This window comes from Nelumbo lutea, chromosome 1 (genome assembly GCF_056320005.1).
Source record: "Nelumbo lutea isolate HS-2025 chromosome 1, American lotus-T2T, whole genome shotgun sequence".
In the NCBI taxonomy this organism is placed as follows: Eukaryota; Viridiplantae; Streptophyta; class Magnoliopsida; order Proteales; family Nelumbonaceae; genus Nelumbo; species Nelumbo lutea.
In genome coordinates this window covers 42464501-42536589 of record NC_142684.1, presented here as the reverse complement: position 1 = coordinate 42536589, position 72089 = coordinate 42464501, and the positions used below count along the sequence as shown (strand labels likewise).

The following is a 72089-nucleotide window of genomic DNA, read 5'->3' as shown; positions in this document are numbered from 1 at the left end:
TTAGGGCCATCAGCTCAAAGTTTTGTCCATTTATTTTCCTCTCTCCGCACTCTGCTCATCCCCTACCATTCAATTAGTTTTTTTTTTTTTTTTCAAATGTATAAAGAAGATATGTTATGGGAGAAAACATGCATAAAATAAAGAATATAAAAATATCGATTTATATATTTTTTCTCACTATTTCATATCAGGTGCAACGCATGTCTCTTTACCCATCACTTTGAATAGAATGATGTCATATAGCATGAGATGAAATCTTTTAAATTTTCAATGGATCCAAACCCTAACCTGAATCCAGTGTATTTAAAATTATTTATTTATTTATTTTTTCATATTAATAGAACACATATTACAAAGGGATTAAGGGATGGGAACGGAGAGTACATATAAGGTGCATTGGCCTTACCATAGAGAGCCTACAGTTACGTGGATTTAATCCCGCACCTCTATTTTAGGAGGAATGATGAGTACTACTAGGTTACTGGCTAATTCTTCAAATCGGGCAACCCAACTTGTGGTTCTAGTATGTATCATGCAACAGTATTATTCGAATAAAAAAGGATTTAGTTAATATAATTTATTTATTCAGCAAAAAAAAAAAAAAAACAAAAAAAGGGTGTTAACTTTTAATCAATGTTTTCAACCTAACGTTGATCTGGTTGGTTGAATTGTTTGAACTGGCACCTGGCCAAGATTTTAGGTCCGGTTCAGTCAAGACTCATTAGATGATCAAAAACTGTTGACTTGATCAAGAACCGTTCAACCCAACTGGTTCAACCATTGATCTGTTTGACCCATTGATTGAGTCGCAGGTTGCACACTCAATGCATGCTAAACTTTTGGATGCCATAACCGTTTGACCCTGCTATTTTCATGAAAAACCCTTTTTTTGGCTTCAAATTGCAATTTTTAATATTTTTATAAATAAAAAAAATTAAAAAACATAAATTAAATATAAAATAATACATATAACAGATCTAAAACTTATTTATACATTATTTTTTACTAAAATATATGTTTTTACACACACACACACACACACACACACACACACATATATATATATATATATATATATATATATATATATATATATTTATTTATTTATTTATTCACCAATCAAAAGATTAATCTTATCTAGCACCATAACCCCTAAAAAATCATACTCGGATCTCTTGGCAATAAACTCTTCTCACATCCCTACCCACAAGATACTATTGGCTCACATTAGGAATATTTTCCTTGTCATTCATAGGGAAATGTTCCCATTATGTATTAGTAGTGTGTTATAGGCAATGATCAAAATTTTAATATAATACACCCTGTATCAGATATATCATATTGTAACTTTTGATCCCTAATACACCCTATATATTTATTATATATATAATACATCTCTGCCGATACACGGAGGTGTATCAATACTTCGAACCATGGCTGTGGATAGGGATGTGGCAAGAGTTTAGGAGATCCAGAGTGAAAAAAGAATCTGGAACAATCGACAAATGGGGAAAAAAAACCAAAACTGAAAATAAGACCATGAAGACTTCAAACTTGCACCCCTATAAGGCATTTGACACTGTCTATAGAAAAGAATACACGTAAAATGTTTCTTGACAATGCTATAATAATTGTCTTTCCAAACATGTTTCAGCAATATTTTCCACATTCACTGCGCTCTTATTCATGGTTTCAATCCAAGTTTGATTGACCAGAACTTTTGATCATTTTGTCTTTTCATTCAAGGAAAGATGTAGCATACTGGCAAAATCCTTTTTCTCTAAAAACAGTCTTGGGCCAATTTCCTTCGTCTTCAGATTAGTCCTTGGGCCAATTTTCAACAACTACTCTTTAAATTTTGTTTTGTTCTTAGATTAATCTAGGGCCAATTTTCAAGCATCATCCCTTGACTGGTATCTATAATTTTTATTTTTGGCAAGGTTTTAAAAACTGGACCGGATACGGAACCATTTTAGGGACCGGTTCCTGAGTCAAATGGTCTGACCGTTTGGTTTGAATCGATGATCTGTTCTGACTTAAAATATAAAAGAATTTAAAAAATAAATAAAATAAAAATGGCTAAAAACTGTTGTTTGGGTCAATGATTAGATCATTCGAGACTGTGAATCACTAACCAAATCAATGATTTTTGGCCAAAAATTGTTTTTTAGGGTGAAATGGAACCAATCACCTGACCATTCTCAGGTCAATCAGTCTAACCGTCTGGTTCAGCCTGGTTTTCAAAACCATGCTTTTTGGTGGAAAGCGCAAAGATTTCATTGATGACTGATGCCTATAATTCAAGGCATAATTTTTTGACACTAGGAACAGACCCAAAAGATGGACTTTGACATTGGGCTTTCAAAAAAAAATAATAAATAATAATAATAATAATGGACTTTGGTTCAAAATTTTCCTTTTCTCTTTTCCTTTTTTATTTTTCAATATCATTCCCATTTAAAGCTTTTTAATGAAAATTTTCATTTTATCACGGGCATTTATTTGATTAGAAATTGAACTTTTTTTATTGTCCACCAGACTGTCAAGTGTCTACCCAAAAAATCGTATGTTTCCATCTGCTTTAGCTATTGGAAACTCAATTAAAAATGTAATAAAAAGGAGAAAATTTAATCAAAAGCAAATAATTAATTGCTAGTTTTTAAGCTACTTTACATTAAAACTAGCAAATGACCCTGTACTATACATATGTGTTATTTTGGTTTTTTGACTTTTTTATAATAATATTATTTTCTTTAAGATTCACTATTTATTTAATAATTATATTTAATTTAAATAATTAAATTAAGTTGAATTTATAATTTAAAAGCCTTCATAATGACTTTCGTTTGAATTAGGAAATTTAACTACAAAAACTTATTTGGCCCCACACACTTTGGAGTGGAAACTTTTTTATGATAGTTATTTGTTTAGTTATTATTTTTTAAGAGTGGATAGACACATGTCCGAGGAAGAAAGCTTCTATTTAAAAGTGGAAGGTACCGATTTTTTTGGATACTATTTCTTGAAAAAAGTAGAATGTCGTGTGTATGAAGTAAAGGCTCTCTAGTGATTGACCGTGTATTGAGAACCGGGAAATTCACTCTTATAAATAAATATTAAATTTTAACATATAACCTTACTAAGTTTTATATCCAACATTTGGTATGATCCAATATTTACTCTTATGCTTGAATTTTGATAAACACATACACGCTTTCCAAGTTTTCTAATTACATGGATGTTTGGGTCAATAGGGTGAATAATGGTCTTCGAATATTAATACTGTGTTTGGTTTGAAGGAAAAGGTAGGGAAAGAAAGGAAAAATTAGGGATCCTAAACTTTCTTTTCTTTCCCTATTTTTTCCTTCAAACCAAACACAGCCTTAATGTTCAAAAGTGGGTCATAACCCACATTACACCTGTAGTTACGTTGTTATGATTGTTGGGGTGTTTTCTTTTGGCTTTGCTTTTGTATTTTGCATGTTCTACAAGTTATGTTCTAAAAAAATGCTGACTTGGCACAGGCTGCTATAGTATATGTAGCCCGCAAAAGTGGGCTGTGCCAGTCCGACATAGCCCACATTACAACCTAGCTCTGACTGTTGGGGTTGTTGGGGTGTTTGTTTTTGGGTTTTGCATGCTCTCAAGTTTGATTCTTTCATCCTTGAACATGAATGAAGTAATTAGTTATAGGGATTTTATTGTTTTTTCATGTAGAGTTTCAGTTTGTCATATTACATAGGATTATAGGGTGATATTTCTTGACAATTTTAACCGGTCCACCCTCTAACACTTCTTATTCAGTAGTGTATGCTTTAAATACTATTTACTTGAATAAATTAAGAGAAGGAAGCTAAACATTTGAAAACAATTTCATGGCTAAAAATTGCCAAATTCTAACTCTCCTTCTAACTTGTAAAGAAAATTTTTGTTCAATCACTTACAAATGGCCTGGTTTTAAACTGCTAATGGACTATGAAACAATAATAATTATTTAGATTGACATTTTTTGTGGTTCTTAACTTTTGTTCCTCTTTATTTTCTAATCTCTATTGAAGTTTCTACACGGGCCTGCACCAAACATGCCACCCTTCATTCTTGGTAGTTTCTACATGAGCTCACACCAAATAGGCCAATCTTCATCTTTTCTCTGGCTTATTAATGCTGAAACCTTTCTTCATTGTTTGCTTGGTAGATCAACTAATTTTAGAAGTAAACCCTATATAAATTTGATTGACTAATTAACTTTGACTGATTAATTTCAACTTCTTTTGAAAACATGATTAATTTCAGCCATTAAGGATCTTAAATTTTAGGGTAAAAGACTTAAAGATATCCTAAATTTTTGAAATAGACTTAAATTGTGGGTTATCCCGATTGGACTTAAACATTTCATTTTTCCTCTCTTTTAAAAATCCAATTTTACCCTTTGATAGTAAAAGGCTATTAAAACAATATACTCTATATATTCTTGTAACTACAACAGTCTTCACAATATATATTATAGAGGAATGAAGGTACACCTATTTTTAAATCTTTGACATGTAGATGTGGGCAGCTGATTCAAGACGTAGAGACTAAATCTTTCTATTAGTCTTGCGCAGATCAAACTTCAGTGTTGTGTTGTATAGAGGAACAAGCATACACAACTGAATCAAGTGGGGCCTGCGGTTGATCCATGGCCTAGCAGAATAACAAAATACATTGGATGGATTTAAATCATGGTTTTCAAAACTGGACCGGACCGAACAGTCAGACTGAAAAATTTTCCCCAAAAACTGGATTTTCCCCCAAAACCATTGATTTTGGTCGATGAATTGCTGAATCGGACAGTTAATTGTTCGAAACATTCGAAAGGTTTTGACCGTTATTTATTTTTTTATTTTTCTGTCAGAATGGGCCGTGCGTTCGATTTGAATTGTTGGACCGTTCGACCCAATAACCGGACCCTGACCGGTTCGGTCATTTGGTCAGTTTTAAAAACCATGATTTGAATTAAAATAGGGGGCCAGTGGATGAATAGCGTAGTAGAGAAGGGGATGCAGTTTAAAATAAGGGAGAAGCAACAGGTTGTTAAGGGTAATAGCAGAAATGCAGTTTGTTGATGGTGAAAATTGTGAGTTGGGAAGAAGGGAGAGAGAAAGGTGATGAGCTGTTCTCATTGCTATCTCTGTTATGTTCAACGTTGAAGGACATGATGTTTTGGAAAAATTAATCTGTTCACCGTGTGAATTAATTAGCATTAAACAGTGATGTCTTGGAGATGTTTTGGAAAAATTAATCTGTTCACCGTGTGAATTAATTAGCATTAAACAGTGATGTCTTGGAGATGTTTTGCAAAAATTAATTTGTCCCCCAGCGAATTAATTAGTATTCAAACGGTGATGTTTTAGACATGATGAATAATGTTTGGGTTTTTTTTGTTAGCTTTGAAAATTTAAAGAACGATGAAGGGTAAAAATAGTCTTTATGAGCATAAGGTATGTTTAAATCTATTTGAAAAATTCAAAGAATGTTAAATTCAATTATGAAAGTATATTTAAGTCTTTTACCCTAAATTTCACTTCATTGATTGCAAGTGGAGCAGTGGAATTAGCATTGGTTCAGTGGTAGAGCAATGGTATGTACAGTTCAATTATTCTTTTTTTTTTTTTTTTTGATCAATCATACAGTTCAATTGTTATTATTATTTTTTTAACTTTTTGATTAACACAGTCAATTCTTTTTTGTAACTAACACCGCAAGAAATCATTATTTTCAAGAATATATATGTTTGAGGCATGGTTTTCGAACCATCATTGATCCAGACGGTCTGACCGTTCGGACCAGAAACCATTTAGGCAACCGATTACATTTTACTCCAAACTCGGTTCTCAGCTAAAAACTGTTGAATTGGTCAATGATTCATTGACTCAGATGATTGAACCGTTGACATGTTTAATGATTTTAACTGTTTTCTATTTTAATTATTATTATTTTTTTAATTTTAAATATTTTTGTCAGAATGAACCATCCATTTAAATCGAATGGTCGAACCATCAACCCAGAAACCAGTGGCCAGAACGGTTCCGATTTTGGGTGGTTTTTTTAAATATTGGTTTGAGGAAGTCAGTTCTATCATAGAATCATTGCAACTAATTGGTGTTGTTACTCACTTATCTAATCTAACACATAAATGAACCATGAGTAGGACAAATATAGATCATAAAGAAATGGACCTTGCTAGAGTTTTGAGGATCGCTTGAGAAATGAACCTTGTCAAACTCCAAGTGGGAGTTGTATTAAGGAAAGTTCTCCGGAAGGTAACTCCACAAGTCTGTCAATTACCAATGGAGGCTCTTAATCCAGTTTAGCAGTTACCAACAAAGGCTCTTTAGCAGCTACCAAAGAAGACTCTCTCCCAAGAATAGTAGTTACCAATGAAAGCTCTCCCTCAAGATTAGCAATTACCAATGGAGGTTCTCTCTCAAGAATAGTAGTTACCAATGGAGGCTCTCACACAGATTTGGAAACCACTAAATTAGAAAGAGAATTAATCAGGAATGATTGTACATAGGCAACTGCTTATTCTATTTTTATTTTTCATTATTATTTTTGTTCTTTTGTATTGTACCCATCTCGGCCTAGTTGACAGGTCAAGTAATACAAAGGATTCTTTAATTTTTTATTATTTTCTTTCTTCTACATTTTTAACTTGGTATTAGAGCCAATGGCATCTCACAGTGCTGATTTGTTTGAAGCCATGAGCTCCAATTCTTCTGATCTTTAGAACATGACTACTATAGTAGCCATGAACTCCATTCCCAATATTTCTCCATATCTCACCATCAAGATGAATGGAGAAAACTTTCTTCTATGGAGGGCTCAACTTTTGCTAGTACTCAAAGCCTACAAACTGATGGGCCTGATTGATGGGTCGGCCAAGGCACCACTAGAGGAAATTCCGGATCTTAATGATGGTAGTAAGAAAATTCTTAACCCAAACTATTCTTCATGGGTGCAGTTGGACCAACTTGTTCTAAGTTGGCTTGTTGCATCTATGACAGAGGGCATATTAGCCCAAGTTGTTGGATTGTCTACTGCAACTAAAGTCTGGAGCGCCCTAGAGAGATCATTCTCTTCTCATTCATGATCTAGGGTGCTACAACTAAGGCAGCAACTATAGAATTTTAAGAAAGGCAATATGTCCATAAGTGAATAAGTTCAGAAAAAAAAAAAACCATTGCAGACAATCTGTCTATTGTTTCTGAATTGATAGCTAAAGAAGACCTTGTTCTTTATATTTTATTCGGGCTAGAAGTGAATATGAATCTTTTATCACTACTATTACTAATAGAACTGATGCTAATCAATTAGGCATCAATGATGTTCTTGGTTTACTTCTTAGTCATGAATCTTGGCTTGTTCAACACAATGTTTCCAATGAAGCTCCCAATGCCAATATAGCTGCAAATAACAACAATAATGGCAAGAATAGCAATAATATTTCTCAGTTTTAAAATTATAAAGGAAACTATGGCCGTGGTAGAGGCAAGGGGTGTGGCAATCAATCTCGATGAGGACAAGGTCGAGGTAGAGGTAATACAATTATCTGCCAAGTATATTATAACAAACATGGCCATGGTGCACTCAAGTGTTACAAATGGTACGATCTCTCGTACCAAGGAGAACACAACAATAATTCTCCAAATCCTACGGTTGCATTTCATAGTGGTATGCCTTCCTATAATGGTTCAACAACTAATTTTGACCCTACTTGGTTCCCTGATAGTGGAGCAGCTCATCACATGACTTTAGATGTTGATAACTTACAAAACAAATCTAAATTTTTGGGTACTGACCAAGTAAAAATTGGTAATGGTGAAGGTTTGAAAATTAAGAGTATTGGTTTTGTTTCATTAAGTTATACTCAACATCAATTTAATTTGAAAAATGTTTATCATGTTCCTGACTTGGTAAAGAATTTGATTTCGGTTAGCAAATTTACAAGAGATAATGATTTAGTATTTGAATTTCACCTGGATTTCTTTTTAGTGAAGGATCATATGTGGAGAACTTTACTTAGAGGACTCAGTAGAGATGGACTCTATCAGTTTCTGGGAACCAATGATAATAGAGAAGATTCAGCCAAAGCACTTGTTGGAGAAAGAGCTTCTTTTAAGGATTGGCATCATTGTCTTGGACATGCATCTTTGAAAGTTATTAAATTAGTAATTTCTAAATTTGGTTTACCTTATTCAAGACATGTGAATGATAATTTTATTTGTGAGGCTTGCCAATTAGGCAAGGCCCATCGTTTAAATTTGCTAGTTTCTTCTAGTAATGTCTCTCAACCTTTGGAGTTAATTTATTCAGATGTATGGGGACCTGCCCCGATTTTGTCTACAAAAGGCTATAAGTACTATGTTTTATTTATGGATGCATATTCCAAGTTATCTTGGATTTATCTTCTTGAAAGGAAATCAAATGTTTTTGGTGTTTTTCTTAAACTTAAGAGACATGCTGAAAATTCATTTTCTACCAAAATTAAATGTTCCAAAGTGATTGGGGAGGAGAGTTTCAAAAATTTTCTCCCTTGGATAGTGAATGAATTTTGCACCAGGTGAGTTGTCTTCATACTCATGAGCATAATGGAAATGCTTAACTGAAACACCACAAGTCCAATGATCATTGGTCGGGTTCTGAAAAAATTGGCAAGCCTTGTTCACCGCAAATGCCACATCTGACCATGTGAGTGTAACATATTGCAAGGCCCCAACAATGCTACGATATTGAGTAGGATCAAGAAGAGGGTCACCTTGAAATTTAGACAATCTAGACATAGGAGCCATAGGTGTGGTTAAGGGTTTAGAGGCTGCCAGATTAGTCTTCTGTAGGAGGTCCAAAATGTAATGCCATTGGGAAAATAGTATAGAGATCCGAGGTCCTTGAGAGAGAAGCTCCGAGATAAATCCAAAATGAGTTGAGAAACATGAGCAATAGAAGAACCAATAACAATAATATCATCAACATAAACCAAAATATATAGAGAAACATTATTTTTGGTATAAATGAAGAGAGAGGGATCACACTAGGAGCTTCTGAAGCCAAGATCATGAAGCTGCTACTAAGCCACAAGAACCAAGCCCAAGGGGCTTGACAAAGACCATAGAGGGCTTTTGTTAGCTTGCAGGCATAATTCAAACATGTCTGATCTTCGAAACCTCGGGGTTGTCTCAATATTTTCTTGAATAAATCCATTCAAGAAGGTATTGCAGACATCTAGCTGCTTGATGTCCCATCCTTATGAGGTGGCCAAAGATAAAACTGTACGAACAGTGGCTGGCTTAACAATAGGGCTGAAAGTGTTAGTGAAGTTGACACTAGGAACTTGAGAGAAACCTTGAGCAACTAGTTGGTTTTATATCATTCTACAGAACCATCGGGAATTCTCTTAATCTTGTAAACCCACTTAGAGCCAACAATGTTCAAAGATGGATCATAAGGAACAAGCTGCCATGTACCATTTTGTATGAGAGCATGAAATTCAGATGCCATAGCAGTACGCTAGTGACCAGACTTGGATACCTTGTCATAGTCTGTGCATGGTGGGAACTCATGGAATGATTAGTCATAGAATGTGTCTGTACAGCTGAAGCTGGAACAACGGGTGTGGTGTCTAGAATGTCTTGAACCATCCATGTTCTCTGACGTGGCTACTTTGTCTGATTGTCAATATGAGGCAAAGATTCATTAGTATTAGTTGAAGAAGAACTTGTAGTTGTACCTTGTTCAAGAGAAGGAGAATCATGAGGAGAAATATCATTCTCCTGCACACCAGTGACTGAAAGAACAAGTGGTAGGGTGGCTAGTGCCAAATTCAAGGGTTCAGAAGAACCCCTCTCTTGGAAGATCCCTGTGAACTATTTCTCATAAAAAATCACATGTCTAGCAATAATTTCTTGTGAAGTTACTGAATTATAGCACTTGTACCCTTTATGAGAAGAACTATATCTAATAAAAATGCATCTGACGGATTTATAGTCCATATTGTGCTTGTTATATGGCTGAATAAAAGGATAACAAAGACAATCAAAGCTTCATGATATAGAATAATCAGGTTTTCGACCAAATAACTTTCATAAGGAGAGAGATTACCAAGTGTTGAAGTAGGTAACTGGTTAATGAGAAACATTACTGTTTTTGCTACTTCAACCAAGAAGGAGAACTTTCCTTAATATGCCCCTCAAGCAAAATTAGACTAAGAGCCTCCATTGGTAACTGCTAGACTTGTGGAGTTACCTTCTGGAGAACTTTTCTTAATAAGTTGAACATAAAATAAAACTTGTTGAATTGTTACCCATTTGGGATTTTTGGACCAAGGCCCACCAAGAACACTGGTTAAACATAAACATATTTAGTAAGGAGCGGGAAAGCTTGCTCAGCATTCTATTAAGCCATGAAGACCCAAGAATATGTTTTGATAATAAACAGCGTAAAACAAGCTTTTGTAGAAAACTGGGCTATAGTCAAAATAAGGATAGTTAAATACGCTGATCTCAGGACTCAAGTTTAAACATCAAAACTGCAATACAGAATCTTGTTAATTCAGTACGATTTGATTTAAAATGATTTACTTCAGTAACATTTATCTTCTTGTCTGGAATGCTTTGTCTAAGTTGCTTTGATTAAATGCTAGTTGTCTGAGTTGGAGAGAGATGTGAAGATTATACGGAACAAAGAGCCGAGAAGAATAAGAGGCACGTACCGTTTTAAGATTAGAGAAGAAGATGAACGGTTTAAAGATTAGAGAAGAAGAAGAAGAAGAAAAGGATAACAGAAAAAAATGGATTATGGATTTCGAAATAAATGAAATTTAATTAAAAGAAGACGTGGGTTTATGGTCTCTTTTAGTGGCTGGTACCTTTGTATTTAATTGGATGTGGGAAAAACTGTCTTACTTTGTTAGATTGATAGAGGGAAGAAGCTTTCCATTTGAAATGTCCAATAGATGTACGTTGGGATCGATAAGCTGACTTGCTCAAAACTCCCTCCTGCGTTTTTCAGCAGGTCTTCCATTCCTCCCAGTTGTTCTCCTCATAGCTGAAGAGGATATCCTCTTAGACATTTCCAAACTTCTGCTTCCGGTGTCTGTAAATACTGTTGCTGTTTCCAAAAATGACGAAACACCAAGCCAAACTTAGCAATGCAGCTTGATCTTTAGGCCCGTTCGCCTTCTGATAAGTTATTTACCCATATTCTTTTATTTCTCAAGTAAATATGGTAATGACTATTTTAGTCATAAAAATCTATTATTACAAGGAGTATTATTGTCCCATTCAAGTGTTAGCACTAGGAGATTGGTGTCACTTACCGTAAGTGATATCCAAGAAGATAAACTTTCATTGGTTTCCACATAAATTGAAACACCAACCCAAACTTAGCAATGCAGCCTGATCTTTAGGCCCGTTTGCCTTCTGATAAGTTATTTACCCATATTCTTTTATTTCTCAAGTAAATATGGTAATGACTATTTTAGTCATAAAAATCTATTATTACAAGGAGTATTATTGTCCCATTCAAGTATTAGCACTAGGAGATTGGTGTCACTTACCGTAAGTGATATCCAAGAAGATAAACTTTCATTGGTTTCCATATAAATCTGAAAAATGAACCAAAATCCCATTGACCTACTTTCCCCCTTTCAGAATCCAAAGAAGAATGCCCGCCCCCTTAATGCTCCCAGTTTGCTCTTGTCTTAAAGTTCAGATTGATATTGCTCAACCTCTAATTAACATGGTGCCTTTCGATGGTGATACAGTACAGACTACAGTTAGGGTTGCAAGTCAGGCTGGGTTAGGTAGGGTTGAGGCCAACCCTAACCCAACCCGACCAACCCAACCCTAACCCTAACCCTAACTAAATTCCTTGAACCCTAACCCAAGCCAACCCAACCCGAAGTCAATCCTTCTTCCCATCCCTTAAAATCTCATAGAAATTCTCGATTTTAGATCTTAACTCAACTCTCACTACATATATTAGTCCTATGTTTCATTGGTATTTATTTGTTGACGCCTTTTTTTTTGTTCTTTTGGTACAAAATTCAGAAAAACAAGTGGCAGAAATGACTATAGTTTATTATGAGTTATGACTTACGGTAGATCTCTCTTAGGTGGCAAACAATATAGAGGAGATGAAGAATAAAATTTTCAGAAAACATAAAATAATGTTATTAAGGTTTTAGTCTTTCTTATTAGAATTAAGTGAAGTGGTTATCTTAAAAAAATACATGATACTATATGGTGGGGGCTATACAAATATCATTCATCTAAACAAATCAATGTATGTTATATATTACATGTAACATATATTTATATATGACATATACTATAGAGTCGGGTTCGAATTGGGTCGGATTGACTAAGGAGTCAACCCTAACTGAACCCAAAATAAAGTCGGGTTCATAATTTCAACCCTAGCCCTAACCCAAACATCAACCAGACCCAACCCAACCCAACTTTTTCGGATTGGGTTCGGGCCAACCCGACCCAAGTTGCAGACTTAATTACAGTGCAATATGAACGTTTACCTCTTCTGTTCCCGTTATTGGTCATGAGTCAATGAGTTGCCGCTATCGTTGCCGACTTCACTTGGCTATTGCTGACTGCACAGATGAGGAGCGAAGAAGCACACTTCTTGCACTTTGGATCATGATCGCCTCAATGATGGTATTCGAGCCCCGATCTCAGTACTTCGACCATCAGTGACCAGACGCGATGGTCTTCGATGTGATGCTGCTCTCCCGATGAGAAATTCTCCGGCGTCCACTACGGTGCAGACTGTTCCTGACCGGCCCCCAAGGCGATCGAGTCAGTTACGAAACCGACAATTGGTTCTGATTCAACGACGTTGGTAAAATGGATGGTGGAATTGCATCTGATATACTTGGGTGTAATTCCACCAAATCAGGTCAGTTCACCACTATCTCTCACTCCAAATGATGATGCTGTCACTAATCATCCAACTGATATTACGCCCTTTTCGCTGGCTGTCGAGGAGAATCCTATGGAAGTTGACGCAGACATTCCACATAACAGCTCCACCATTACTTCAGCAATTAATGGACTCAACACAACGTGAGTGGATTATTTGCTCGAGACAAAAACATACACCCCCAGCTGAACTATCTATCACGGTTGAAATTGTATTACTCACTCTACGGAGAAGTCTGGGGTAAGGGTGTCAATGGATCGGTTTTGGATTGGACCCCGTCCAGTCCAAAATCAATTCGGACGGGTTGCGTGATGGGGATAGAAATACATGTTTTTATCATTTAATACTGGCCTCTAATAGAAGAAGGAACCATATTTTCTGGCTTAAGAATGAGGAAGGCCTTTGGTCCTTTTCCCATGCATGATCAAATAAGTTTTACAGTACTTTATCAATTTTTCAGTGGGTTTTTTTGTTCAACCAATCCAGACTTATCTTCTTTTCAGGGTCCACCTTCTCGTCTCACTACAGCCAACAATACATTTTTGTGCAGTATTCCAACTGATTCTGAAATTCATCATGAAATTTTCAATATTGGCCCTCTCAAAACCCCTGGACCAGATGGAATCCATGCTTGTGTTTATCAAAAATGTTGGACTTTAATGCAAACCCAAGTGGTGCAATACATCCAAGACTGCTTCAGTGAGCAAACACGGGTGGCTGCTTGCAACCAAACATATTTATGTCTTATCCCTAAGGGTGAGAAAGTGGAAACAGCTGCAGATTTTCGACCTATTGAGTTAAAGTAACAAGAGAGATAAAAATAACAGCAGTAAAGAAGATAATAAAGAATAGTAGAGAGAAAGCACTAAAAAATAAATCGGCTAACCTTGTGGTGGTAGATAAGGTGTTTAGTTTACATAAGGATTACAAGAGATAAGAGATAAGAGTTTTACATTATCTAGGTTAGATCTAGGTGTTTAGTTTACATAAGGATTACAAGAGATAAGAGATAAGAGTTTTACATTATCTAGGTTAGATCTAGGAGAGAGTTTATCCTAGATGAGGAGAAGGATTATCCTAGATAAGAATGTTATCTAGGAGAGTCCACAGGATTTGGTTTCTTGAGGGAATTGGACTTGGAGTTAATCTGTTTAGAACTTGTGCATGGGCCATGCATGGGCCCATGAGCACGTATGCTACCATTCCCCCGCAAGTTGAACGAAGTGATGTGAAGCTTGGACCTGAGAAGAGCAAATCTTGAAGACGAGAGTGGCTTGGTGAAGACATCAGCTATCTGATCCACAGTAGGTATGTACCGAATGTGAAGTTTCTTCTAAGTGGTGAGATCACAAAGAAAATGGAAGTCAACTTCAACATGTTTGGTGTGGGCATGAAAAATAGGATTCACTACCAGATGTGTGGCTCCCATATTGTCACACCAGATGACTGGTGGGGGAGTAAAGTAGTCGACGTCCTTGAGTAGAGATTGAATCCATAAGAATTCTGTGATGACATTTGCAAGAGCTCGAAACTCGGATTCGGTGCTGGAACGGGTCATTGTTTGTTGTTTCTTAGAACTCCAAGCAATGAGATTTGAGCCGAGGAAAATAGCATGGCCACCAGTCGATTGTTGGTCATCCGGACAACTAGCCTAGTCAGCATTAGTGTAAGTGACTAGTTGGTGAGATGAAGAAGACTAAAATAGGAACCCATGAGAGAGAGTCATTTTGAGATATCTAAGGATCCTCTTCACTGCCATCCAGTGTTCATCAATTGGAGAGTGGAGAAATTGGCACACTTTATCAATAGAAAAGAAAATATTTGGTTGAGTGGTGGTGGCATACTGGAGAGCTTTGACTATACTTCGATACTTGGTGGATTAGGCAATGGAGTCCCGAAATCCTTAGAAAGTTGGCTAAAAGTAGCTATGGGCGAGGAGGCTGGTTTGGCTCCTTCCTAGTTAGTTCAATGCAATAACTCCAAGATATATCGCTGTTGAGAGAGAAGTAGACTGCTAGGAGAGTGGTTTACTTCAATGCTCAGAAAATATTGTACAAGGCCCAGATCCTTCAGAGGAAACACCGTAGATAAGGATTGGAGAAATCTGGTAATAGCAATAGAGGAATTCCCAGTAAGGATGATATCATCAACATAAACAAGTAGCATCATCATGGTGTTACCAGAGTTGAAGACAAACAAAGAAGGATCAGCTATGGAGTTTCGAAAACCCATTTGTTTGAGGGCTGAACTCAAATGAGAATACCAAGCCTGAGGTGCTTGCTTAAGCCCATAGAGTGCCTTACACAGTTTGTAGACATGAGTGGGATGGGTTGGATCAATAAAGCCTTTGGGTTGATGAACATAAATATCTTCATCGAGTAAACCATTGTTAATGTCTAACTAGTGCACCAACAAGTTTTGAGAGATTGCAAGAGAGAGAACAATATGAATGGTGACCGGTTTGACAACCGAGCTAAAAGTTTCAAAGTAGTCAAGACCCAAAACTTGATAAAAACCTTGGGCAATGAGTCGGGCTTTGTAAGAGTCAATGGAACCATCAGCTTTCTTTTTGATAATCTTGTAGATCCACTTAGTTCTGACAATAATCATGGATGGATCATACGAAACTAATTGCTGCACACCATTGTTCAGATTTAGCCACTTGGGAAAAGGATTTTGGTTCTTGTTCTTCATTAGAGAGAAGAGGGTATCGGGTACCTTGTGGCTGAGTGAGAGTACGAAAAAGTACCGTCCATAGATCTAGTATGCATAGAGTGAGAGCATATAGGTGCCGGCATAGGTTTGGTGTGGTCCAACAATTCCTGGATACTTCGATACCATAGTGGTCGATCAGAAGCAGGTGAGGTACTAGGAATAGAACTAGATGATGAAGATGAAGGAGTGTGTTCTGGAAGTACAGTAGCCGAACTGGAGCTTACTATGGGAGGATCAGTAGAGGAGTGTTGTGGTGAGATTGGCGCAGATTCCGGATGTCGTGAGGTTGGTGCAGAGATGTACACACCAGAAGTAGTGGTAAAGCTGGATGCAGGACTATTGATTCCTAGAAAAGTACTTTCATCAAACACAATATGACGAGTAGTGAATGTACGCCTTGTGGGAACATAAAGACACATGCATCCTTTATGAGAGCTATTGTAACCAATAAAGATACATCAAAGAGATCGAAACATGAACTTGTTCCTGTTGTACAACCACAACAAAGGATAGCAGACACATTCAAAACAACGAAGCATGGAATAATCAAGAGTAGTATAAAATAGCTTCTCATAAGGTGACATACCATTGAGAATTGCAGTAGGCAGCCGATTGATTAGAAAACTATAGTAGAGATAAAGCTGATTCAAAATATGACGGTGCTTCCGTTCATCCATTTTGTTCATGAGTGTGGGGGCAGGCAAGTCGATGAGTGATTCCTTGAGTGTCAAGATACTTGGATAAGTGATGATATTCGCCACCCCAATCAGACTGGAAGGCTTTGATCTTAGTATCAAAGAGAACTTCAGCATGCCTCTTAAACTTAAGAAATAAATCAAATACATCTGATTTTTGAGCCATAGGATATATCCAAGAAAATTTTGAAAAGTCATCCATAAAAATAACATAATATAAATATCCATCATTTGACTTAACGGGAGCTGGTCCCCATACATTAGAAAATATTAAATCTAAAGGTCCCTTAGATTTAGAACTAGAAGAATGCGAAGACAAACTATGACTCTTACCCATTTGACATGACTCACAAATTGATGGACCAGTTGTAGACCTATCAAAAGGAATACCAAAATTTGAAACAACTTGCCGTATGATGAGCAAAGCTACATGACCAAGTGAAAGGTGCCATCTGTGGATAGACGTTTATTCCTTGATGAGAGCTTCTAGTGTTATGGTGATTGAAGAAGGGAAGCTATATAAGCTGTCTCTACTGATCCTTTGAAGAAGGATTCTCCCTGAATAATCCTTCACAAAACAATAATCATGGTGAAACTCAAAAAATAAATCATTATCCTTTGTAAAACGATTGACAGATAATAAATTTTTGCAGATAGAGGGAACATGGCAGATATCTGTCAAAGAGAAAGAATGTTGATTAAACAACATAGGAGATGATCCAGTATGTCAAATGCACAAACCTTGATCCTTTTTGAACTTGACTTGATCTGACCCAGTATACTCACTCTGATTTTGCAGATTATCCAAATCTGCGGTCATATGTGTTAGACAGTGTATGCCTTTAGCTCCAATCAGATTGGTGTACTGATGCATTTTTTGTAAATGAATAAAAGTACATAATTGTTTTATGTTATAATTGGTATGTTTCTGTGTAATTAACCCTTAAATTGGAAACTTATGAGACTCTTGGTAGTTTAGAATGTTCTCAGCCATTGGATAGACTTGGGGAGTTTATCATGCCAAGGCTAACACTAATGTGCTGCCAAGAAGGTTGGGGGAGCCTGTCTCAACTGCTAGGGTTGGACCCAAAGCACATGTAGTGTGTGTTTGTTTGAAACACTGAACCCAAACCATTTTCCAATTATTCCCTAGATCTTGGAGACTAGTGGGCAAAACAAGAAAGTTACACATAACCCCTAGACTCGATTATGGTACTGCACTGGGTATCGGATTGGACTATCTTTGATATGCCAATCAGTAATATCCTTTGGGGGTCAAAACCTGGGTATGTTGGGGCAGTCTGAGAGTTCACTCAAGTGAGTGATCATAGTGACAGGATCAACCCCTTTGTTGGGCAAAGTGAATGATCGGGATTGCACTCTCTCTGATGGAAACCAAAACTGCCGGCAGTCGATTTCAACCGTATTTGAGATTTGTTTTGCAATATATATATATATATATATATATATATATTATGGTTTCAAAATGTTTGCAAAATGTTTTAATTCTCGGGATCCATGTGAGTAGAGAGTGTAGCACTGTACCTTGCAACCGAGGGAGAGATCCTCTCTTGTCGGGTAGTGCTTGATCATTATGGGTTGAGTGTAACACCATTGAGGGTTATACTTGATGGGCTAATCTTGCATCTACCCATAGTCCTTGGGCCTTCATAAGATGGCTGGACCCAAGGACCATTTAGTGTAAATGTTGGGCCCATTAAGAGCCCATAGCGATGGACTCAGGGGTTCATTGTACTCAGTAGTGAATTCAGCCAGCCCTTGTAACAGAGGCTAGGATGAACCCATGTGGTTGCTGTGTAGATCAATGATAGGGTCCCATGCTATGCAAAGAGAGCCAAGCTAGCCAACATTAAATAGGAAGTAAGCCTAAAAGCTTAATGGGCCTAAAAGCCCATTTTGAACTAGGTTAATTAGATTAATTAAATAGGGGCGGATATGGGATTTGGATCAGTAGATAAGATAAGGGATTATCCTTATTCACTTAAAGAGTCCAGATCCAAATAAAAATTTGGATCAAAGGAACTCCTAATTTGATTAGGAAGGCTGATCTTTATCTACAGATAAGATAAGGGATTATCCTTATCACTTAAAGAGTCCAGATCCAAATAAAAGATTTTGATTAGGAAACTCTTAATGGGATTAGGAGATTTTCTCTTTAAGGCTATAAATAAGAGAATAGGGTGAACCTCCACCCTGTTCGATGTCCAGTTCTTGGATTTAGAGATAAGATAAGGGATTATCCTTCTGTTCTTTTTTTCCTGCTTTTGCTGCCCCACCCTCTTCGATCTCCAATTCTTGGATTCGATCAAGATTAGATCTTGATATTGTTTCTTGTGATAAGAAACAATCTAGAAGCTGTGCTCATTGTCCTGTTCGATTCTTACTGAAGAATCACTAGTTCTTGGTGAAGAACTACTTGCTGATCCTGCCTCACCCTAAGCTGTGTCATCTTCTGTGGAGGGAGGATTTGGTACTCTCTTTGGGCGTGAACACCTACGTTGGTAAGAGCATTCTTGCATGGGTTTTGTATCAGGTATATCCCTCCCTTAATTTGGTTTCAAATTTGGTCTGGTTTGGTTTCAAGAACGAACCTTGAAAATGCAGTTTTCTAAATTAGGAATAGGATTCCTGGATGGGAATAAAAAAATTTTTGAAAATTTGCCCAACCTTCCTGCAGGGTTCGGCCATCCATATGATGGATCTCCCGTCCCCTTCAGAAGGATCTTCAGTACAATTTCCCTTCTAGTAGGGTGTAGTGGGCTGCCTATCTTCTGAGTCACTTTGCCTCATTTCTATCTTCATGCAGCCATCCAGTTGATAAGAAGTTGACGATGAGGTCCATACATGAAGGTTCGACCTCTATTAGGAGTACTCGGGCTTCTTCAATGGAGGGCCGAAGCAGCTTCTCGATGTGCACAGTCCGTTTGGGGGATCCACTCGAGGTACTTGCCAACTTGGAGAGGGCGTCTGCTCGTGTGTTCTCGGCACACGGGACTCGTTGTAGGGAGAAGCATTGGAAGTGGCTGGCTAGATCTTGGACTTTGGCGAGGTACTTGGACATACTTTGTTCCCTAGCCTCGTACTCATCGTTCACCTGATTCACCACTAGCTGAGATCCACTGAAGGCTTCGACGTATGAGGAGGGCCTCGTACTCAGCTTCGTTGTTTGATGCTAAAAAGTCGAGCCTTAGCACATACTCCAAGATAACATCATCTGTGGTGAGAAGGATGAGGCCCACTCCGCTTCCTTTAGCGTTGGAGTAGCCATCTACAAAGAGCTTCCATCGGGGTTGAGCCTCGTTGTCTACATGATCCCCCTCAGCATTTTCTGGGGGCTAGTCAAAGGCGTGCTGGCATTACTCTGTCCATTGGAACTCTTTTAGCTTCTTAATGGCACGGAAGAAGAGTAGGCAGCGATTGGCTGACTTTGACAAGAAGCGATTGAGGGCTGCTATTCGGCCAATGAGTTTTTGGGTCTTCTTCACCGTTCGTGGGGGTTCCACGTCTAGTGTGGCTCGTACCTTCTCAGGATTAGCCTCAATGCCTCTTTGAGTGATGACAAAACCTAAGAACTTGCCTGATGTGACGCCGAAGGTACACTTGCTGGGGTTGAGTTTCATATTGTACTTCCACAAGGTGTCAAAGGGCTTGGCTATGTCCAAGACATGGGTCCTGGCCTTTAGGCTCTTCACTACCATATCATCCACACGGGCTTTGATGTTCCTCCCCATCTGTTCTTTGAACAGCTTGTTTCTAAGGCACTGGTAAGTGGCCCCAGCATTCTTGAAGACAAAGGGCATTACACGGTAATAGTATCTTCCATGTCCAGTGATGAATGAGTTATTCTCTTCATCATCTGGGTGCATCTTTATCTGATTGTATCCGGAGAAGGCATCCATGAAGCTAAGTAGCTCGTACCCTATAGTGGCATCAACGAGGTGGTTTATCCTCGGCAAAGGAAAACTATCCTTGGGGCAGACTCAATTAAAGTCTATGAAATCAATACAAATCCACCATTTCCCATTAGCTTTCTTTACCATAGCCACATTTGACAACCAGTTAGGGTAGTGTACCTCTTGGATGAAGCCGGCGTCGAGTAACTTTTCAACTTCCTCCTCTATGGCCTTCCAATGCTCCGGTGCAAAGTTCATCTTCTTTTGCTGACCTTGCCTAGAGCTCGGGTCCATGCTCAGCCTGTGTGTAATGACCGAGGGGTCAATTCCTGGCATGTTAGTGGTGGACCAAACAAAGATGTCGACATTGAGTCTGAGGAAAATTACTAGTTCGGATAGGCTCTCGGGGGAAAGGTTGGACCCGACGCTGACTGTCTTGTCAGGCTCGTCCTCGTCTAGGGGGACCGAGATGAGGTCCTTGGCTGGCTGGCTTCAGCTTGTTGGCTCCTCCCTGAGGTCAAGACCCTCTAGTGGCAGATCTTCTTTGTTCTTGCCCTTCAGCGCTGGCACATAGCACTGACGGGCGGCATGCTAGTCCCCACGAACAACTCCAATGCGTGCTGGGTGGGGAACTTCAAGGCGAGGGGGTAGGAGGAGATGGCTACCCAGAGTACGTGAAGAGTTGGTCTCCCCATAATGGCGTTGTAGGGTGAGCCGATCTTCATGACTAGGAAGTCTATCATCCTCATTACCTGTTGGAGCTCTGTCCCCACTGTGACTGATAGGGGGATCTTGCCCTTTGGTTTGGCGATGTTGCTGGAGAAGCCAACTAACGAGGCATCTACTGGCTGGAGGCACTCCAGAGCTATCTTCATCTTTTCAAAAGCTTCATAGAAAAGGATGTCGGTTGAGGAGCCACTATCAATAGGGATCCTCTTGACTATGAACTTTGCAATGACAACCGAAACCACCAATGCGTCGTCATGGGGGATTGCTAACCCCTTCAGGTCCTCAACCATGAAGGAGAGGGACTCTTGCTTTTGCTTCTTGGGGGTCAGGCCTTGGATGTTCAACTGCCTGGCATAGGCCTTGCAGGCCGAGGCCTAGGCTCCACTCGAGATTGTGCCTCCCACTATGACGTCGATGACACTTGCTGCTTGTTGGTGCTACTGCTGAGAGGACGAGGCGCCATCCTCACCTTCGATGTACTGCTTGAGGTGGCCTCGATGAATGAGAGACTCTATCTCATTTTTGAGATCATAACTATCCTCGGTGTCGTGGTTGGTACCTCGATGGAACTTGCAGTACTTATTGGGATTCCCCCGATGGGGATTCTTCTTCAACTTTCCAAGCCACTTCATAAATTTCTCCTGCCTGATTTGCATCACAATCTGTGTGCGGGTGGAGTTGAGTGGCATGTACTGATTGTAAGCCAAGGCCGAGGCCGGTGGCTTCCTATTGTTGTTGTTGTTGCAACAACCCTGGTCTTCGTTCTTCCTCTTCTTCTTGGGGGCTCCGTCCCAATGCTCTGTGCCTCTCTCATGGGCCTCCGTAGCCAAAGCCTCTTTGATAGCAATGTATTTCTGGGCCCTTTCTAGGAACTCTAGATTTGTCTTTGGTTGGCTTTCGCCAATGGAGCATTTGAGAGCCGAACCGGGGGGATCCCGCTGATGGTGGCATGCATGGAGACCAAGGGGTCGAGGTCACGGACCTCGAGTTCTTCTGTTTTGCAGAGGTCAATGTATGACCACAGACTCTCTCCTCGCTTCTGCTTGACAATCATTAACCAGACAACGCTTTTCTGGGGGCGTCGGTTGCTAATGAAGTGGGCGGAGAACATGCTAGAAAACTTCTCCCATGAGGTGATGGATCGAGGTGGGAGGCCGGAGAACTACCATCGAGCGGCTCCCTCGAAGGTTGCCTGGAAAGTCCGGCATGTCAAGGCGTCAGAGTACCCATGCAGGATCATGAGTGCCTTAAAGCTCTCTAGGTGGTTGTTTGGGTCTATATTCCCATCATACATCTCCAAGGTGGGAGCTTTGAAGTTTGGGGGTAGAGGCTTGGTGATGATATCGGGGGAGAAGGCATCCATTCTCCCTAGGTAGTTGCTCTGTCCGACTTAGGTGTTGGTGCGGCCCTCCTTAACCTGTTGGAGTTCGGCTTTGATAGCACCAAGCTCGGTTCAGAGTTTGGTAAACATGGGGTCGTGCATGGCCTATGCACCATCCTGGTCTTCATGGACACGATGTCGATTGGCACGGACCTTGGAGTTCTCAAAGGCAAGACCGTGTGCTTCGCGCCTAGCGCGGTGGTCGTTCAGAATGTCCCGGAGGTCCGAGACGTGAGGGGAAGAGGCTCGACGCTGGCCCTCAGCCCTGGAGTGGCGCTGGGGCGATCACGGCATCCGCCTTCATCCCTCGGCTTGGCCCTTCGGCGTTGGTGATGTTGCTCAGAAGGCTGGCGGCTATCTTCTGATCGTTCTGGTTCTTCCTCCCTTCGGCTGGGAGGTCTAGAGGTCCTGGAGAACTGGTCATCTAGACGATTGCTACCAGACTCTGAGGGCTCAGTTTGCTACACGTGGCCGAGGTTGGGGATCAGTTGGTTGGTGGACCCATGCCAGCCTGGCTGTGTTGAATCCCCGAAGGGGCGGTCACCCTGGGTGCATCCTCCTGCCTGGGGGTAGTTCTGCTCGACTCGCTACGTCAAATATTCCAGGCGGCCGAGCATGGCTTGGAACTGTTCACCGGTGACAAGATTGTACGTGTTTCTTGTTCTTCGTATCATGTTGGTTGGTCGGGGCTTGGGGACTTGTTAGCTTGTTAAAGTTCTTTTAGGGAATGTCTTAGCAACGCTTCCCACAGACGACACCAATTGTTGGTGCTTGGATTGGTTGAGGACAACAAAATAATTTCGCTCCAAGGCTCTAAAAGCTAGCCAAAGGCTTCGAGGGTTCGAAGAGGCTGCTGCTGAGACCAAGGTATGTAGGCCGAGGCAAAGAAGCCTCCGAGTACTCTAGAAGCCGAAGGTGGATGGTTGAGGTGCTGCAAGACAAAATACGTCAGAGGCCTTGGGTGAGAACCCAAGGCAGAGTCTCTGACGGTCAAGTTAGTACATGGTACGAAGAGGGGAACCAAAATATAATTTTTGAGACCAGTTCCAGATTCAGATTGTATCAGATCGTATCCGATGAAGCCCCCTTACCTGAAGGGGGGCACCCCTATTTATACTTGAGCTGCCTGGAGGTAGGTGGAGATGGACGCCTGAGATGGAAGCCTTACAAAAGCGTACAACGGGATTGGCAGGATCATGTAACTACTCCACAATTGGCTCCGTACGAGGGAGCAGGGTAACCCCTCTATAGCGGATCTCATTCCCGGATTTGGCGCTCGTGGGCTGGGCCTCCCAACCTCGAATGGGTTGGGTTGGGTCACCCCGCATCAGGTTTTATTCCCGAAAATCATAGAAAACTTTGGTCTCTTCTACCATAATCTTAATTGTCACATCTTAAGCCTCCTTAACCTTAAACTATCCCCCGCACACTTTGGAGGTTTTGTTAGACATTTCTTGCAACAAATTAACTAGCTTTTGCACTGAGTTGAATTATGAGTGTATTCGAATAATACTGATTAGCTTATTAGGTCAACTTTGTAATTAATAAAGTAAACTCAGTGAGTGGATGATCCAGAAGGACGTATAAAGCCAAAAGCCATTATTAATACCAAACCAATTAAGCATCCTAGAACTTAGCTCGCCCCAATAGGAATGTGTGTGACCTTCTCCCGCTCCCTTGGACAGAGGACCTTATTTTTTCCTGAATTGAATGCCAAATTACAACTCTGGGATCTCTACTCACCACCTAATTATTGCTGACCTTCTAGAAGATACGATTTATGATAGACTATGATAATCCAATTTATTAAAAGAATAATAATAAAAAATAAAATAAAACTTTTATTTTGTCATTATTCATGTCCTAGAATGAACTCTTTTCTGATTCCAGTAAACTCTATTTGTGAATTGGGATTAATTATGAGGAGTAAATGTTGTATATATTGTTACCTTATGATGCAATTAGATTTATCGAATCATTATCATCATCATTATTATTACTATTTAAATTATTACTTTTATATATTGTTAGTTTGTGATACCTTCTTATCTTGAATTTGCCGAATCATCATCATCATTATTATTATTATTTGAATTATTATTTTTCTTCATTTCCTATGTCTACTCAAGTATATTGACCCACTTTCTAAATAGTTTAATAAAAAAGGCAACAATTAGTTGTGTCCTTCTATTAATGTTAACATCAATAAACATGACACGTAGGTTTTGTCCCCCTTCTATTAATGCTAGTGATTAATTGATTACTGCCATAAGTTTCTATTGTTCAATTGTCATTGACAAATGTCCCATCAGATTCAATTTTTACATCCTTGTCTTCAAGTAAATGTTTGCTCAGCCATCCTTGACCTGCAAGGCACATGGAGGGCCTTGCTCAGCCATCCAAACTTATGTCATTGACATAAGTTTTTATTACTAAATTCAGAATGCAGAATGAATTTTATCTCACACCTTTGTTTTGCTCCTTGACAATTTCACAGTTGTGTTGTGCATAAAAACAACAGTTTGGATCATTTTTTTTATGAGAAACATTTACTTATTTTTTCTAGTGACGAATTACTGGAATCATTTGATTGCCACAACTTTATTATATGTAGAATGATTATTCTGAAACTCAGCATTGAAGAATATTTGTTTAATATCATTTTGTGCTTTTATAGCTGAAAAGTGGTCTTCGATGCTTGTTCTTTCTCTCAAAAGGAATTAAATCTGATATGAAGTCAGCATTATTGGGATACTTCGAAACTAACGGGTATAATAATGCATGAGAATCTTGTCCATGTTTATCACAGTCCCACATGGAGAACATCTCATCCTCTGCATAGTATTAGTATTATGCAGGGGGGAGATGTTTCCAATTAACGGGGGATGGTGTATTGTGGGTATGCGTGGGCAAGAGATTCAGAATCATTTCTAAGCCCCTAAGTAACTGATGGAGGACCAACTCATCATCTAGGCGACAACTCATAAAATAAGAGGCACATGCAGGATAAGGATAATTCCAAGATTCAAGATAATCCAAGATTCAAGATAATTCAAGGTAATTCCAAGAAGGCAGGATAACCCATGCGTGGATAGATCCAGGGAGATCGGATTGTGGAGATCAAGGCAACCTCAAAGAATACATCGATCCTAGCTAGAAGAGTAGATATTTAGATCACTTACAACTTTTTCTTTCCTAGTTACTTTACAATTCTCCAAATGTATTATAAATACTGTTATTTCTAAGCTAATAGACACATTTGAATTTTTGCCAACTTTTCTCTCTCTTCTAGAGATTCATGTATAGCTCTAACCGGCTTCACTACGAAGCCTTGTGTGAAAGAATGGTAGGATCCATCTAATGGATGCCATAAAGGTTGCGGAATGGGTGGGCGAATTTCAAAAATTTCCTACCTTCTCCCAACTGAGAATCATATTCCCTAAATTTAGAATACAATATTCAAGGATCCTACTTGAACCATAATCAAACCAGATCTGTACCAAAAGATAAATGGGAGGAATATACCTGATCCGGAGAAGCAGTATCTCCCAAAGTTGGTGTTCACGCCCAAAGAATGCTCCAAGATCCGTTCCTGCTGAAGATGACACAACTGTGAATGGAACAGAACCAGCAGGGTGCGTCCTACACACTGGATCCTTCACAAGAATCCTCTGGAAGTACTAAACACTGAATCCTTTTCAGTCTTTCTTGCAAGACTGATGTCAAGAACAGATTTCTTGACTTTCTTTTCTGCAAAGATCTAATCTTGCAATGGCAGATGGCGGCGGCAGGAGGAGATCTCCAAAACGAAAAAGGCTGAACTGCTTTTTCTATTATTTCTAGAGAGTATCAATTAGATCTGATCTGAATTCGCAGGAGATATCCTATACCTCTTCAAAGTGGTTCGAAATCTCCTCCTTTCTTCTTGATTAAGAAACCTCCTTTTTAGGAGTTATCCCAATCCAAATCAGTATTTGGATAGGGGATAATCTTAATGCTTTCTGCAGATAGAGTTAGCTTACTCCTGATCTTATCAGGAGATTATCAGATTCAAATCTAATTTGAATTTGGTCTCTAAGAGTGGATAAGGCTAAAGGCCCAATCCTTTTACTAACTTTAATCTCAAATTCGCCCCATGGATGGGTGATCATATCAGCCCACCTCGAAATGGGCTTTTGGCCCATTAAGTGTTCAGTGTCTAATTACTTTCCAATCTGCTGCCCAGTTGGGCTTCTTTGTATGGCGTGGGACCCAAGCATTGATCTACACACCAGCCACATGGGTTCGGCTCAGCCTCTAAAACAAGGCCCAGCCGAATTCACTGAAAAACTCAATGAACCCCTTGAGTCCATCATATGGACCCTATGGGCCCAACACTTACATTAAGTGGTCCCTGGGCCAAGCCATCTTATAAAAACCTAGGGACTGTGGGCAGGTGCAAGATTAACCCATCAGGTATTATCCTCAATGGTCTTACACTTAACCTCTCAGCCCTTAATGATCAAGCACTGCCCGACAAGAGAGGACCTCTCCCTCGGCTGCAAGGAACAGTGCCGCACTCTCCTCTCACATGGATCCCGGGAATTAAAACCATTTGCAAACAATTCGAAACCGTACATATATATATAAATATATTAATTTTGTAAAACAAAATTCCAACGATTGAAATCAACTGCCGGCAGTTTGGTTTCCATCAGAGAGAGTGTATTCCCGATCATTACCCTTTGTCCGACAAAGTGGCTGATTCTGTCACTATGATCACCCACTCAGATGAATTCTCAAACTGCCCCAACATACCCAGGTTTTGATCCCCGCTAAGGATCTCACTGATTGGCATATCAAAGGCAGCCTGATCCAACACCTAGTGAAATGTCATAATCGAGTCTAGGGGTCAGGTGTAACTTTCCAGTTTTGCCCATCTATCTCCAAGGTCCAGGGCAATACTAGAAATCTGGTCCGGTTCAAGGATTCAAGTAAACCCATACTGCATGTGCCTCGGGTCTTACCCTGATGGCTGAGACAGGCCATCCCAACACTTGGTGGCACACCAGTATCAGCCTTGGCAGGATAGATCTCCCCAGACTTATCCAACGGCTGTGAACATTTAAAACTAACATGAGTCTCTATAAATGTCCAGTTTTAGGGTTTTACACAGAATTAAACCAAACAACATGAATCAAACATGCACTTTATTTATTTCCACTAAATAACAAAAGTACATCAAATCAGATTGAAGCTAAGGGCATACAAAACTATCTAACATTGTGTTTGCCTGGTGCTTGCATAGCCAGCCCGGTTTATTGCTTCCATGCTGCGTCAGTTGGTATCAGAGCGGGAGTTCGCCCAATCAGATGGCCAACCAAGACGGTAGCAGTCGCAACCCACCCCATGATGGAGATCAAGGGTTACAAGCTGTTTGGAGAGCAATCGAAGAGCAGTGCACAGCCACACGTAACATCAAGCAGCAGTTGGTAGAGATCACTGGACAACTGCGGACCTTGTTGTGGGAGGATGTTCCCAGGAATCGGGAGAACCCGTACCCAATCGAAGGAGATGACCACGGTAGACCCCTTGTCAATCCTGTACCCCAGCGTCCTGTTCTTGATGATGATAGTGACGACGAGCTAGAATTTGGCGTTGCTCCAGTTATTACCGGCAATAGCAGAAACGATAGGAATTGGCGCAACCCCGATAATTTTAATCCCCATCGAAATAATGACGAATTTAAACTCATGGTAGATATTCCTACTTTTAGTGGGGATCTAGATATAGAAGGCCTTCTAGATTGGATCATAGAGGTCGACCATTTCTTCGAGTACATGGAGATCCCGGAAGAACGTAGGGTGAAATTAGTAGCTTTCCAACTGAAGGGAGGTGCATCTGTCTGGTGGGAATGGATGAGAGAGACTCAAATCAGAGAAGCAAGAGGTCTTGTTCGAACCTAGAGGCGCATGAAGCAGCTAATAAGAGGTAGATTTTTGCCCCCTGATTATGAGCAATATATGTTTGAATCATATCAACGGTGTGCACATGAATCAAGAAGCGTCAATCAATATACATCTGAATTTTTGAGATTGGTTGAACGAAATCATCTATCTGAAAGCGATAACCAGCAGGTAGCCCGTTATTTGAGCGGTTTGATATCGACTATCAGAGACAAAATTGGTGTCCAGGTGGTTCTTAGTGTACAGGAAGCAAGGGACCTAGCTTTGAAGACTGAATTAATGTTCCAAGAGAGGACCCGAGGTGATAATTATCGACGGTACAGTGGGAGCGACAACAGACCGGCAGCAGTTGACAAGAACAAATCAGCCCCAAGAGTACAACCCTCTCACCCGCCGAGTACAGCTAACGCCGGTAAGGCCAACACAGGAGGAGACACTCGAGGTAACCCTTCAAACCCTCCTAAGCCCAGTAATCCCTATGCAAAACCTACTCCTCTTAAGTGCTTTAAGTGCAATGAAGTTGGGCATAGGTCTAGTGACTGTCCCAAGAGGAAGGTAGTTAACATGGTAGAGAGGGAGGAGGAAGAAGATGTTGAAGATGAAGTATATTGTGGACCTGATGGGGAGGACGAAGAAGGTCAATATGAACATGAAGAATACACCTGTGTTATGAGAAAATTAATGCTGTCCCAAAGAAGCGAAGATACCACTCAACGACATCGATTGTTTCGCACTAGATGTACTGTACAGGGTAAATTATTTGATTTAATTATTGATAGTGGCAATTAGGAAAATATTATTTGCAGGGATGTCATACAGAAATTGCAACTACTTCCTAAAAAACATTCGAACCCATAAACAATTGGGTGGATCAAGGAAGTTGGCGGCATACAGGTGGAGGAACGCTACAAGATCCCATTCTCCATTGGTAAGTACTCTGATGAGGTATACTATGATATTGTAGATATGGATGCTTGCCATATTTTATTAGGTAGGCCTTGGCAGTTTGATACAGATGCAAAATACCTGGGTAGGAAGAATACCTACCAGCTCGAAAAAGAGGGTGTACGCTACACGTTATTACCTATGATAGAAAGGAATTCCCCAAAGTTTCCAAAGGCAGAGGAGAAAAATTTCCTGACCATTACACATCACCATGCTGAGTTTGTAAAAGAATGTAAGGATACCCGCGAGGTACACTTGTTGGTGGTAAAGGGAGAAAGCATGAATGAGTCACTGGAGGAAAACAAAATTCCAGTGGAAGTGCATGGACTACTTGATGAGTTCCATGATGTAGTTCCAAATGAATTACCTAATGAACTCCCACCCATGCGAGATATCCAACATCATATTGATTTTGTTCCTGGTGCTAGTCTACCTAATCTACCACATTACAGGATGAGTCCTAAGGAAAATGAAATCTTACAAGAAAAGGTAGAATAATTATTGAAAAAGGGGCATATTCAGGTTAGCATGAGTCCTTGTGCAGTACCGGCATTGTTAACACCCAAGAAAGATGGGAGTTGGAGGATGTGTGTCGACTGCAGGGCTATTAACAAAATCACTATTGGCTACAAATTCCCCATTCCCAGGCTGGACGACATGCTAGATCAACTTGATGGAGCTGTAATATTTTCAAAAATCGATCTTAGGAGTGGGTACCATCAGATCAGAATCCGTCCCGGAGACGAATGGAAGACAACCTTCAAAACTAGAGATGAATTGTTCGAATGATTAGTCATGCCCTTTGGATTAACCAACGCACCCAGCACATTCATGAGGCTAATGAATCAGGTACTGCATCCTTTTATTGGTAAATTTGTTGTGGTATATTTTGATAACATTTTGATTTACAACAAATCTATCATTGAGCACATTGGATATATCGGGGAAGTATTAAACGCATTTAGGAAAAACAAATTATATGCTAATTTAAAGAAGTGCACTTTCATGAGCGATAACTTGTTGTTCCTAGGATTCATTATAAGTAATGATGGAATTAAGGTGGATGAAGAAAAAGTGAAATCCATTAGGGAGTGGCCGACCCCATCAAACATCACGGATGTAAGACGTTTCCATGGGTTAGCAACTTTTTACAGGCGATTTATCAAACACTTTAGTAGTATTGTAGTTCCCATCACTAAGTGTTTGAAAAAGGGAAAGTTTCAATGGGGAGAAGAACAAGAGCAGAGTTTTGCCCTCATAAAAGAAAAATTATGCACTGCTCCTGTCCTTGCCTTACCAAGTTTTGATAAACTATTTGAAGTTGAATGTGATGCCAGTGGAGTTGGCATAGGGGCTGTATTGTCCCAAGAAAAGAGACCCATTGCCTTTTTTAGTGAAAAGTTATGTGAAGCTAGGATGAAGTGGTCCACTTATGATAAAGAATTCTATGCTGTAGTTAGAGCATTGAAAACATGGAAACATTATTTAATTGCAAAAGAATTTGTTCTTTACACCGACCACCAAGCTCTTAAGTATCTCAGTAAGCAAAAACAGATGAGGAGTGACATGCATGCAAGATGGTCTGCTTTTCTTGATAAATTCCTATACAAAATTATGTATAAGGTTGGACAACAAAACACAGTGGCCGATGCTCTTAGTAGACATATAGCCCTCATCAGGACTCTCAGTATTGAAATTGTGGGCTTTGAGTGCTTGAAAGACCTATACGCCCAGGATGAGGACTTTCAACCGGTGTGGGAAAAATGCATGAATCGACAGCCAATAGGTGATTTCTACATTCATAATGGGTTCTCTATGAAAGGCGAACAATCGTGCATCCCTTGCACCTCCCTCTGCGAAAAGATCATCAGAGATCTGCATGGGGGTGGGTTAGTAAGACATCTTGGAAGAGACAAAACAATTGAAGCAGTCAAGGGGCGTTACTACTGGCCAAAATTAAGAATGGATGTGACCACTATTGTGACTAGATGCTATATCTGTCAGATAGCTAAGGGACAAGTCCAGAATACTAGCCTCTACATGCCTCTACCTGTTCCTACTGCGATTTGGGAAGACTTGTCCATGGATTTCGTGCTAGGCTTGCCAAAGACTCCAAGAAATATGGATTCCGTCTTCGTAGTAGTTGACCGATTCTCCAAGATGGCTCACTTTCTCCCATGCAAGAAGACCACAAATACAACAACGACAGCCAAGCTATTTTTCAGAGAGATTGTCCATTTACATGGGGTACCTAAGACCATCACATTGGATCGAGATATGAGGTTCTTAAGTCACTTCTGGATGACCCTATGGAGGCTATTCGACTCATCATTGAATTTCAGTAGTACAGCCCATCCGCAGATGGACGGACAGACACAAGTGGTGAATTGGACCCTTGGTAATTTGATCCGCAATATCTGTAGGGAGAGGCCGAAGTAGTGGGATTTTGCCATAGCACAGGCCGAGTTTGCCTACAATAATGCAGTCCATAGCTCTACAGGTAGATCTCCATTTTCCATTGTCTATATGAAGGTTCCTAATCATGCGTTGGACTTAGTGAAGCTACCCAGAGTACCCGGCCTCAGTACCTTGGCAGAACAGCTAGCAGAACAGATCTAGTTCGTCCAAGAAGCTGTATAGCAGAAACTGGAGCGAACCAACACAAAGTACAAGATGGCGGCAGACAAGCATCGTCGGCACCAAGTGTTTGACATCGGTGATGAAGTTATGGTGTTCTTGAGGAAGGAACAGATTCCCGTGGGAAAGTATAACAAGCTACAGCCTCGGAAGTACGGTCCATATAGGATCATGAAGAAAATCAACGACAATGCTTATGTCATGGACTTACCAAATCACATGGGCATCTCCAAGACAATTAATGTTGACCTTCATCGCTACCTACCAGAGACGACACTTGCATATCCCAGTCACAACTCGGGGTCGAGTTCTTTCCAAGTGGGGGAGAATGATGGAGGACCAACTCATCATCTAGGTCACAACTCATAAGATAAGAAGCACATGCAGGATAAGGATAATTCCAAGATTCAAGATAATTCAAGGTAATTCCAAGAAGACAGGATAACCCATGCGTGGATAGATCCAAGGAGATCGGACGGTGGAGATCAAGGCAACCTCAAAGAAGACTTCGATCCTAGATAAAAGAGTAGATGTTTAGATCACTTACAACTTTTTCTTTCCTAGTTACTCTACAATTCTCCAGATGTATTATAAATACTGTTATTTCCAAGCTAATAAACACATTCGAGTTTTCGCCAACTTTTCTCTCTCTTCTAGAGATTCACGTATAGCTCTAACCGGCTTCACTACGAAGTCTTGTGTTCGTCCGGTGCTTGCATAGCCAGCCCGGTTTATTGCTTTCACACTGCGTCAGGTGGTATCAGAGCGAGAGTTCGCCCAGTCAAATGGGCAACCAAGACAGTAGCAGTTGCAACCCACCCCGTGACGGAGATCAGGGGTTACAAGCTGTTTGGAGAGCAATCGAAGAGTAGCGCACAACCACACGTAACATCGAGCAGCAGTTGGTAGAGATCACTGGACAACTACGGACCTTGTTGCGGGAGGATGTTCCCAAGAACCGGGAGAACCCGTACCCAATCGAAAGAGATGACCACGGTAGACCCCTCGTCAATCCTGTACCCCGACATCCTGTTCTTGATGATGATAGTGACAACGAGCTAGAATTCGGCATTGCTCCAGTTATTCCCAACAACGACAGAAACGACAGGAATTGGCACAACCCCGGTAATTTTAATCCCCATCGGAATAATGACGAATTTAAACTCAAGGTAGATGTTCCTACTTTTAGTGGGGATTTGGATATAGAGGGCCTTCTGGATATTCCTACTTTTAGTGGGGATCCCTTAATAGTCAAATAAAAGGAAATGTCTCCTTTCCTAATAGGAAAGAACTCCTTCCTTGATAGCCTTAACTCTATTTATAAATGGGAGAGAGAATTCTTTCCCAGGGGAGACAACACAATGATAACCTTGGCCTAGGGTTTCTCACAATAGGGGATTGTCCCTTCTATCTTCTCTTCCTTTTTCCTCTTTCCCACATCCTCTTTCTTTCTTGCTGCTGTCTCTGGAGCATTGAAGACAAACAACTCCCCTAGCCTAACTGCATCCTACTTACATGGGGAACTCCAAGAAGAGATTTGTCCCTTTCAGACGTGGAGTCACTCTGTCCAAGAGTATGTCTCCTAAGACTACTAAGGAGATTGAGGACATGAGAGAGGTTCCCTATGCCTCTTCTGTAGGGAGCAACATGTGTGCCATGTATGATGTTGCTTTAACTTAACATAAACTGGGTTTCAAGGGAAGGCAGAATTGGTCCATGTGGTGGGTCATTGATGGGTTGTCGAAGCCCTCAAAATAATTGCTAGTCCTACAATAATATTTTTGTAGTAATAGTGGTACTACGTCAAATCCCATAGGGAGCTAGGGAATAATTTCTTAGCCGAATGTGCAATATAATAGAGTGGGAAATTAAATAATTAAAATTTCTAAAAGAGTAAAAAAGCAATAGCAATACCAAATAAGAGAAATCAGTCTTACCGAATTCTGATTCAAGGGTTCAGATTAATCAATTGGTTATCGATCATAGGTAAACTTCGACAGTCTTGCAATTCAAGCATTTAACCTTAGATTTATTAGGATAGCCATAATAAACCTTGTGTTTTTCTAAATCAGCTGACCAAACCCAGCATTCGGTCAACACTTATCACTAATCGACTGGGTACGATAGTGTTTCATATTAACTAGTGATAGCATTAAGATTTGTGAAAACAGTTAAACCAAAATAACAATAATTGAGATAGCTGCAATTATCAAATCTTGTCCCATTGATTCCCCTTAGGTTAAAACATGTCAATACATTGGTCAAAGGCTGTAACGAACAATTGACCCATAAATATATTAACCTAATTGCTACTTGTACTACTATTCGTGACAATTACGGATCACCGAACCATGGATAGCAGTAGGAAAATCAACATTAATTAATTTGTGAGACTAATTAACATTAACATCCATTAAGAATATGCACAAGAACCAATGAATACTTGAATTAAAAAGCAAGAACTTGAGTTAAATACAGAACCTCACGATGACACAATCGAACCTCCCCATTGAACCAGAAAAGAAAAGCTTAGCTGCTCATGATTTTTGAATCCTCTAGCCTTTGCTTCTCAGAAGGCCAAACTAATATTTTTGGATGGAGTTGCTTGATGCTTCATTGAGATGCCTAAAGCTGGTCCCCCCTCCTTTATATAGCTTTAGGAGGAGGGGCTCTCTCCAACTTCCTTTAGGAGATTAACTTTTAAAATTAGAAAGTCCTAATCTGATATACTTCTATCCTATCCTATCTAGTAATCTCAATCTCTTATCTTTTTAGGATTACAATTAAAATTTAAATCTGACAGGACTCTTCATTCTTGAATTCGAGTTGGGCTTCTTTAATAACTTGGGCCGCTATAGGACTCTTCTGCGAATTTGGGCTTCAGTTGTGGGTTGGGCTTTACTACAAAATTATTCCGACTTCGGGTCCGATTTTGACCTCGATGAAGACCGAATCTGTCAAAACCCAAAATATTATAGTTGTGGGCCTTTCCCTTATCTTTCCAATGCATCTTGAATCATCTAAATCGGAGTCCGGGATCGAGAGTTAAGCCCAGATTACTGAATGGTGCCAAAACTGTGCAAAATCATCCGATTAGCCTTGTTTTTTTCCAATCGCCTTCTTGCTTGCCCTGAATCGAAATACAAGAGTAATGAGTCCAATTGAGTGCTAAATTAGTGTACAATAATGAATATTTGGAGATAAAAATAAGGTACTTTTTAGTCTCATCAGCCATCAAACCCTTGGCCCAAATTCAATTCTGAGCCACCTAAAATGTGACCCATGGGGTTGTGATCATACCCCCTCAAAACATTGGTCCGACCCAACTAGTTTGAACGAAACTAGGTCAAATTGGCCTAGTGTTTGGTGTCCAAAACATGCAATAATTCACAATAATTTGATATAAAATTTTAATAATTGAAAATTGACAATCAATCACAGAAAATAAATAATAATCTAGGGCTGCAACTGTGATGGTCCGAATCTGATCCAGATAAACTGAAAACTTGCAAAAAACTGTTAATCACAAATTGTAGATTTTCAGCAAAATCTTCCTTCTCCTTCTTTGTGCGCTCCAACAAGTCTTCCAATGTAAAAAAAAATAGAAAAACCTAATTTTCTATTACTTACATCAGAATAAAACCTAGTACATTTTTCTAAAAAGGAAAAGAAAATTTATTTACAGACCAATAATTAAATAAATAACTTTTTGTGTGCACAAATCTTGGCGCCAATAAAGAATTCAATCTCCACTAAATAAACAACCCAAGAACCAAAGAAATCATAGTAGAACAATTCTATAATTATATCAGAATATAATAAAATTATTTTCAGATCAAATCGCCCAAAAACTGAGGACCAATTTCTCAAAGAAATACAAACTACGCAAATCGACCAAAACAATTTTGTCGATCTCAACCATGTTTCAGATCTAGTTTATTTCGGTTCAAGATTAAACCTTTGGCTCTGATACCACTGAAAGAAGGTTAAATCCATCATATGGATGGCCAAACCATGCTAGATGGCTGGGCAAAATTTTAAATCAAATTATTGTGAATTATTACATGTTTTGGACACCAAACCCTAGGGTGATTTGACCTAGTTTGGTCCAAATTAGTTGGGCCAAACCAACGGTTTGATGGGGTCTAATTACAGCCCCAAGGGTCACGTTTTGGGTGGCTTAAAATCGGATTTGGTCCAAGGGTTTGATGGCCCATCACATGGACCAATTTTGCCCTGCCTTGAAAACCCTGTTTATGTTAAGTTAAAGCAACATCAAGATTCTCCCAGAAGCTAAATAAGCTGTCTCTACTGATCCCTTGAAGCAGGATTCTCCCCGAATAATCCTTGACATAATAATAATCATAGTGAAAATCAAAAGATAAATCATTATCCTTTGTAAAATGACTGATAGATAATAAATTTTTGCAGATAGAGGGAACATGGAAAATATCTTTCAAAGAAAAAGAATGTTGATTAAACAACATAGGAGATGATCTAATATGTCGAATGTGCTAACCTTGATCTTTTCTGACCTTGACTTGATCTGACCTAGTATATCACTCCAATTTTGCAGATTATCCAAATCTGGGGCCATATGACGTGTAGCTCCTAAATCTGGATACCAATTGGGGTCGAAGTTATTTTCACTATAAGAGTTCTAATATTGAGTGGTACTTACACCTCCATGAAATGCAGATGTCTCATTGTATGCGTTATCATTAGCAAAATCAAAAACATATTTTGCTCGATGACAATGAAGAGCACTATGTCCAACTTTGTTACAAATTTGATAGATTATGTTGCTCTTACCTCCATGAACTCCAAAAGATTGTTGAGACTGATTAAAAGATTGATGATTGTACTGGGGAGATCCATGACCTCGTCCTCTACCTCTATTATTATTGAATGCCGGAGAAAATTGTTGTAGAGGTTTTTGAGGGTTACCTTTGTTATTGGAAGTAATACCAGCAAGATTGGCATTCTGAGGATCTGAGATGTGGGATTGTTCTTCAAGCCAACTCTCATGATTAAGGAGAGCTCCCATAATGTCTGCAATGCCAAGATCAACTGCGTTAGATTTGTTGGTGAGTGTAGTAACTACAGATTCATGCTCACTCCCTAGTCCAACAAGAATATAGAGAACACGTTCTGATTTGTGAACATGTTCAAAATTTGTGGATAGGTTATTAGCAATGGACTTAACACATTGAATATAAGCAGAAATAAAAGTGACCCCTTTTTGAGACTTTGCAGTTATCATCACAGTTGCAGAATTCTAGATCGGGAATGAGTAGAGTAACTACAAGCAAGTGAAGTCCATATCTCGGATGTTGTCGATAAGCCTACCACTTGAGCCATAATGCCCTATGTAGGAGAAGAGATCAACCACCTCAACACGAGTTGGTCTATGTCTATCCACCTCTCGAATTCTGGGTCGATGATTGTTCCCGTACCGTCTGAATTCGGATTATCTTCAAGCGGGGACTTCTTCTTCCCTTCAACAAAATCCATGAGATGGTGATGCCACAGAATAGGAAGGAACTAGGCATGCCATAACAGGTAGTTGTCACTACCAAGTTTGATAGGTAAATAATGAGTGACAATTTGGATTGAGGGGAACGAATTGGTCATTGATGAATGACCATTGTTGGAAAGAGTTGGACTGTTGTTGTTTGTTCTAGTTTCGGTGGACATTAGCTCTGATACCAAGTTAAAGTAACAAGAGAGATAAAAATAACAACAGTAAATGAGATAATAAAGAATAGTAGAGAGAAAGCACTAAGAAATAAATCGGCTACTTAACCTTGTGTTGGTAGAGCTGAGAGCTAATATATTTATAGATAAGGAGTTTAGTTTACATTAGGATTACAAGAGATAAAAGATAATAGTTTTACATTATCCAAGTTAGATCTAGGAAAGAGTTTATCCTAGATGAGGAGAGGATTATCCAAGGTTCAAAATACCGATACACTCGATACGCCAATATGGGTGTATCGAGCAAATCGATACCCTTTTTTTTACGCTTTATTTATTTTTTTTCCGAAACAAGTTCAAGGGGTTGGTTTAGGTCTCCTCCATACCCTGAACCAGTCAGACCCCTAATACACCCACTATAGGGGCATATCGAAGGGGTCCCGAAATGATACGTATTGGCCGATACAGGCCAATACGTGTTGATACTTTGAACATTGGGATTATCCTAGATAAGAACGTTATCTAGGCGAGTCCACAAGATTTTGCTTCTTGAGGGAATTGGGTTGAAGTCAATATGTATAGAACTCGTGCATGGGCCATGCATGGGCCCATGAGCACATACATTATTATATTGGATTATGTAATGTTATCTACAAGGCTATAATGAAAATTCTGGTCTATTTCACCCTCAAACTTAACCTTTCTAAGGCCTATGACTGAGTTGAAAGGTCCTTTCTCATGCATACTTTAAAATCTTTGGGATTTTCTGATCAATTTTGTGATTTAATCTTTAATTGTCTTTCTACTGCTTCCATGGCAGTTTTGGTCAATGGCATAGATACCCAATCCTTTCTACCTACCCGAGGAGTGTGGTAGGAATGTCCTTTGTCCTCGTATCTTTTCATTTTATGTGTGCAAGTTCTATCTCATCTTTTACTTCAAAAACAAGCATCAAATGAACTGTATGGTTTTCCATTCAGTCGTTCGGGAATCCGCATCTCGCATCTAGGGAGCGTTCTTTTTTTGGATTTTGAGTGGGGGGAAAATTGGTCAATGGGATTTTGTTTTGTTTCCCATTGACCAAGAATCCCATGTTCATTTTTCAGATTAATGTAGTGACCAAGGAAAGTTTATTTTCCTGATTCTCCTAGGTGGATAAATAACTTTCCCACCTAAGAGGAAGTTGCTAACACTCGAATGGGACAAAAGTGCCCCTTTTAGTAATGGATTTTTATGACTAAAATGTCCATTACATTATTTACCTAAGAAATAAAAGAACATAGGTAAATGCACTTACCCGGGTAAGTGTTTCCCAAGGAAAATTTACCCAGGTAAGTAACTTACCGAAAAGTGAACGGGGCCCTAATGTTTGCAGATGATGTACTCCTATTTGGGTGATTCACTATGGCAGAGGTTGAATGTTATAAGAATATTTTACAACTATTTTGTGGCTGGTCAGGGCAGCAAGTTAACTTTTAGAAATCATTAATAAAATTTAGTGCAAACACTCATCGACAAGTATGCCAGTGGATTTCCAATGCCCTTTGGTGTGAAATTGTTGGAGGGAGATTCAAAATTTCAAGAATCTCCCCTCCCTCCCTTGTATTTTGAGTTTTGTCTTTTCCTCTTCCCTCTCTTGAATGTATGAGAAGACTCCTTGTTCCACATTGTTTGGGAAAGGAGAAGAGGTGGAGCATATCTATAGTTTTGCTCTCTCTATGGGTAGGGACCCATAGGAGGAAAGCACTATAGATATCCCATGCTTGTGAGGGGGGGGGGGTTGGGGGTTCTTTTCACACGTATGCGCCGAGTTGGGCCGGGTAGGGCGTGTGCATGTACGCGCTACACCGAATTGGTTTTGTTTTTAATCGGATTAAACGTTTGATTTTTAAATTCAAATTTATTTTTTAAATCATTTTCTTTTCTGGTTCATGTCTCTTCTCCTCTATGTCTCTCCAAACAGGTGCACTGTTCTGAAGAGACTTTTGTCTGAAAGAACACTTCTATGTCCTTTCGGGTGATTGAGAACACTCTATAAAAGGAGTGTTGGTCGACCCAGTCTCACACCAGAATACATTCAGCAATCTTCTTTTCTCTGTCTTCTCTTTAATCTGAGTATCATTTTTTGTGGTTCGTGGAGGTTTGATAAGCGAGTACACATTTACTAGTGTGTTGTGAGTTGTTTTATTTTGGTGATCGATTTGCAATCACCTGGATGCATCATAGGGAAAAATGCGATTTTAAGAAGAGTAACCAAGTGGCACGACTCAACCCTCCACTTTGCAAATTCTCAGTTTCACAGACTACACTTCACTCCGACAAGTTCTTGGTTTGGAAAGCGATTACCGATAAGTTTCATTTTGCCTTCTTTACTATTTTCCAATAATCTTAAAACCGCATGTATGGAACCTATCTTTGCTAACCCTTTTATGATGAACCAGATACTGTCAACTATTCTCGATTTCTCTAAAATTGAACCTTTCAATGGAACCAACTACAAGCGTTGGAGACAATGCCGTTTGTTTGCCTTAGAGTAGTTAGGGTAGCCTTTGCTTTGATTGAACTGAACCCATTAAATATGGAGTAACCAACCCCTTCTGTTGTTGCTGAACATTGGACTACGACAAACCACCTCTGCACCAACCATATCCTCAACTGCATGTCCAATGAATTGTGCAATGTCTACTCTTCTTATAATTTTTCCTATGAAATTTGCAATGCATTGGACAATAAGTATGCTATGGAAAATGCTGGAAATAAAAAATACGTGATTGCTAATTTCCTGCATTTCACCATGAAAGAAGACATGGACGTGTCTACCCAAATAAATGAGTTTCAGGTGCTTGTGAGGGAGCTAGCAAAGGAAGACATGATATTGCTAGATGAAATCATTGTCGGATCTCTCATAGAGAAATTTTCACATACATGGAATGATTTCAAGACAAGTATGAAGCATAAGAGGTTGGGATCAAGTAGTGGTCCGAATTAAAATAGAAGAAAAGAATAAAAAGAAAGATGATGATCAAATTTCCAAAACCAATTTGGTTGAGGAAGTGCTTGCAAAATTCAAGAAGAATATGAATGTGAAAATGATAAGAAATTCAAGAAGCAAAAAAAAGAAAGGAAAATGCTATGTATGTGGCCAATCCGGGCACTACAAGAAAGATTACCGATATCAGAGGAAGAAAGACTCTGGGAAACCGAAAGTCAATTTCACTAAGGATGCTATTGCAGCCATGGTAACTAAGACAAACTTAGTTGATAAGCCGAAGGAGTGTGTACTGGATGTTGGTGCTACTAAGCATATAAGTGGGGACCGTAACTCCTTCTATGAGTACACAACTCAGTCTGAGGGAGAGCAAATCTTCATGGAAAGCTCACAAACTTTGAGGGTCATTAGGAAAGGAAAGATGCTCCTGAAACTGACTTCAGGAAAAATCTTGTTGTTGAATGATGTGCTACATGTGCTAGTGATCAAACGAAATTTGGTATTAGAAGTGTAAGCACCATGGTAAGGCAGAGGTTTGCCAGTCTCTAAAGGTCTAGCGATGGTGGCAGGAAAGAGAGAGGATGTGAGGAAGAGAAGAGAAGAGAGAAGAAAAGGGAGTTGCTTCTCTCTCAAAAACCCTAGGTCAAGTTGTATTGTATTGTCCCTTGGGGAAGAATTGCTCTCCCCCTTTTATAAAGAGAAAGTTAAGGTTATCAAGGAAGATGTTTTTTCTTGTTAGGAAAGAGGATATTTTCTGTTAGGAAATGAGATCTTTCTTTTTATTTGAATATTAAGGGATCATTATTAGAGAATCATATCCTTTCTAGATTCTCTCCATATGCGACCCTATTATACTGACATGGCACGGGTGACGTACGTCATCGTTTGGCGGGCATACTTTCATTAAACTCGCATGCGTAATTTAAAGACATAGGTGTAATTAGCATTTTTTCTCGATCTACTGTGATCCCACAGTTCTATAACGGTCTCGAGTTCATCGCAACTCTACATGCATGCAATGTTCATCACAAATCCATGCACGTTTTTATAGATCATCGTAGATTTGCGCGTGTTTAAGCTTTATCACAAGTTTATGTATGTTTAAGGTTTATGGCGGATTCGCACTAGCCGATGTTCATCGTGACCCGTTTCAAGTATGAGTTCATCACAATCGTAGATCTATGATGAACTCATCGTAAACGTGCTATGGATTATGGATTCATCTTAAGTGTCCATGTAGTGTTAGTTTGACACCTTCTATATTTTGATAGTCTTAGTGACCACTATATACCTACATTAGCCCCTACTTATCGATAAGTGGGAACTTACTGATAAGCATTTTGTCGTCGTGTTTGCTTTAGGGTTTTGTATTGGGATGATGAGGAAGAGAATCGTAGATGTTGTGCCATCTTGGTATTTTCATATTAGGTCTGGTGATCATTCCTATTCTTGATGAGATGCACTACAAGGTTTGCCTGTGGAAAAGATTTTATTTTGGTATGTTCAGTAGGCCCCCCTGCTTATGAACTTGTCAATAAGCATTGTAGTATTCGACTTAGTAATGTTCTTGGATGGTAATCAAGAGTTTTTCATTTTGTGATTCAACCCCTGCCTTTTTGACAAGATATCGTGTTGACTCGTATTCTCTTTCTAGGTTATCGGAGTTTCTTGAAGGTGTAAGTGGCAGAAATATCAAAGGAGCATTTGTAAGGTATAAATCAATACTTTCTGTACTTTATCCCTCCTATTTCTTGATAGAAGTTATTGTATCAAGAGACAAGTGAAATGAATAGTTGCCTACTTATTGTTCAACTCCTTGTATTTTGATAGAATGTCTTCTATCGAGAAACATTTAAGTGAGGTTTGCTAGGTTTGTGGCTTTCGCTTTAAAGTGGTCAAGGCCAGTCTCTAGAAGGCTACTGAGAAGTTGAAAGCCCTCATGGAGGAGTTGTGGTTGCCAACAGAAGGTGGTGGATGGATACAAAGCGAAGGCACGGGATTTGATGACTTCGAGGCGCATGTGCAAGGCTTTAGAAAATATAGTTGATATGAAGAAGGATTGGGCTTCTATGTGAACACCCGTAGTCACTCATTTTGTAAATCACATTTGTGAAAAGAATAGATGAAATTTTTGTCTTATGCCAATGTCCAAGTGCTTTGATTTATTTCACGCTAGTGCCTTTATTGCAATACCAGTGGGCTATTAGCCTTGGCATATTACGTTTGGGTTCTGACGCATAGCGAACTTAAACATAGAGGAAAGTTTTTCCATTATATTAGAGTTCCAAATGAGAGAACCTTCGCAATGACTTCTAAGAGAACTTTGTCACTCATCAAGAATTTTTGATTTTGTAATAAAACTTTATCACATATTAGTTTGTAAGAAAGAGTCTGGATCAAAGTTGTGTAATGCGTCTTGGAATAAGTACTTTTTATCACAAATAAGTACTTTTCGTAAGTATTATGCAAATGTCAAATGGCAATCAAATTATTTAAAGTTAGTCATTATGTGCATTCCGTCACAAATAAGTACTTTTCGTAAGTATTATGCAATCGGGTACCATTACGAGTGTAATTGGCCTTTAATTGCGAACTACTATAGAAAAGAAAATCATGTGTGCCCCTTAGTTTGGAGGCTCAGCGCAAGTGTTGAACGTTGTTGAAAAAAAAAAAGTTGCAAGTGTCTACTGACATTGGAAGGGACTTCGCAAGCTTTTAGGTAACCTCGGAAATAACAGAATTCAAGTATTTTATAGTCGAGTGCCCGTTGGACTCTATCGCAATCAAGTATTAGCACAAGCATAGTGAATCTTATCACAAGTCATTTAGAGAAAAATGAACAATGCTATTCCAACATCTGAGATACTATCAGGTGCGAAGGAGTTATCCCAAATAATGTTATGTAAATAACATTGTGCCTTAAGAGGGTGAGGCCCTTCATGGGCGATATAGTTGGGGTTCAGTCATCATATAAATAATTAGTATAAGTCAGTTTCACCGCAACCATGTTTGGGAAGGCAACTAGCCCTAAGGGTTAATTATGAGTTTTGGGCCTTTGTTGCCTTTGTGGTAAGGTTTTGGTCATCGCATGAGAGGGCTACCTAAGCCTTCATATGGAAGTGAGATATCAATGGTCAAAGTTAGTGTTATTCCCTTAGACCATTGAATTTATAACTTAGATAATTATCTGCATTTATAAATTAGATAGGAATCATACCTGATTTCGACGAAGCCCCCCAAGGGTTGCCTAGGAATGTGAGTATGCCCGGGGTTGTCGGGGAATCTAAGTGCAAGCCCGGGGTTTTCAGGTGATATAATGCACCTAGGGTTTCTAGGGTCTTCCTAGGGTTATCGGGGAATCTAAGTGCAATCCTGAGGTTAATAAGAATGGTCAAGATTCATCACACAAATAAAAATATATCCATTAACAGTAGGTATATCATATTATTCAAAACATATCAGTGTATCACAACTTCATCGCAAGACTCAAAATATATTGCAAGAGGTGTAATGACTGCGTAAAAACTCGTTCCAAAGTTTGTTAAGCTAACTCAAAGTCATATTTTTTTTTTGTAAAAAAAAAGAAAAACCATATTTTAAAACCACAAAATGATAGAATTTCGAAGCTAGATGATAACAAATTTTACATATCTTAGAAGATGGCATTGAAAACATGTTTTTGGAAATAACTATTTGAATGGGAAAACCTTGTTGGAATAGTATTTTGTGATAAAAACATGCTTTCGGGAAATGAGTCATGAAAAATGCGGTTTCAAGGAATGATTTCAAATATGGAAAATGAATTATGAAAAATGAAATGCCCTAAAGTAACAATCCACCGAAAGTGAACCTTCCAATGATAGTGATTCTAGTGTAAAACCCTAGAATATATTTTTGTCCTCATGTAAATTCCTAAACACTAGATGCTAAGGTGCAAAACATAATAACAAAACGAAAATGATAGCTTTCTTAATAGTCACTATGGATAAAAATAATGATAATTTTTGTTCATTGGAAAAAGAAAAACAAAGTATATAAGGGCATATATCAATAAACTATACTAACTAGGTTGATTGAATTAATTGTTTGGCTTTAGATTGGCCAGAATCGGATTTGGGCTAGACCCACCCATTAGAGTCACAAGTGGGTAATGGTATAGAGTCCCTAATTTTGGGAAGATTATCAACAAAAATTTGAAAGACTAAATATTAACAAATCACAATATTGGATATCAATAAACAAAATAATCAAGAAAATAAATAAAACAACTTTTCAAAATCTAACAAACAGAAGTTTCACTAAATTACATAAATAAAACGGCATTTCAGAATCGAACAATATGGTCGAATATGTATTTCACTCGATTGCATAAATAGAACAGAATAATACCAGACGGAATTTTCAGTAAATTATATGGATAAAATGGAATTTCGAAATCTAACAATAAGATCAAATGGATGCCAAAACTCATTAATGCTGAATTTTTGAATGGTATTTTGACACAATTATCCCTTTTTTCTTCTTTTTTTAATAAGCATTTTAACAATTTCTAGATTTAAAAAAAAAGTGAATTTGGTAGTTGTCAACAATTTTAGAATTTTAGTTATTTTTGTTTTGAGAATCCAACAATTATCTTTAGTATAATTCTTAGTATTGTTGAAAATTCTAATTTTTGAATTAAATTTAGTAGCTAAGACTTGAAAGGTATTAAAATTTGAACATAAATTATTGAATGACTGAAAACATTAGAGCACAATTGTACTTTTCAGTGCTATGATAATATTATAGCATTTAATTACTAAAAATAATATTTAATATTACCGATTATGAAGATCAGTAAATATTGTCAGGAATACAATATTGTTAGGAAGTCTAAGGCCTTGTGGAAATTTTAGTGGGAAAAGAATGCAGTCTCTCGGTCAAGGTGCAACAATTGACGCATGATGTCCGAGTGATCAAAATTTTACAGAATGATAAGAAAAACTATAACCTGTTGTAAGTGTCGGGAAATGATTCACTTGCCACCTGGGCTGGAAATGGAGATTAAGGGTGACTCAGAACTGGTAATCTCTTCGATGAATGACAACAGTCCTAGTTTGGATATTTAGACATCTAATAAGATAAATCAAGAGTCTGATGAAGGACTTTAAAGCAAACTTCAAATGGGTAAAAAGAAAATTAAAAAAAACAATTAAACAGATATTATTAAACTAAAATTTTCATTCTGTGAGGCTTATATTCTAATTTCTTTTTACTATTTTCTTATTTATCAGATTCAATCAGTACACATGTTGGTCTATGCTTTTTTCACCCTCAAAGATTTCGAAACCTAAACTAAAAAGGAAGAACTTAAATTCAGTTCAATAAATGCATTCTTCTTATTTTTTTTCTTTTTTTTTTTTCTCATAAATATGTTGAATTTCTATGTTTTAATATGAAGCTTATACTTTTTTATGAAGTTTATAGATAATTATATATGAAAGTTGGAGATGGTTTCCAGTTGTTATGGAACCTAGGAAATTACCCTGGGGTTTATGGTTTCTAAGTAAAAGATTCCATCACCTAGGTAAATAGGCAAAAGGCGCTCCCACTATTGCCCGACTTCACTTTGGCGCCTTAAAACTATGGCCTGTTTACAACTGCACTATGTCGGTGCATTTGAAGATAAATAACAGAAAAACAAAAAAAGAAAACTCTTAGGCAGGATATGTTTCAACTGGTGTCATATCACATTGTTCAGTAGCAACTTTCTTCAAACAAGTGGATTTTTAAGGCAGTAAATCATTGCAGAAGTTTCACCAAGACGGGTGAAGGTACAATATACCCACTTAGTGACTACCGACTCTTATTAGAAGATAAGGAAATAAAACTCTCAAGTCTCATCTTTGGTATTCAATTATCCAGAACGGTAGGAGCTAAACACGAAGCTCACGAAATCTGTACCAAGAACACGGACCAGCATATCCATGGTCCCAACCCCCAAGGTCTCGAAAATGCGTTGTTAAAACTTAAACAAAATGCGTCAAACCAGCTAAAAATCCCAGCTAGAAAAGCGAAAAAACTTTCGAAATTAGCGATAAAATTCTCAAGTCCAAATAAAAATAAAAAAAGTAAACACCAAACCAACGAAAAATATCCATCAAGAATAAAAACCGGGACGAAGAACCAAAAGGCTTGGATCCATCAACACAAACTATCATTAAAACTAATAGATCTAACGCCTCTGAAATAGAGCTTGGCTCGATAATCAATTTAGTAGAGATAAAAAAACAGAACAGATCGAGAGAACAATGAAGACAAAGAACAGAGATGGCTCCAATGGGTAACAGAACTCGTACCTTTCTCTGCCCTAACTGGAGGTCCCGAAATACAGCCAGTCTGTCCAGTTGAAGGGACAACGAAAGTGTCCGAGGTGGGAAAGCTGCTGAGTCTAACTCACATACAGAGGAAAGCTGCTGTTCACCGCCGCTGTCGAGAGGTAGGGGAGGGGGTCGTCGGTTTCAGATCCACTGCCGCTCTGGTTCTCTATGGAAGACGATGAACAGTGTCGCGATTTATAGGAAGAAGACAAAGAGGATGGGAGATCGTGCTTTCCTTTTTGTCTCCGCTGCCTCTGGTTTCGGGTTGGAAGGAAGGCGCCAATGAACAGTGGAAAAATAAATAAATAAATAAATAAAAATATAAAGAGAGGAAAAGAAGCCGGCAGAAAGGAGTGAGAGGGAATAAGAGTGGGAGAGGAATCCGGCGAAGGGAGTGGAAATTGGCCTATGCGTGAGAGAAGATTTGTTCAATATCACTTACCTTGTACGCATTCTAATTATCGATGCCATCTAATTAGAGATTAGAGACGAAAATCAGAGATTCTAATGAAGGCACTATGATAAGGTGGAGGTTGGTCAATCTCCGAAGGTCTAGAAATGGGGCAGAAAAAGTTCATCGTGAATCCACACGAGTCTTTATAGATCATCACAGATGCGCATGTGTCTAAGCTTTATCGCAAATTTATGTATGTTTAAGGTTTATTGTAGATTCGTGCTAGCCAATGTTCATCGCGACCCGTTTTGAGTATGAATTCATCGCAATCGCGGATCTGCAATGAATTCATCGCAGACGTCTGTGTAGTATTGGTTTGACACCTTCTATACTCTTATGGTCTTACTGACCACTATGTACCTACACAAACTACTTTACAAACTACGTCATGACTTGATCCCTTTAAGGGGGACGTAGGCAACCTTAAAAGGTACGGTCATAAAATAAATAGACTATTTATTCTACTCCTAGCCCGCATGAGTATAAACTGTGAATATTAAAGCCAAAAAAAATAAATGATAATCCTACTCATGGTCTGCAAGAGTATGAACTACTAATGGCATAAAACATTCTCTACTATAAACCGTGAGTGGTTGAAAAAATTACTCATGGTTCACACAAGTTTAGACTGTGAACAATCCAATAAATTCTTACTCTTGCCTACAGGAGTGTAAACTTTGCAAGTCGATGGTTGGATTTCCAATTACAATAACAACCACCAAATTGGGGGGCGTTTGTTGGTGTATTAAAAAAAAAAAGAAAAAGTAATAACAATAAACAAATGAAAGAGAGATCAGGGAAAGCCAAACAACAAGGATTGAATGGGTTGATATCTCAGCCCGAGAGAAGTGAAATTAAGTTGGGCATGTTGGGCCTAATGGGATGGAAGGTTTTGGTGGGACCCAATGTATGGACCCTCTAACGTATTAGCCCAAGGTGTTGGATAAATTGAAGAAAATAAATAACTAATAAACAAAAAGAGGGGAAAAGAAATGTTGGTCGGATCTTGATGGACCACATTACTCATGATGTGTTATTATAACTAGCTACCAAATGGCCTCTTCACAAACAATTTACCAATCAGTTCTGCATGGCTCCTTAATTAAGGGTGGGTCGATTCACTTGTCATTTCAGGCTAGAGAAGACCATTTAAATTGAATATTCTCAGATCTCAATAGCATTCAAATTAATGTAATTTAAAAAGGAATGATACAACTAGACAATTGGATTTCCTTTTATGTGTAGGCCCAACCATGTGCCAAGTGGCACTTGGTTCCAAGTACGGTTAGGGATTGAAACTAACTTCAATTAAAGGACCTATTTACCTTAACAAGGTCAACAATATGATCACCACATTATCAATTTGTGGGTCCCATGTCAATTAGCATTAAATGGTGATTAATTGAATTGCAACTATAATTGGTGGATTCAAATCAATTCAAATCTTTTGGAGCATCTCATCGTTTAGTGGTGAACCTCTATAAATAGAGGAGAAAACAAAAAGAAGCTCTGGCCTTCCTTCGGCTCTCCCATCTTTGAGCATCCTCTTTTGTCTCTTCCCCCTTTAGCTTCGCCTTCAGCTCCTTACTAGAAGCATTTCTTGCAAGAAGAAGAAGAAGGAAAAGAAGAAGAAGAAGAAGAAGAAGAAGAAGAAGGCTTCATCGAATGAGCTATTCATATTCTAAGTTATCATAGCTTCCATCTTGAAATCGGTGTAATCAAGGTGCTTACGATTAAATTGTTGCAACTTTCATCTCAAAAATTCAAGTCATCAAGCTATTGCTACTAGAAGGCTTTCATCAAAACACCACAACCGAAGGATCTCTTACAACTAAAGGTTAGCGTTGCGATTCACATTCAAATCAACAATTGATTGTGAACAAAAGCTTTGTTTATGGTTAGTGCAATTTCCTCCGTGACAAGAGAATCAGAGGATTTTATATACCAAAAAAAGATATTGTATCCCATTTACATTTCTCAAAAAAAAATTTCTTTGAATTTGTCTTCATTTTTTTTGTGCTCCAAATTTAACACAAAATTTGTGTTGACAAATTTCTGGCACGCCCTGTGAGACATCTCTTTCCTCTCATCTCTCAAGTCTGCACATCAAGTTTTTGCAAGCGGCCTGGATACATGGTTCCTAAGAAAGTCATTTCTAGTGTCACCGGCAATAAGAAAAATGGAACTTATAGTACAAGTTCATCTAGTTCAAGTGCTTTGTCAATTTCTAATACGAGAGACTAACCATTCGTCTCATGACAAGGTCAAAGAATTCATAATTGGTTGCATCTCTTGCTCCCTGTATAACTGTAGGGGTTCCTTCAAAAAGACGAAACACCAAAATGGAACCTTTAAGGCTACCAATGGTGAAGGACGCAACTAAGGGATAGCTTTGAGAAAAGAGTTGATATCAACAAGTCTACTTGAGCATCCAAGTGGACAAATACCCATGCCAAACGCGGAATCTTATACTAGCTCAAGGTCCAACTCTCATCCCAACTCTCCTAAGACTGGAGGGTTTGATTACATACACACACACACACTCCTATACTTCAGTAACACCCGTTATGATGGCGGGAGCTATTATAGTGGAAGAGCAACTTGCTGAAATGGTTGCAGCCATCGCTAAGTTAACAAAGACAGTAGAAGAGAAAGACCTTCAAATTGCTTCTCTTATAAATTGAATGGACAAATGCAAACAATGACATTCAGTCACGGGCCTTCACATCCACCGGAGTTCACCTCACAAGTAAACCCTCCTGATAGTTGCTGGAATGTACTAACGTATGGGATGCCCAGCATGCCTCGGTTGCATCCCTCTCAGTACAACAACTTCATAACATGATAACTAACATGATACATGCTCAGTATGGAGATGTCTTACAATCACCCATGGTGTATACTAAGCCATATATTGAGCGCATTGATCATATGATTATGCCATTAGGGTACCAACCCCCGAAGTTTCAACAATTTGACAAGAAAGGTAACCCTATGCAACATATTGCATACTTTGTAGAGACATGCAACAATGTCAGAACTTTCAGTGATTTAATGTTAGAGTAATTCATACAATCTCTGTAAGGAAATGCATATGACTGGTACACTGACCTCCCTTCTGGATCAATCAATAGCTGGGATCGATTAGAAAGAGAGTTCTTGGATCACTTTTATAATACTCGACGCAATGTAAGCATCTATGAACTCACTACCACAAAACAAAGAAAAGATGAACCAGTTGTTGACTATATTGATAGGTGGAGAAATCTCTATCTTAACTATTGACACAAGCTCTCAGAAGCTTCAACCATTAATACTTGTATTCAAGGCATGCATTGGGGTTTGCATTACACCCTCAAGGGTACAAAACCTCGAACATTTGAGGAATTGGCCACCCGTGCCCATGACATGGAACTTAGCTTGGCTACTTTCGGAGAACATTACCTGAATGCTTTCTAAAGAGAAAAGAAATATGGTGAAAATGAGGCAAAAATGTCTAGGCCGATGCAAGTTTTGGCAACCTCAATAACTCCTCTCAAGGTTTGCAAGAAAGAAACCAAATCAAATATTCAACAAGAGAAAGAAAAGCCAAAACTAACTCTTAAGGATTTGGAAGCGAGGGTGACCCATTCCCTGACTCAGATGTTCCAGAAATGTTGGATACCCTTTTAACTGAAAAGCTTATAAAACTCCCTGATTGTAGACACCCAAAAGAAGGCCAGATTGACCATCCAAGGTATTATCGTTACCATCGAGTAATCAATCACCCAGTCGAGAAATGATTTGTCTTCAAAGACAAATGAATGCAATTAGCTAAGTCAAGAGTTACGAAATTAGATCAGAGTGAGGACATAGCTACCACCAACATGACAACTGTTACATTTGGATCCCTTGAACCTAAAGCACTTCAATGCCATCACCATCCTGTCATCTATGAACATGCACTAGGGGCATTACTAAATTGAGCACAAGCACAGACCTTAAGTCCCTATGAAATTCCATCACCCTAGTCCACCATATTCCTCTCAAAGATGATTAGACCATTATTACACAATGGGAACATCATGTGACATGCCAGCCCCCTCTACCCTGCGAATAACTAAAGAAGAATAAAAGGAGGGTTCGGCCATAAAAGCCTCTCGAAAGAAAGAAAAGACAAGGCAAGAACACATCTACCCAACTCCCAATTATTCTATAAGAGTACATACAAAAGGAATTCTTTCTTAGAGGATGTGTAGATGTGCATATAGCCACATGCGTGAAAAGAAAATGAGTCAAATTAATCAAATACACTCTTGGATATGAGCCTAAACTATCTATTAAAAAAGAAAAATTCACACAATCCGCTCCTAGATGAGCCTAAAATATCTATGCTCCCAGATATGAGCTTAAACTATCTATTAGAAAAAGCCTCACTCAATGTGCTCATGAATATGAGACTAAACTATCTATGATCCCAAATACGAGCCTAAATTATCTTTTAGAAAAAAAAAGAAAAATCAAAATTTGCTTCTAGATATGAGCCTAAACTATCTATGCTCCTAGATATGAGCCTAAACTATCTATGCTCCTAGATATGAGCTTAAACTATCTATTAGAAAAAAAAAACTCACTCAATACGCTCTTGAGTATTGATGAACCTACAATTTATCTATATTTTATGAGGTTTTTGCATGAAATTTTATGCTGGTTTAATTAGATTTTGCCCTATTTTAGCTTGATTGCAAGAAAGATTTCAGGGGGAGCCAAATCAACAAAAAGAAGGCAAAAGCAAGAAAAGAAAACCCAAAATTTATCAAGTTCAGCCCGGCCCAGCCATGAGAGCAAGGGAGTTTCATTCGGCCCAAGTAGTGCAAGCTAACTCTTTGGAAAACCCAAGGGAAGAAGCCTAGCAAGAAGGAAATTTCGGCCCAGCCCATTTTTAGTCCAAATAACAGCCTAGAGTGTAGCCCACATGAGCTCAAAAGCAAACTAAGTTGTAGCCCAAATAGCAGCCCAAAGGGAGCTAGGGGCGGCAACTCCTAGAAGTTTCTTGAAGAGAAGGAGGGAGCACTCTAGAAGGTTCATGAGGGGTGTAATACACCCAATTCTAGAGACTTCAAGAAGGGGCAAGAGCCCCCTTGAAAAACTATATAAGGAGGCATCTAGGAGGGGTGAGAGGTGTTCAATTGCTTGAGAGGAAGGCTCTCCCACTCTTAGAGGTTCGGCCACCTTGAGAGAAGAGAAGAGAAGAAGGCTAGGCGCAAGGAAGAAGAAGAAGAAGGGCTGAAGGAAGTTCAAGACAAACAAGCTAGAAGAGAAGGTGAGTTCGAATTGAGGGTTTGTGATTCAAAGATCTTTTGTAATAAATCATTTGTAGTTTCATTATCTTTTGATTTGAATTCAGTTTCTTTATTATATTTTCTTTCTTCTCTCTCATTGTTTCCATTCTTCCTTGATGTATTTCAGCTTGTAAAATTTCAGTTCAGCAATCTAATTCTTTTTGATTCATTCAAATGGTCATAAATTGTACTTGAAGTTTCTTGAATAAGGGTGTTATTGTAGATTAATTCGGCCAACTAACCTTCAAAACTCAGATATGAGATTGCAAGATCTGAATTGCTTGAAAGAGAATTCAGATCTGCAATTTTCAGATTGGCCGAATGGATCTAAAGCTTGGAATTCCTAGAGTGCTTGAGAGAGACTCTAGGAATTCAGATCTACTATTCAAGAACTGAATTGAGTGCAATGTTAGAGATAACTTGCACAATTCAGTTGGTGATCAATTCAGACTTGAATTGATGCCTTAGAAGTGTTTGAAGAAATGCATGCATGGGGATTAGATTCTTGCTAGAGATAGAAGAACCATCACTCATGCATAGGATGAACATGCGCTTGAGAGAGGCTGTTCATGACCTTGGGGTTTCACCAACCCAAGGCTCAATCATGATTTATTCGAATGATCCAAATTGATAGATTGCTGAATTCTGAGATTGACATTTACTGTTTACTCTTCTAACCTGATTTGAAGACAATTGGGCCAATGATTTAGATAGATTTTAATTTAGGATTTTTTTTAGCTTTCATTAAAATTTTGATTTATTTGTTGATTAGATAAGAAGTGCTCAATTTAGTATTGGTAATTGTTTCCTAAATCCTCGTGGGAACGATACTTCACTCACTACTTTATTACTTGAACGGCTAGTGCACTTGCTAGTGTCACAATGAGCCACACATCAAATATGAGCCTAAACTATCTATGCTCCTAGATATGAGCCTAAACTATCTTTTAGAAAAAAGAGAAAAATCAAAATTCGCTTTTGGATATGAGCCTAAACTATCTTTTAGAAAAAAGAGAAAAATCAAAAATTTCTCCTAGATATGAGCCTAAACTATCTTTTAGAAAAAAGAGAAAAATAAAGAATCGCTCCTAAATATGATCCTAAACTATCCTTTAGAAAAAAGAGAAAAATCAAAATTCGCTCCTAGATATGAGCCTAAACTATCTATGCTCCTAGATATGAGCATAAACTGTCTATTATAAAAAAGAAAAGTCACTCATGTTTACTCCCGGATATGAGATTAAACTATCTATGCTCCTAAATATGAGATTAAACTATCTAATTAGAAAAAAACAAAAGAAAAAAAACACATTCAAAATGTGCTTCTAGGTATGAGCATAAACTATCTACAAGACTCTCGAGTATGAGTATAAACTACTTGACTTATTGGACAACTCAAAATATGCTCTTAGATACGAGCATAAACTATCTAAAAGGCTCCCAAGTATGAGTATAAACTACTCAACTTCCTAAACAACTCAAAATTTGCTCCTCGATATAAACATAAATTGTCTTCGAGACGCCTGAGTATGAGTATAAATTATTTAACTTCCAAAGCAACTCAAAACCTACTCCTAGATATGAGTGTAAACTATCTATAAAACTCTAAGAGTATGAGTGCAAACTACAAGCCATTTTAAACCACTCAAGTATGCTCCCAAATATGAGTTTAAACTATCTAATTAGACAAAAAAAACACAAAATCTCATTCAAAAAGTGCCCTTGGATATGATCATAAACTACCTACGACAGTTACATGTATGAGTATAAACTATTTGATTTCCTAAACAACTCAAAGGTTGCTCTTAAATACGAGCCTAAATTGTCTATGAGACTAGGGCATAAGTATAAATTACTTTATGCTCTATGAGCGCCTAAATTATTTGTGCTCCTAGATATGAGCATAAATTGTTTACGAGATTCTTGAGTATGAGTATAAATTATTCAACTTGCAAAACAACCCAAAATCTAGTCCTAGATACGAGCGTAAACTATCTACAAAACTCCGAGAATATGAGTATAAACTTGCCATTTTAAACCACTCAAGTATTCTCAAATATGAGCTTAAACTATGTAATTAGAAAAAAACAAAAACTCATTGAAAATATGCTCTTGGATATGTGCATAAACTATGTACGAGACTCTTGAGTATAAGCTACTTGACTTCCTAAATAACTTAAAGTTTGCACCTAGAAATGAGCCTAAACTATCTATAAGACTCTAAGGCATGAGTATAAACTACTATACACCCTATGAGCCTAAACTATTTGTGCTCTTAGGTATGAGTATAAACTGTCTAAAGACTCTTAACTATGAGTATAAATTATTCAACTTCCAAAATAACTTAAAATATGTTCCTGGAAACAAATATAAACTATTTACAAAACTCCCAAGCATGAGTTTAAACTATTCAATTTCCAAAATAACTCAAAATGTGCACTTGGATATGAGCATAAACTGTTTGGAAAACTCCCGAGTATGAGTATAAACTATTTAACCTAATAAACAACTCAAAATGTGCTTTGGACACGAGCCTAAACTATCCACTAGGTGCTTTTAGATAAGAGCCTAAACTATCTATAGTGCCCAAATTACAAGTACAAACTACTTTATGAACTACGTCATGACTTGATCCCTCTAAGGGGTACATATGCAACCCTAAAAGGTGTAGTCACAAATTAAAGAGAATATTGGTTCTACTCCTACTTTGCACGAGTATAAATTGTGAACGTTAAGCCAAAAAAATAAATAATAATCCTATTCATGGCCTGCAAGAGTATGAACTACTGATGGCACAAAAAATTCTCTACTATAAACTGTGAGTGGTAAAAAAAAAACACTCATGGTCCACACAATTTTAGACAATGAACAATCCAAGAAATTCTTGCTCTTGCTTGTAGGAGTATAAACTTTGCAAGTTGATGGTTGTATTTCCGATTACAATAATAACCACCAACTTGGGGGGCATTTGTTGGTGTATAAAACAAAAGAAAAATTAATAACAATAAACAAATGAAAGAGGAGAGCTTAGGAAAAGCCAAACAACAAGGATTAAATGGGTTGATGTCTCAGCCCGTCGGGTGTGAAATTAAGTAGGGCATGTTGGGCCTAATGGATGGAAGGTTTTCATGGGACCTAATGTATGGACCCTCTGATATGTTGGCCCAAGGTGTTGGAGCCCAATATAAATTAAAGAAAATAAATAATAAGCAAAAAGAGGGGGAAAAGAAATGTTGGTCAGACCTTGACCAACCACATTACTCATAATGTGTTACTGCCAAATGGCCTCTTCACAAATGATTTCCCAATCAGTTCAGCATGGCCCCTTAATTAAGGATGGACCAATTCACATTCCATTTCAGTCTAGAGAAGACCATTTAAATCAAATATTGTCAAATCTCAATGCAAATAAGTTAATGTAATTTAAGAAGGAATGTTACAACTACTCAATTGGATTTCCTTTTATGTGTAGGCCCAACCATGTGCCAAGTGGCACTTAGTTCCAAGTACAGCTAGGATTGAAACTAACTTCAATTAAAGGACCTACTTACCTTAACAAGGTCAACAATATGGTCACCACATTATCAATTTGGGGGTCCCATGTCAATCAACATTAAATGGTGATTAATTGAATTGCAACTATGACTGGTGGATTCAAATCAATTCAAATCTTTTGGACCAACTCATTGTCGAATGGTGAATCACTATAAATAGAGGAGAAAACGAGAGGAACTCTAGCCCTCCTTCGGCTCTACCCTCTTGGAGCTCCCTCTTTTGTTTCTTCCCCCTTCAACTTCTCCATCAACTCCTTACTAGAAACATTTCTTTCAAGAAGAAGGAGAAGATGAAGAAGAAGGCTTCATCAAATGAGCTATTCCTATTCCAAGTTATCGTAGCTTCCATCTTGAAATCAGTGCAATCAAGACACTTACGGTTAAATTGTTGCAACTTTCAACTCAAAAATTCAAGTCATCAAGCTATTGCTACAAGAAGGCTTTCATCAAAATACCACAACCAAAGAATTTCCTACAACTAAAGGTTAGTGTTTCTATTCACATTCAAATCAACAATTGATTGTGAACAAAAGCTTTGTTTACATATAGTTGATCGTTGCAAGTTCCATTTACAACTACAAGTTGTTAAACTTTACAAATCGTGTTCGTGACAAGCTGCAAATACAAATTCGGGTCGTGTTCGTGACAAGAGAATTAGAGTGTTCTTTTGCAAAAAAAAAAAGAGTTTGTATCCCTCTTACATTTCTCAACAAAAAATAATTAAATTTTTTTGAATTTGTTTTCATTTTTTTTTGTGCTCCAAATTTAGCACATAATTTGTGTTGACAAATTTTTGGCATGCCTGGTGAGACATCTCTTTTCTCTCATTTCTCAAGTCGGTACATCAAGTTTTTGCAAGTGGCATGGACACATGGTGCCTTAGAAAGTCATTTCTAGTGTTACTAGCAACAAGAAAAATGCAAGTTATATTACAAATTCATATAGTTTAAGTGCTTTGCCAATTTCTAATACAAGAGGCCAACCACTTATCTCATGACGAGATCAAAGAATTCATAATTGGTTGCATCTCTTGCTCCCTGTACAACTCTAGAGGTCCCTTCAAAAAGCCAAAACACAAAAAAGGAAGCTTTAAGGCTACCAATGGTGAGGGACACTATTAAGGAGGGATAACTCTAAGAAAAGCGTTGATCTCAGCAACTCCACTTGAGCATCCAAGTGGACAAATACTTGTGTCAGACATGAAATCTATTATCATCTCAAGGTCTGACTCTCATCCCAACTCTCCTAAGAATGGAGGGTCCAATTACAGATAGATACACTCCTACACTTTGGTAGCACTCGTTATGATGGCGGGAGCTACTACGGCGGAAGAACAACTTACTAAAATAGCTGCAACCATTGCTAAGTTAACAAAGACAGTAGAAGATAAATACCTTCAAATTGCTTTTCTTATGAACCGGATGGAACAAATGCAAACAACGACATTCAGTCAAGGGCCTTCACACCCACTGGGGTTCACCCTGCAACTAAACCCTCCTCAAGAAGAGTTACTAGAATGTGCTAACATATGGGATGCCTAGCATGCCTCAGTTGCATCCCTCTCAGTATAACAACTCCAAAACATGATAGCCGACACGATACATGCTCAATATGGAGGTGTTTCACAATCATCCTTAGTTTATACTAAGTCATATACTGAGCACATTGATCATATGCTTATGCCATTAGGGTACCGACCCCCGAAGTTTCAACAATTTTTTAGGAAAAGTAACCCTAATCACATATTGTGCACTTCGTAGATACATGCAACAATGTCAGAACTTTCGATGATTTGATGGTAAAGCAATTCATACAATCTCTATGAGGAAATGCTTTGGACTGATACGTCGACCTCCCTTCTGGATCAATTGATAGTTACAATCAATTAGAGAGAGAATTTTTGGATTTCTCCTACAAAACTCAATGCAATATAAGCATGTACGAACTCACTACCACAAAACAGAGAAAAGATGAACCAGTTGCTGACTATATTGACAGGTGGAGAAATCTCTATCTTATCTTGTATTCAAGGAATGCATTGGGATTTGCAATACATACTCAAGGGTACAAAACCTCGAACATTTGAGGAATTGGCCACCCGTGCCTATGACATGGAACTTACCTTGGCTATCGGAGAACATCACTTGAATGATTTCCAAAGAGAAAAGAAATATGGTGAAAATGAGGTAAGAATGTCTAGGTCGATGCAAGTTCTAAAGATGTTAATAACTCCTCTCAAGGTTTGCAAGAAAGAAACAAAATCAAATATTCAACAAGAGAAAAAAAAGCTAAAACTCACTCTTAAGGAATTGGAAGCGAGGGTGTACCCATTCATTGACTCAAATGTCCTAGATATGTTGGATACCCTTTTAACCGAAAAGCTTATAAAAATCCCTGATTGTAAATGCCTAGAAGAGGAATGCCAAATTAACCATCCAAGGTATTGTCATTACCATCAAGAAATCAGTCACCTACTCAAAAATAGTTTTGTTCTTAAAAACAAAATAATGCAATTGGCTAAGTCAGGAGTTATTGAACTAGATCAAAGTGAGGACATAGATGCCACCAACATGACAACTATTACATTTGAATCCCATGAACCTAAAGCTCTTCAATTCCCTAAATCAAACAAAAATCCCAACTGACCCTTCTACTTGTGGCCATACAATGGTGGCAGTACTAAATTGAGCACAAGCACAACCATAAGTCTCAAGGAAGTTCCTTCACCTTGGTCCACCACATCCCTCTCAAAAGATTACTGGATCATCATTACACGGCGGGAACATCATGTGACATGCTTACCCCCTCTACCTTGTGAACAATTATAGAAGAATAAAAGGACGGTTTGGTCATAAAAGCTTCCCGAAGCAAGAAAAGACAAGGCAAGAACACTGCTACTCAAACACTACGTGGGATGAAATTTTGAAACAAGTCCCCCGACTCCCAATTACTCTAAAAGAGTATATACAAAAGGAATTCATTTTTAGAGGATGTGTTGTTGTGCATACAATCACATGTTACACGAAAAGAAAATGAGTGAAATTAATAAAAATACACTTCTGGATATGAGCCTAAACTATCTATGCTCCCAAATATGAGCTTAAACTATCTATTAGAAAAAAGAAATTCACTCAATCTGCTCCTGGATATGAGCCTAAACTATCTATTCTCCCATATATGAGCTTAAACTATCTATTAGAAAAAAAATGAGTTTAATGCATTTTTGTCGTCTGTGGAGCCTAACCATGACCTAATACGTGACTTGTCAGACGGTCCTAAGTGGGCAAATTGGTTTGATCCTAAACTATGAGTTGATGAGGAGCCGATTCAGAGCTTCAGGTCGTAATCACCCAAGACCAAGCTACTCCCTTCGCCTAGCTTGACACCTTGAACTTTGGAGTGGGGGAAATTGATGAGGGGTGATTTGGCCTTCTAGTCATATAGAGCCACAGGATGATCCTGGGTCATTTTATGACACCTCAGCACCATGTATAGGCTGGTTGTACTTGACTAGACTGATTTAAGCTGACTAGTTTGAATTGGACCTTGACCAACTAGAGGTTGGCGAATCACTCCATGGCAAAACAGAGACGGAGCACATCACCTTGGAGGAGGAAGCCAATAACTTCGAATACTAGCTTGTCCTCTCCAACTTAGGCAGCCAATAACTAAAGTAGTTAGCCAACCTCAATGTAACTAAAATTTGTTCCTAGAAAAAGAAAATAGAAAGGGTCATTTATTTAGACACCCCTATAGATTCATGTATTAATTAAACTACCCCTTATACTTTCCGTATTGCTAAGACACTAGCCAAGACTCATGTGATACATGGGTTTTATAAACAAACTTGAAGATAAAGCTCTATGATATTTCCAATTAAATGTTGTCCATATAAGTTCAATTCAAATATTTTTCTTTTGGGCTTATGTCTAGTTTATCCAATCACAATCTAAGTTGCACTTTAGTGAGAGTACCAATTTACTATTCTCTAGATTATTTTGTATTTTTTTTGTATCTTAATGCTAATTTTAATTTTTTTGAAGATTTTTTTTTATTTTTATTGGTTTATTATTATTTTGTATTGTTTTTAAGAAAATTTATAAAAAAAATCCTCTTATAATTATATAATATTAGAGGGGTGCACACATTTTTGTGCTTTCTATATTTTTATTTCTATTTATTTTTTGAATATGTATTATATAATTATGACATCAATTTGTCACCTATTTGACATGAAAAAAAGTAATCTCATTTTTGGACAACTTTAATTTTGTATTCCATTTACATAATTAAATCTAAAAATAATTTTTATTTATTATATTTATTATTTTATATGATAATTTTATAGTATCTAAGATGTGTCAAATTTTTTTATAAATTTTATGTATTTTTTATTTTTTGTGTTCTTATCTATTTTTATTTTTTATTATTTAATTATGACAGTATTGGTTAACCCATTTAATCAAACAATTAGACCACTATGGTGCAAGTCAAGTAGGTTGGGCTGAATTTACTCTTAACCCAAACCCAACCCTATGCATTGGACCTAAGGCTTCAGACCAAAGTCAAGCTTGATTTGTCCAACTATGACCCAACTTGCATTGAAATTTGATGCACTTGGGCTAGTCTTGGACTTGGTTTGTCAATTAGATTATCCCTATGATAAAATTTGACATAAAATGTATCTATATAATTGCATGTACATGCATGTATGCAAATATGTGTTATATATGTATTTATGATTATACTAGTAAATATGCACGTGACTATTTTTTATAACAATAATAATTTCAATATCCTTATCAGAAACTAAAACTATTAAAAATAAGTAATTAATGCATGGTGTGATGGTTGATTTAAATTTTGTACTTTATTTCCATTGTAGTTTATCTTCAAAACTCTTCTAAGCCCCAAAGCACAAATCCTAAAATTGGGGCTTTTTGCATTTTGGTTTTAAAAGCACAATGAGAGAGAGAGAGAGAGAGAAGAATAAGAGGGAACATTGAGCAGGTAACAACAAGTAATCATACTTGAATTAAACAAAACCCAACCTTTATTTCTTCTGTAACATTTTCATCATATTGTGCAAATGGATAAATAATTAATATATTAGCATTGAGCAAAATAATTTCAGAATTTTTATCCATATATCATACAAACTAAAATATTTAGAAGAAAAGGGTCTCTATAATTGGAAGTCTAAACTCTGAAAGTCATTTGGGTTTCTCACTTTTGATGAAGATAAGAGAGGGAGATGTAATTAGAAGAGAAGTACCACTTCCTGTACTATTGCTCATACAAGTATAGAGCCCTCTTCCTAGGATGTAATGATTTTGTATAGTAATTGTTTGGGAAACAAATATTTATATGATAGCATTCAAGTATGGTGGAAAGCAACAATAACCTGAAAAAATCTGGCTAAGATCATGGTATCAAAAGTGATAATACAAATCCTGACAGTATCAAACAAAATAACAAATAAGTGAATGCTATTCTTTATTCTCACTTCAATAGTCTTTTTCCTTCATTCTTTCTTTCTTTTCTCCTTGCTCAATCTTCAAATGGTAGTAGACCTTAATAGATCAAATAGTAGTGAGAAGTTACATTGTTACCCTCTCATTTTATTCAGCTAAAGTTGAAGTTATTGTTGAAACCAAAAGGCAGCTATCTGTATTTGTTCTTCTAATCGTATCTACCACAATATCACCAAGGAATCTATCAAATTACATGCATGCTCTCCATAAACATCAGAGATGTAAGGGCGCAAGTTGTCCAAACAAACACCTCATTTATGGTCATGGTAGGTCATGCTCCTTTCCATTCCCTGGAAAGTAATTAATTTGGAAATGTTGTTTGCTTTCAATTATATTCTTGTATACAGATGCGGAAAGTGAAGGGTTGTTTTTTATTTATTTTATTGGGTGGACTTTATAATGGGAGTATGAGGTGGCACATATATGTGAGTCTTACAATGATTAATAATCTCAATTAAGGTTTCTTTATTAATATACACATTTACCCCTAAGAGATCTTGAGATGAAGGGGAAAATCTTGTCTAATGAAAATTCCAAAAAAGTAAATCCCATTCACACTTTTTATAAGTAGTATAGATGAATATAATCAGGCCTGACTTTAACTACGTAAGGGCTAGGCTTGGGCCCAACCAAAAATAAATAAATAAAAAAGCCCAAGCTTTTGAGCTTAAGGTTTAAGCCCAAGTTGAGGACCAAATAAATCGAAGCTAGCATGTTTAAAATTATCAGTTGGGTTAATTCGAGCTTGAGTTAATCCCACCTAATTTATCTCCCTATGAAATATATTGACCATCAATTAGATGCAAAAATAGTTTTCTTTTTATGTTGGTTTATTTTTTAATTCTATTTCTAACATTAATAAAAATAACTCTTATTTATCACACTTGTTTTTGTTTAATAGGATGAATACATAATATTAGAGATGCTCCCAAATGTTTTTTCTTTTTTTTTTTTACAAATTACTATGTTTTGAATAATTTTGTGTCTCTACCTTTTATAAAATTTTTATTATTTATCTATTATATCAAGGGTTTATTCATTTGACCTAAAAGGTGAACCATTGACATACCACTTGAATAGGAAAACAGTTTGTTTGGGGGTCAATTTTGAATCTTGTATTTCATTTCTGTCGAATAAGAATACTTTTATTTAGTATGCTTATTGTTGTGTTGATATGATAAATAGATAATATTAGAGATATGCCAATTTTTTTTTATAATTTTTGTAATGTTTATACTTATTAAATTTTTATCATTTAACTATGAGAACATTCATTAACTCATTTGATACAAATGGTTGAACTATTTACTTGCCACTAAAACAAAAGGGTGGTTTGTTTAATTCTTTACCATGTTGGTTTTGAACATAGATTTTACATTATTGAAAACATTGGACATAGATTTAATTTGTAGAGTTTATTGGTGACAAACAAAAATACTTAGAAGAGAAAATGAGAGTTAATACCTTAAAGAGTGGGAATTGAATTAAATGAGAATTAATAGTACTTTAAATTACATTTTTAATGTGGTCAAGAATGCCTAGCTTCAAATCTCCATAACTTTTAATGTGGTTAAATCTATTAAACACACTATTAAATAAGCCTAGAAAATGTTGATAGTCACTAACTACTATTTTGACCACTCTTTTGATCTATAGTGTCTCGCATTGTGTTTTAGTGGTAGATGCAATGAAATTAAAGTGTTTCTTCGTAAGTGAGAGTTTGATTTGATTTCCTTTTACATATAGATGGCGTTAGTTTGCTCATAAATAATAAATAAAGGTCATGGAGCATCTTACTTAGATGGATTATGAAGACATTATTATAGCTTATTGATTTATGCGAAAAGAGCTAAATGATTCTATCACTGGAGTTGTCTTTAATTTATTTATGTACCATGTTTTTGTTATTATTAATTTGTTATTTTGGTAACTCTATGTACAAGTTAATACGAGAGCTAGATATATTACCTTTCATCTTTGTAAGCAAGTACTAAATTTTCGCAAGGAAATCATCTAGGATTATTTCATATTGGCAATTTTTTTGTTGACCATAACAGTTTGTGATGGAAGATATTAATGACAATGGGGCCTACTGTATAAAATGGACAATAGACTGGTTTCTGCGAGGTAATCAAATTTACCATGAACTGTTAGGTGCTTGATGTTTCTTTGACCCTTCCATGTAGAGGGAGTACCCAATTTTTTTAAAAGTTAAAAACAAAAGACTTGATGAGGGGAGGATTAGGCCTTAACTCGAAGGGGGTGTTCGTTTTGGGGATTTTGAGAGGGGGGAGGTTGGTCAGTAGGACAATCCCATTGATCAAGAAACACATGTTATTTTTTCAGATTTATTTCAAGGTGGGTAACTAAATTAAAATTTTCATCTTGGGAAAGTTAATAATGCTTGGGTATAGGACAAAGATTTCCCTTTTGGTAATGAAATTTTTATGGTTAAAATGGTTATTATCTTATTTATTTAGAAAATAAAAAAAAAAACATAAATAAATATATTTATCACCTTAAATATTTCCAAGAAAACACTTATCCAGATAAATACATTAAATAACTTATTAAAAGCGAATCCGAACCAAGGACTTGAAGAGTTAAAACCCTTCCTCCCCCAGATTAGGAGACATACACATGCTCAAAGGATGGAGGGGGACAAACTTTACTGCATATGAGAAAAATAGACAATCTGACAGACAGTTAAGGAAGCATATACCCCATACCTCAAAAGAAAACAAGGGATAGAAGGAAGTCTCTTTGCTCATTATGTCGAGTTTCTATCCATGAATTGCCTGACACTGTTGAGACTATTTCGGTATTTGTCCACGAGCATGAAGACTTTAAGCTATGTTTGGTTTGAAGGAAAAAGGTAGGGAAAGGAAGGGAAAGACGGGAAAACTGTACAAGGTTTGTGAAGGCTTCCTTACCTTTCCTTTCTTTTCCTTTCCCTACATATTCCTTCAAACCAAACATAGCCTTAAGCATCTTCATGGTAGGAAAGGAAAGACCATTGTCCGGTGGAAAACGTTGCCACGGATCCAATGTTGTCAGGTGAAGTTTAATAGCCTTTCGACGTAGGCACTGTAGCTTTTGTATCCGCCATGGTAGGAGAGGAAAGACCATTTTCTGCTGGAATGTTAGGAATTTGAGGAGGATTTTGATGTACTTTGACACACGACTTGCTGCGGGTTGCAATAGCAAAAGTGGACTCTTGGCCTTTGCAAGCTTGGTAGCACTTACGTGAATGAAGTAGAGGAGGGGATGACATTTTTCTAAACCTTCTTATATCCCATGAGAAACTAAACTAAATGAGTTGTAGATGATGTAATTTGTCTAATTTGTATGGATAAGAAACCTTTTAGTCCTGGGCTTTGCTAGTGATCTCTATCGGCCTGCGGATGAGGATGCTAGAAGGTGTAAATATGCCTTAATTGCCTGGTGTAAATTCTTCTCTACTTTTCTGTTTTGAATATTTTTTCTTGCTTTCTCTCTTCGAAAAAAGTTGTTTATTGAGCATTTCGAGTGGGGTAAGAACTCCATCTGGACTACAAGAATCAACAAAATGCTTACCACTGCTGAAATGAGGGAGGAGATGGGCTGAGACGAGGCTGATGATAGTCACTTTACTGGAAGTGATTAACAACCATTGTTAAGATGTTTAAGAGGACTGATATAGATAGATAGATAGATATAGATCTAGAGAGAGAGCCTCTGATGATAGAGATGAGGGAGAGATGAACTGCAGAAGACAAATAAGAATGAAACAGCACAATCCCACTGTGAACACACAAGACAAAGCCACATGCATTTTTCTTACAGTTTCCTTTTTCTTTCACTTTTCTTTTCCCTCTCTGTTCCGTCTGTTTGATTCAGATTGCCCCCCCATTCACAGTGCGGTGAAACTAGAAAATTTCATTATAAAAAACCAGCTTTGACGTTGAAAATGAGGGCCTGAATGTTTTTCACCATTACCATTACAAAGCCTGTTAGCCACAAAATTACTCGACCAAAGAAACATTTTTCTTGGTTAATTGACAAAGATTATGCCTCCAAACCGATTCCAAGAAACTTCTTCACTTAACCCATGTTTATATATATGATGATTTATTCTTTTGCAAACACACACAAGATGGGGATGTGTGGCTGCAATTCAAGACGGGTAGAGTGTGGGTAGAGAGCTGTGGGCAGGAAATCCGGATTTCCAATTTGTATCCTTCTACGACTAAATCATGGAGATTTAAGTATTAAAAAGTGGTTTATTAGAAAGCCATAGTAAATCTGAAGAAAAAAAAAGTCTAATTTAAGGTGGTTAAGATGAGTAAATAACTTCACCTTTTTTGGTGGGTCCAAAAACAACTCCAGTAATACCATGTTCTTTCCTTTATTATTGTATTATTTCAGTGGATTGCAGGAATTCTCTAAATAAAAATCAAAAGAAAAAGAATAGCCAAAAGAAAAGCTTCATAGTAGTAATCTTCTTATTAACAAAACGGCCTTCTCACATCTTTGATTTATTTATTTATTTATGCCTCTGGGAAATGAAAAAGGCCATCTCGAAACTAAGACAACACGCGCCTTGGTGTTGATACGTTTCCTGTAACAAATAACTAATGAGATCATTTCCACGCATCTCTCAAACTTTCCTGGAAAAGCAAGCTTGTTAGGAGAATTATGATTTCATGCAGAGAAAGCAAGACAAACCGCTTATTCATGCATGAATCCCTGCAATGAGCAACTTGGATATTAAACAGCTTTTCCTCAAGATCCTAATTAAGAAGCAAAGTTGTAAAGTGGGACAATATATAATTGAAGGCCAGGGTTCCATACCTGAGGCTTAATTTCATCAGTTGCTAACAGAACGAGAAAGAGACGAAGTCCATAGACAAAACCTCCATCAAAGCTATAGCCAGAGAGAGAGAGAGAGAGAGAGTATAAAATGCTTCATCAAAGACAAACAGAAGAAGAGAGAGGGTACAACTTCTTTCCCCCTATTATGGAGAAGTCGAAGCTGTACTCTCTCTCTTCTGCTATTAGTCTTAATGAGATTATTCATCATGACAAGGATGAGGTAGTAAACGAGCATCTCTCTGGTTCAGAAGTATGGCTCCATAAATCATCATCTATAAATAAACCACAACACATGTCTATGTCTGCTGCCCCTCGCTTCTCCCACTGGCGTCACCGACGATTGGACCAGGGTTTTCAGCAAACGACATATAAGCAATAATTCAACCTGGGCCTTATGATGTGATGTGATGTTGGGGAAGCTCCAGCAGTGGTGGTCTATCCCCTACACCACCATGAAAAAGATTGCGGAACCACAGAGAGAAGACAAGGTACATTCACCTTGATTTCAAAAGGAGACGTGAAATCCACTGGGGTGCACTATGGAGTCGATTTCTAGACATTTAAGGGCGGACAACCCCAACCACACAAAAAATCTGATCAACACATTTAGTGGATTTTCAATACAATCGATAAGAGGTCTTGTGAATTGTGGGCCAATTAATCCAACTGCCACTGAATATACTAAAGAGCTCTGCTTTGTTGACCTTGGCCAATTGGTCTGCTTAGTTGGTTCACTGTAATTATCAACTCTAGGAAAAGCTGCTGGATTTCTCTCTCTCTATTGACACAAAGTCTTCCCCCAGCCTACGCACATCCACATATTCGGAAGATGGTAGTGGAGCATTCCACCATTGGGATAAAAAATAGCGAAAATTCTTGAATCAAAAAAGTTGTTTGTGAAAATGGTTCACCCATTATAATAAAAAAAAAAAAGAAAGAAAAATCATAAAATGACCTCAAAGGGTCCTAATAGTACAATTAATATGGAAGGCCCTAGATGCCATCAGGAAAGCATTTATGGCCCTACTTCAAGTGCTTTACTCGCATTAATTTATTTACTATAATACATTCCCTAATAGGCCAATAGTGGTTTTCCATGGATTATATTGCTTTGGCATGGGACATAGCCACGTAGGCCTATTCCATATGCATCTAGAAAATTGTTTCAATTCATGGTTTTAAAAGGCGATTGAGGCGAGGTGAGAGGCATATACCTTAAGGCGAAGCAATCAAATTTTGCCTGGCCTCGGTAGCCTCAGTCTCAGATAAAGGGACGTAAACCTCAGTTTTAGTGAGGCTTAGACCTTTGGCCTTTCGCCTCAATTTATATGAGGTGGTAGTCTTAAGTTAGAAGAGTTTTGGGTGGGGAAAATTTGATTCCAGCATCAATAATTTTGTAAAAAAATTAAAAACCCCAAAAATGTAGGGTTTTCATCAACCAAAATCTCCTTTCTCCCTTTTCAACAGAACTCAAGAAGCTTTCATAGTTCTACTTCTCAGACCGAAGCCCAAACTCTACTTTGTAGTTTGTACTCTGTAGTGGCTGACTGGCTCCAAAGTTGAATCGTCATCGAAATATTAGAGGGACAAAGACAAAATCAAATCGTGCGTAGAGGTCCTCCTCCTCCTCCTCCTCCTTTCTAGACATCTTTTTGCATCGTGCGTACAGGTTCTCCTCCTCCTTTTCACTTTTTTCTTATTTTTTGTCTCAAAATCTCAGTTAGTTGGGGGAACAGATTTGTGGGAGGTTAGAGGTGCTGCTTTCTTATACTAATCACAAATTCATAACCGTTGGGTGGGGCGGTAGATTTGTGGGAGGTCAGAGGTGTTGCCTTCTTTCACAAATCACAAATTCATAACTGTTGGGTGGGGCGGCAGACTTGTGGGAGGCCAGAATTAGAGTTGCTGCATTCATTCACAAATCACAAATACATAACCATTGGGTCTCTCAAGTTTCAATCTCTCCCCCCCCCCCCCCTCTCTTTCTCTCTCTTTCAATCTCAATTTGTTCTTTTGCAATTTTTAACTTAAAGGATTCATATTTTGTAATTTCGTTATGGGATTACATCACATATGTTCTCTAAGTGCTAAGGTACTACATTCATTTGATCCCATCTTTGTTATGGTGCCAAGGTACTGCATTCATTTGGTCCCATATTTCTTATTTAATTTTTCTTCTATAATTTAAACTTTAGACATTGTATTGTAATAACAAATTTTGTATAATAGTTACTAGTTAGTAGTTAGTTTACACTTTATACAACCAATTTTAAAAAGATTTGAACAATCAACATGTTGAGCCATTGATACATTAAATAAGTCACAAATAATTATATAAAATTTTAATTATTTATTTTCTCATAATTTTTAAGTTTTTAGTTTACCCCTCAAACCGCCTCAACTCTGTCTTTAACCTTTTAAAACCTTGATTTCGATGCAATAATAGGACAAAACAATTCATTCCCCTTTAAATAACGCAGGTGTTCTTTTAGAGAGACGAAAGCTTTTAACTTGGATAAGTCTCCAACTATTCTTGATTTTCAACATTCTTGTATCCCCTAATAAGAGCTGGTCTATGGATGTGATGGGGAAAGCCAAAGAATTTCTTTCACCACCTTCCTCTTAACTTTTATGGCCAAGCCTTCTCCAATAACCTTGTGCTATGCACGAATAGAAACTGGTATTATATTTAAAAGAGCGAAAAGCAAAAGAGAGAATAATGGTTATAAGATAGATCGATATATTAAAGAGAGGGAAAAGAATATTCCCATCGAGGCATCAAGCCTATGTATCTATTTCTATTCCTCCTCAAATTCTCTTCGACGAGGAAACGACGAAGATCACTAGGAGCAAGTGGCTATTCATCAAATGGTCTGTTACAAAATCATGCGAGTTTGACATTTGACAAAAAAAAAAAAGTAATAATCAGCAGCACCATTAGCAAGAAATGTCGCTAAGGAAATCATTGGTTGTTATTCAATGCTCATTTATAAATCATACAAGTTTGACAACAAAAAAGAAAAAAAAAACCGCTCCATCTAAGATATCTTAGATAGCGAGAAGAAAAGAAAGCTTTTCAATGCCAAACCACTATTGTGCATCGCTTTCGAACGATTCGGATGATTAAACCATTTGGTCCACAAATCGTACAGAGAATCAGTCCATAAACTGTTGACTTGATTAACGACCTGCTGATTTGGCAACCAAGCCATCGATCCATTCAACCCAGACAATAATTTTCAGCTATTTTTTATTTTTTAAATTTGAATAAGCCATGGTCGAACCGATGACCTGACTCAGAAACTGGTGGCCAATGCAGTTCTAGTTCCATATCAGTTTTTAAAACATTGCTCTTGTGGGTTAAGTTCTCCTTTTTTGTGTTTGATTTATCGCTTTTATTTCATGTTTAATTATAGTTTTACAATCGGTTGATTATATAGCAGATGAGACACTTAAAGCACCAACCAGAGTTCAACCTAATTAATTTATGGATGGTTGTTGTAACCTGCCCTATATATGAACTAAGAACATGAAAGGTTAGAATTTTTATTCGGACACCATCATTCTTTCCCTACTTATAATTATATTGGTAAATGTGTACGTGATAGTTTTAAATGCCAACAATAATAATAATACAATAATCAAAAAAAGAAGAAAAAATGTCAATAATAATAATTTAGTGTTCTTACCAAACCCATATGTAAGAAAGATAAGTAATTGAAGCATAGTGTGTATTGGTGATACCAATGATCTATTTCACCAAGTCAACTGGCTATGGATGATACATTTATTTATTTTTCTTTTTTGTATATCCTTTCTATTTCCATCATTAATCACAATATTTCTCATTTTTAGACATATTTTTGTTTAATATGATGAATATATAATGTTAAAGACATGCTTATGTTTTCTAAACTTCATAATTTTTTTTATATTTTTATATTTAATTTATGGCATCAAAAGTTCACTTGTTTGATTAAGAGGGAAATGTGGTTTCATTCAATTTTTAAAATATTGGTTTTTCGTTCTTGTTTTTTCATCTCATGGTTGACTTGGCGTCAAATCAACCAGTTAACCAATCACACCATTATTTTGGGTCCGTTTATCATCAAATTACTTGTTCATAAAAACCCATTAGCTCGGTTAACAATATGGTGATGCAGCTATTTGAGTCATTGAAATATTTGACCTAATTGGTGGGTCACAAATTAAATATTAATTTGTCTTTAATTTGTGATGGGTCACAAGTTACTTGTTCATAAAAAGCCATTAGCTCGGTTAACAATATGGTGAACCACGATTAAATTTTGTTAGCCAATCCACATCAAGTACTCAATAGGTAATGGGTCCCACACTAAATTTTGGACAAATCTGTGGTGGGGTAGTAATCCTTTAGGCTTGCAATTCCCTTATCTTTTTCATCTTTCCCTTAACCCTAAAAGCACAATTTCAAACCTTATGTCAAATTCCAACTCAATTGTCTCTTGGACCATCAGTTGGCATTGAACCCTAGGAGACCATGAAAATTTGGACGATGTTTGCATCTCACCCAATTAATTAGAACATACAATTTGAAGTGCCCATGCTTCACCAAATCATTTATTAGTATATTGCAGTGTAAGCAAAAAGGTCTGACTTTTATTTCTTTTTTTTTTTTTTAATTTGAATTAGTTTAGTCTGAATCATGTTTGCAATCTGATTTCCTAATAAAGGCATGGAGGCTTAATAAAGAAAGGGAAATTATATTGGAATTTTGTTCCTCGAGCTATCATGTGGACCATTTGGGAGGACTCAACCTGCACATTTTCAAGAGTAAGAGCAAATCTTTCAAGGAAATTCTTTGTCATATAGTGAGTCGTTGTAAATTTTGGGCTTCTAATAGTAATAAGTTCATGGGAATTAGTGTGGAAGATATGAAAAGGAACCTATTTGGCATCTACTTTCATTCATCTCCTTTCTTCTTTCAAACTCTTAGTAGACCACTCTCACTTGACACTGATGACATTGTTCTTAGATTTGATGGTAGTTCTTTGGGTAATCCCAGTTTGGTTGGTGTAAGGGGAGTTTTTGGCCAATTAGAGGTGGGACCTTTGGGGCTTTTAGTGGGCCTATTGGGACTGCAAGTTGCACTAAAGTAAAGATCCAAGCCAAGCTCACTGATATTCGAATAGATAAACAGTTAAGGTTAAGTTCATTTATGATTAAGGGAGATTTTGCAAATACAATTAGGTGGCTAACTTCCAAGGTCCCATGGCAGTTAGAGCATCTACTCAACAAGGCTAGGGACCTAGTTGTAGAAATGTTTTTGTCCTAAATATGGATCCAAAGGAATTTAACATAGTTGCTTGCTCATCGGAAAAGTTTGGTATTTTTAGAGAATATTTTTGTCTAACT

The 72089-nt window shown here is 37.8% G+C and overlaps 1 protein-coding gene and 2 long non-coding RNA genes across 7 annotated transcripts; all 3 read right to left on the bottom strand.

Moving 5' to 3' along the window:
- Positions 1 to 20853: 20853 nt before the first annotated feature.
- LOC148874412 (uncharacterized) lies at positions 20854 to 21315 on the bottom strand. The gene has a single exon (XM_088961251.1). It carries the CDS (start codon positions 21313 to 21315, stop codon positions 20854 to 20856), a length of 462 nt encoding a protein of 153 aa, XP_088817377.1.
- Positions 21316 to 34356: 13041 nt separating this feature from the next.
- On the bottom strand, positions 34357 to 47551 carry LOC148874411 (uncharacterized). 5 transcript variants are annotated; one of them, XR_016112999.1, is made up of 5 exons: positions 47421 to 47549; positions 46958 to 47232; positions 37283 to 37431; positions 36453 to 36985; positions 34357 to 35063 (listed from the first exon to the last, which is right to left on the bottom strand). It is a non-coding gene; the product is annotated as an uncharacterized LOC148874411 (long non-coding RNA). The 5 variants fall into 5 exon arrangements; XR_016112995.1 differs by lacking the exon at positions 37283 to 37431 and having other exon boundaries at positions 36453 to 36550; positions 36746 to 36985; XR_016112998.1 differs by lacking the exon at positions 37283 to 37431 and having other exon boundaries at positions 36453 to 36550; positions 36881 to 36985.
- An 18740-nt stretch (positions 47552 to 66291) lies between these two features.
- LOC148874410 (uncharacterized) lies at positions 66292 to 66943 on the bottom strand. Its single transcript, XR_016105307.1, has 2 exons — positions 66675 to 66943; positions 66292 to 66569 (listed from the first exon to the last, which is right to left on the bottom strand). It is a non-coding gene; the product is annotated as an uncharacterized LOC148874410 (long non-coding RNA).
- Between the last annotated feature and the right edge of the window lie 5146 nt (positions 66944 to 72089).

Excerpts from the sequence above, each read along its gene's own strand:
- LOC148874412 (XM_088961251.1), bottom strand. The coding sequence starts at position 21,315 with ATGGTTGAGGACCTGAAGGGGTTAGCAATCCCCCATGACGACGCATTG.